The following is a 72,089-nucleotide window of genomic DNA, read 5'->3' on the forward strand; positions in this document are numbered from 1 at the left end:
AGCAAAAAAGTTTGCGCCGAGAGGATTAATATTTAAGTGTCGAATCCTTAGCGTTATGTTTTCCCTTTGAGTATGTCAAGAGGTGTGCCTACCCAGCAGGATGTCCAAACAGAAAAGTTGAATGACATGAAGTAACAAACAGTAATGAGAAAATGACGCGAAGGACGCGTCGGACACAATCAGAAGTAGCATTAAAAACTCAAGGAGCATAAGATGTACCTACATACTAACTTTGGTTGCAATCCGTATTGCCGTATGGAAATGCACTGCGGACATACAAACAGACATCCTCTCTGCCCCCCTGGCCCATAATCCTGGCTACGGCCCTGGGTGACCGGCACAAGCATTTCTAAAGCACGACATTATAAGAAAAAGTGCCAAACATTTAGTCAATAAGGCCATTGCCTGCTACATACTGTTACATCTTTGTGGGATATTGTAATAAGTCTGCAAATTTATTAAAATGAAATAAATCTGCAGATTAACGTCTTTTTTTGCAAAAATTGGTTCCTTTTTTATCTTTTCTTCTTTTTTTTAGCCTCTTTCCCTTCTTTCACTGATCTCGTTGCAACCTTTTCAATGCTTTCTTGCTTCTACGGCTTTCCCCACTCTTTTCTTAGCTCATGGCTCATCTTCTTTTTTTCTACCTTCTTTTCATGTTGTGTGTTTCTTCAGTGTTTCTTCCTTCTTTTCATGTTTCCTCCGTAATCAATATTAACTAACAAATTAAATCTTCGTGGAACTACTAGGCCCGTTTCTATCAAATAGGCCCGTTTTATTTCTTGAACATTCTTTGTATAGTATACAGACGTTTACTATGGATGTTGATTACATCAATTCCAAAGCCAACTATTTGTACTACATTCGAGTTTTTCTTAAGGGTGAGGAATAATCTGCCATCTGATCTGACTAGTTCACTGATGATTTGGCCTCATTATAGATGAATAATACTTTCAGTTTTGTAAACTAACTGCCGTTTCTTTGAGCGACCTCAACATTTTTGTCAGAATGGTTTGTGAAATGCAACAGCAACGCTACTTGTACTGCTAGTCCTATGAATATGATACAGTGTATCGAAACTAGTCAGGAAAATAAAGTTCCAAATTGTAGAAACAGCAAAGTTTTTCATTCACAAATCAGTAATATTGGTTCGTTTTTTCCTTCATGCTCATGGAAATGTTTCCTCTGCAAATCTCTTTAGCTACAACTTCTCCCTTTTCCATTTTACATTTTTGGTCACACCTTCTGGGGTTTGCCTCTTTTTTATTCTCAAGGTTTCCATCAGACGAGTTTTTTTGAACCAGCAATTTGTTGGCTAGTTCAGCACTAGTGTACCAGTTACCAGTACGTATTGTTAGCCCTTCATTCAAAATTGGCTCACATAATTTTATGATCTCGTCCACCAGCATAGTCTTTTTAACTTCAATGTTTTTCCAGGTGTAAATTGCCATTCTGTAATTGTAGCCATACCCTGCACATAGCTTGAGCAGCTGTATCCCATACTTACTGCATATTTTTTCATGCACGCTGTGCATGATGAGTTGTCCTGGAAAAGGGATGAGTGATTTGTCCATATAGATTGTTTCAGTGGGATGATTTAGGCTTTGGAAACGCTCCAATAGTATTTCCCTAAGAGCACAGACTATATGCTACAGAGCACCATCTGGAAATTCTTCGTTATTTGCAAAGTGGGTCATTCTAAATAAAAGTCCAAACCTACTCTGAGACATAATACTAGTGTCAAAGTTGTTTTTGAATAAAATGTCCCTCAACCAGCACTCTTTTATAATAGTTATCTTTACCACACCAAATTGTGAGTAATGATTCCAAATAATTGCTTTATTTTAGCCACGTTTGTAGGCTCCCAAAGACGTAGGCGGGATGATGCAGAGATATTTGGCTCCTGCATTACTTATTGCGTTGTATTTGGGTTTGTTTCATCAGCTATGATTTTGAAATTGGTATTGTCATTGATAGCCGCATAAGTTTTGCTTTTCAACAGCCCTTGAATGATCGCAGGGTTTACGCCAACATATTCACTAAATTCTTCAAATTTTTATTGCCTCCTCATGGAGGAGACCAAAAATCGCCACCATTTTCATTATCTAGACTGGATTTTGGATGATTCAGGTGATGGCTGGATTCCAGAAGAAAAAGGAGTGTAAGAGGGCAATAATGACGGAGATACCACAGAAACAATGACTCCTACAGAGAAATAAATAATAGCAAAAAGTAATAATACATGCATGCAGTTTTATTTTATAATTTATGTAGGAAAATGACTTGTTTCAGTCTCTTCCTCCTCTGATTCTGATGAAGTACTGCTGAATTCACTCATGTTGCAACGTTCATAATTTTCATCTTCATCTGTGTAGTCAAAATCTTTGTTGGACATACCTAAAAAAGGGTCTAGCAGGTTAAGATGGTGAAAAGTGCCCCCCGATATTTTGAGAAATAAAAAATATACACTTAAAGTGCATCCAAAATTATGTGTTTTCCCAAAGTTTCAGACCTCAACAATGGGAAATAACCCCAGAAAAAATTGAAACACGACTTTTAGTTTTTTTAACCATATCTCCAGTTTTTATTTTTGTAAAATCGTTTTCTTGATTTTAAAATGTAAATACTATTATGGTCTACCATCCTGATTTTCTTCAAAATTTTTGGACCAATAACTAAACTTTTACGTAAGATTGAAATTTCAAAATTAAATTAAAAATTTTAGGAAACAATAAACACGTGGAAAAACATATATGTTGTTACCCCTACCTTAAAGCATAATCCTAATTTTTTTCAGATTTTTAAAATTGGTGGAACAGGGTCAAAAACACGAATAACTGCTTTCTGCCATTTGCATCTATGTATTCCAGGAGGATATTTGAGTTGATTGTTGAGAGCTACGATTGTTGATCAGTTTCTAATATTATTGATTCAAGAATAAACATTAACATAAAGAATGCCCATCACACTTAGATTAATCTAAAGTGTATATTTTTTATTTCTCAAAATAACAGGGGAAACTTTTCACCCTCTTAACCTGCTAGACCCTTTACACCATCTTCACCTTAAAACTTTCTCCCTCCCCAAAAATGATATTTCCGTTTAGATTTTACATATGTCAATGAATTTACAGAGTATATGGTGCCTTTTCTTTAACAACAGTGAAACATCAAAATATAACTGCAGGGAGGAGCTTAACTAAAAATCCTGGTCAAGTTGGTCATATCATTCTCCCTCTCCCACATCATGCCCCTCACTAGAAGAAACCACAAAGTCATATTACAGTAAAACCTCTATGTAGTGAACCGCTTTACATCATGAGCCTCCATACTTCATACCACCCCAACGGTCCCATCAGATTTACATGTAAATTTATAGGCAAACCTCTTTGTAGTGAACCTCTTTATCTCATAAAACCCCTACTTATCAAACCAAGGAGACACCCCCAAGACAGCCTAACTACCTCTACAAATCGTACCGAGACAACTAGCGACCATTAATGCTGCTGCGATTACGTACATGGAATGAAATTTTCAGCGATAAATGTTTAACCCTTTTTTTTCTTATACAACTTTAATATGCTGTAATTTTCACGTTAATCATCAGTTGTGGCCATTTTGTTCCATATGAGAGCATACCTAACAGTATATAAGAAAAAAGATAACCAACTATCCTAATCATTTTAAGTGACTGTTGAATTAAAAGAGATCACATCCTTTTCTCTCGAATCATGGTAAAAATCATGCGATAGCGCTCGCTTTCTGTAATTATTAAATAATAAATGCATGTTCACTAATGCATGCATGTTTTTTTTAACACATAAATATAATGATTTAAAAGACAGCAGTGCCTATCACTGACAACTCTCTATAGTGAACCTCCATGCATCAAAATGCCCAAATTTTGGTCCCCTCCATTACCATGTAAAGAGGTTGTACTGTAATATGATTAGCCTCTGATTTGAAATGGTTGAGTGGTGATGTGTTCAAAGTAAGAGATAATGCAATGCATTCCAGCTGTTTATTTTCTGAAGAAGATCCACCCGATTCAGCTACATTTTCATGCCTTACACTTCGTCAATGCCTACTCTGTTGACAAGGAGGACTTCAAATTGTTTGGTAACCTTGATAGCTGCAAAAGTTGATGTTCATCCAAGGCAGAAACATTACAACACCAGGGCATGAAAACCAAAAAAAAATGACCAACGCGGCATGGGATGAGTAAAGTTGCCGTATCTGATATGATGGCACTTCTTCAACATTAGTGACTATATCAGTTGTCAACAACATAGCAATAAATTAAGCAATTTTCTAAAACTATTGAATTTCAGGATACATATACATAGTACATACATATGCATGCAAATATGTACTGCGAGAGAAAATGGTTTTAAAAATCATATTCCATCCGTAAATGAGTTCCATACTTTTTTGAGCATTTTTTATTTTGTTAATATTATTTACAAATATTCATTTGAAAGTGAAGTATGACATTTACCCAATCAGTGAAACAGCATCTGAGGACTAATAAATTATTTACCCCTCTGATTAGTATCACTGTGATGCACTCTTAAGAATTGGTTGTGCCCATATTTCAGTTGCTTTTGGTCCAATTCTGGGTGACACAAACTAAAATTGGTAAAAAAAAACTGGGTGACATTGGTAAAACTAAAAATTCTGAATTCACTGTCATCATTGACATCAGGCAACAACAATTGTGAGACTTTAAATATGTAACAATCAAAACATACCCAATGACAAGGATCTTCAATATCATCAAATTGAAGTCCATTCACTGTCAAATACTTAATGCAAGTCCTTAGGAGGGGTCAATGATTTTACTCAGAAACTTCCTGGCTAGAACCTTTTTTTTCCTCCAAGTGGCCAATCTTGAGTTCTAGATACTGCCTCTTGAGGTTTAGTACTTCCATTTTAGTTTTATGCTCTTCCTGTGCCATTTTAAGCAGTTCCATCTCCGCACTATTCAAGGAGCCACTTCCACAAATGTTACGAACATTTTGCAGTGATTCCAAGCTAGAACCACTCACTCTGCCTTCATCTGTTTTAGGTGGTCTTTCAGTCTTTGACACACAACTTACGTCACATACTTTGTTAGACGTAACTTCACTTTTATTATCTAGGATACATAGGAAAAAAGAGTTGGTAAGAGTCAAGCAATGAAATTCAGAAAATCAATGTTTAAAGGATAAATTCATCAACATTTCAGTTTCTTGGCAAAAAAAATTGCATTAGAATATCTCCATCTAACTTTGAGCTATCACCCAGAAACATACACGCAACTAAATTGCAATTAAAAGAAACATTTGCTCAGCGAGGTGAAATAAAGCAAATTTTGTGCCTGGATGAAACCTCTTACGCACATCCAGCCTGGTGAGAGAGTTCACCTGGTTCAACTATTCGAGGTCTGTCACATTTCTTGTTCTTAGGGAATTATCATGAACGTGACAGATCTCTAAATTTTGGACCAGATAGATTATATTACCTGGCAGGAAACCAAGATAACTTTATCCAGTTAATTCACTCAGAATGCACTTATATTTCCTATATGTTCTGGTAATCTTGTAATAAGTATTTATTTCAAATCCACTGCTTAAACAGCCAGATTGTAGAAATTTGTTTCAACCAAAAGTAAAAAGGAGGCCCATATTTTTGGGCCTGTTACCATATTTGTGATTATTTACTGATTCCTAAATGTGTAACCTTTGGTAGTTTCCGGCATAGTATCAGTGACATCAGGGGTGCAGCTATGAATTAAGGCTAGGAGGGGTTTTAGATGCAACTAAAGGCCTGTTTACACGATACATTAACAGGTACGAGTTAATGTATGTTTGCGTGAATGATTTCTGTGGACTGGAACGGAATATGTACGAATGCATGAACCAAATTAGAACAGATTCTATTTTCTGTACATGCATTCGGACAGGTTGGGTGGTTACACGGTGCATTTTGGCGTTCATAAATTTAGACATTAACCCGTGCGTGCTAATGTATCGTGTAAACAGGTCTTAATACTTGGGTGTCCTGGGGGTATGGTATACCCACCAGGGTAAGCGGGAGGTGCAGGAGCCCTCCCCAGAAAAATTTTAGGATAAATAATGAGTTTTACAGCTTTCTGAGGGATATTTTATAAATCCTTACTCTATCTGTAAGTAATATTAATCCAATTAAGTAAAATGGATTCAACTTAAAAGTTTCTCTGAGCTCCCTGAAACCCCCCCCCCTGGCTGCGCCACTGAGTGACATAGTTTTATACAAAGATTTTGAAGACAATTAGGTCTTACCTACCTGACCATACATTTTGCCATTTCAATCCCATTAGTAATTTACATGGTACATGTAAACAGAGCTGAGTAGTATTTCAAGGACAAGTATTTTAAAATATGTATTTGAAATACATTTGTAATTTGTATTTGGCATTTACAATACATGACCTGAATGTACCCAGCCAGCACATTATAAGTCATTGAGATAAGGTGAAAGGAAGAAATAAGGAAGGCGCTTATCAAGTAAGCTTGCTATGGGTTTCTTACGGCCAGGCCAACAAACATCCAGAGTAATGACAAAATGGATGCTAAACTTTCAGCACTTCCGTAGATGTTGTTTAGATTCCATCGTTTTAAAGTATTCATGAAGGGATTTATGTATGAGAATAATTTTTCCATTCTTGGCACTTCTATAATCTGAGTGTAAATAACATCATACGACCATGATTTGAAAATCATTCACATTTACGAACTGATGGTGAAGCGACCGTTGTAGGAAAAAAACATAATTTCACAAGAATAGCTACGTAGAATAATATAAAAATGCCGGAAGGTATCTCTAATATATATACCTATATTGTATTCATCGGGTTATCAGACCATAAATTAAAATTCACATGTGTTATATTGTAAAGACCTTGAATAATTTCAGTTTTTCATGCTCCTGCCAGCCTAGTTTTTCTACATAACTGGATTTTAAACTGGTAACTACGCCTATCACAGTCATCAGATGCTGTGGTGTAGTAATTAGTGTATACAGTTGTGGATGCGCAGGTTATACGATTGCTCCCCTTAGTTTATTTTTTTTTCTTTCTGCCACAAGGATAAAGTACTTGTATTATGCTTTGTATCTTCACCAGCTGGTCGCTTGCAGTTGTTTATTTTTTTCTATTTACAGGAAAATCTGTTATCAGTTGTTAAGCTCTTATATGGACTCGCTGAATTTCACTGGTAGGCTTTAAATTCATGTTGGGATGAGCAACGTAGCATGTGTAGTATGCTGTTCAGCCGCCTTTGGAGATTCAACTGAAGTGACTTATGTTGTCTGAGGATATTTGACTGCATTCTTTTCCTATTCTCCCCTAAATCTTACCCTCGCCTTATATAAGCCCCTTGCTTATGATAAGGTGCTTATCAATTTTTTTCCGTAAGAAAACCATAAGAAACGAATAACTCACTTACTTTGTGCTCTCTGGGTATCTTGTATTTTGTATTTCAAATACAAATTTTTGTTATTTTCCCATTTTAAAATAAAAAATACATTTGTAACATACTTTTGAAGTAGCTCTGATAACAGTTATGCAACATTATGCTTAAGATATTACTTCGATTTTGTTAGATTCGTATTCTTCATGCTTGCAACAATCCATAATGTGCCAGGGCGGGCTATAATTTTTAGTTATCATGCAAATGTTTATTTGTATTTTAAAAGATATTTAAAATTTTTTAGTTTGTTTTTCAAAAGTCTAAGGTATTTTGTATTTTGCACTTCAAATACATTTTTAGCAGTATTTTGTATTCAAAATACTTCTAGGCCTGCATTTTGCCCAGCCCTGCATGTCATAAGAATTTCTGATTTTGAATGCACTTTTGTATGGAAAAACAAAAATTTAAACTCAATACCTACCCATTGGTATTTCTGGGATACTTCTTTTCAATGGTGTTCCTGGTTGAGTTACTTTTGCAGCACTCATCTGATCTTCACTTCTCTTGTTATTTCACCTTTTCCTTAAAACAAAGCATATGTAAATAACATTATTGTCAAACTTCCCTTTCAGTTACTACCTGTGTACTCAGGTCATTAGCATATAGCAAGTTGCTTTAGAGTGATATTTATGGAACTACGAGCAGGGTAATATTCCATAGAAAATGTCTTTGATGAAAGATATGAAGACATTTTACTCTGTTCATCACCCACAAAATTTCCCTTTGGAAAAAGGAAATTGCCTTATAACTTATCCAAAGGGTGACCATACTGGTAAGAAGTCAGTGTCTATGATGGAGTAATTTTGATTGGCCTAGTCCATGTCAAATTTTAAAACCAATAATACAATGCTAACAAAATTTTATTACCTATTGTCAAGGTTATATATAAAACTTTGCACTAGGAGTGCTGGCGCCTTTGATGGTTTAGTTATTAAATTTGTGTGAAAATTTACTTTCATCTTACAGGTTTGACATTTTAATGTAACACCACCTTGAGGTAGGCAAATAATGACCAAATTTTATTCAAGACCAATTCTAAAACATGGATTAAACAAGAACAATTCAACATTTTATCCAAAATCCAGTGGGAAACCATGAAAAAATTAGCCAATCTGCACAGTTGCAATCCTCACTTAAGATTGTGGATTATTTCACAAAATTCATGCATTTGGGGCAGGTGTGGTCTGGTTGGGTCAGCTGATCGGCGATTGCCAAGGACCCTGAATTTTGGGGAACCCCCACTACAATTTCGTTAAGCGTGAAGTGTATATGAAAGGTGTAGTAAAAGAAGGCTCAGATTACTCGAAACAAAGGTGTTTTTAACTTTAAAATTCTATATTTTCATTAGTTACCTAATGTCCAACATAATCACAGTAAAAATATTGCATAAAAATAAATAAAATACATAATGGTGTTAGAAGATGAAAGAGAACCTACTACTTTTTTGAGGGGGTTATTCAAAAATGATATTTTAGGAAATTTTTAGATTTCAGTGCACTTCTTTAGGTACAAATTCACTAAATAGATAATAGAACAAAAGAGCATTATTATTATACTTTATAAGCTGTGAAATTCTCACTTTTCATAGTACATATTTTGTCTCAGATGGTTGATTGTTTATTAAATTTATCTTGTTACCTAGCCATCATAGCATCAAAATGCATTTCTGGGCATGGAAATTCCTACACTTTTCTGAGGGATGATCCCTGAATCACCAAGGAAGGAGGGCCCAATCATGTACCCCAGCTGAAGGCCCCAATCACCCCTGATTTAGTGTTTCTTACGAAAAATAATAACCTCATTCAATATTGTAAACAAGGAGAATGGAAATCCAATATTGCCATTTCATATTTTTTGGCAGCAGCAGAGAAAACTTAGTTATCAACTTAACTTGTAGAATTTGAATTTTCCCATTTAAAAATAAGTTTTCCTTGCTTGTGATGCCATGCATTTCTCCTTTTTTGGTTGGAATCAATTATCAAATAAGTATGTCTCAGAAATTATTATTGTTTAAATTCTCATCTTCAACAAGAATTTCATGAATAATTCACAGGAGTTTCTTGACTCTGAAAACTTAGTAATTCCCATTTTTCATGTGTTTCAAGATTCTATGTACAATGTACATCCTACCATAGAGCATGATTCCCTGGGTATACCTCTTCAGAAAAGATACTTCTACATGTCCTGCTTTCTTTTGTTATTAGCAAGGGTCCTGCAGGACCCAAAAGCCAAAATGTCTCGCAACCTTTCAAGAGTTTACCGTGCCAAATGCTTAATTACAGCATGCAAAATAATAAATAGGGCGACAATATTTTTTCTATCATCTTGTGAAAATCTTCGCAATTTTGGAAATGTGGTATCATAAAAATATGAGGTTCAGGTACTGCCTCTAGTTTACAACCACAAAGCTCGCAACAGTCTCGCTTGTAAGGCATGCATCTAAATTTGCTCAATGCTCAAGTGTATATAGTGTATAGTGGATTAGACCTTAGAGTGCAGGAACGTTTTTAATACGTTTTGCATGCTGACTGCGACATTTAGCCAAAATTTTTATTACATCCTGGATATCTTGCACTTGGGCACTTTCCCTCACCATAAGGATTGCTAAGGGGCTTAACTCTACCACACCAGCCCTCGTGGCAGGGGGTACCTCCTGCAAAGGGGGTCTCTTCTGCACTGACTGGCAGCTAAAATCGTGCACTCCTGCAGGCCAAGGGTTAAGTATTAGGGACTTCTAATGAGTGGTGAACGGAGTCAGTTATGCTCGAGGCACATACCAATGCCGTAATGAGGGGGAGTCCCGGGGGGTCCGGATCCCCCCAAAATATAAGAAAACAATTAATTTATGTCATAAAAGAAAACAAAATATTGAGCAATCATGAATTTAACAAAGATTTCTTTGACAAATGATATTTTCTTAATAATGAATATTAAATTTATTTAGAAACCCTATACTTAAGTAACCTGTTTTTTCAAAAATTTTCCCCCCTGATTTTGGACAAGCGAAACAAAATGGCTGAATGAAATTCCTGGCTACCCACTGGCCCATACCAATGTTGCGAATAACCCAATACCATTCAGATAGTGGCGTAGCCAGGATTTTGAAATGGGAGGGATTAACAGAGATTTCGGGCCCCTTCTGAGGTGTATGGGAAACACCCCAGGGCGAAAAGGGGTGCGGGGATTTATTGAGGCCATCTTACTCGCTTTTGGCGCCTTCTTTAAAGGCTCAAGGGGAGGGTTTTAACTTGGAAAACCCCCCATGGCTACGCCACTGGCATGCAGACATATAAATAGAACTCAATTTCTAAAATGTTTATGTAGCATACATTCCTAGGCATTGGGAATTGTGGAGCTTACTCATGAGTTCTTATGAGGAATCGTTACTTTCGTTGCAATCGTTACATGCTCGTAATCGACGATTACTGTACTCGCTCCTACTTAAACTTGAATTACTTTCAGGCAGCTTTGCTGTCAGGTATACAAACTTGAACAGGGTAGCGTTCAGTATCGCATACAGCCGCAGCCCCCATGAACCCTTCATTGCTGTTTGGGGCTGCGTACCATGGGGTGGGGTAGCCTTTACTGCTGGGTGGTCGAGCTGGAAACACTGCTTACAAAACCCACAAGACAGGCACGTAGCCAGCGGCTTGTAGTACGGGGCTTCTGTCCCCCCCCCAACTGAAATTTTTACACGTGCGGCGACTGGGGGAAATTCAGTTATTAAGTGTCTTGAAAAATAAGACTTACCCTCCCCCCCCCCCCAATCACCCTGTGAACCAAATGGCTATGTGCCGTCCACAATATATATAGGCCGTGTCCCAATCCACGCATATGCCCTTCATGCCCTAGCTGACGTCACGTTCTGGAAGTGATGTCAGGAAAGTGTCGTTCCAATAAGCATGCAGTGGATTAGGGTTTGAAGTGGTCGACACGATGGAAGGATTGAAGAAAACAGCTCCGGCAGAATGGATTAACCACCTATGAATGTACATGCTTGTTAAAATGAATATTAGTGAAACAAATTTACGAATATTTTCATGGTAATTATGAGGAAGGATGCGCAATATTCGGAGCAAAAGTCTGTTCCATAAAGGTTGGCGTCAAGGGAATGGTTTGTTTATGCAAATCATCTTCACCAATTGATGCTGTTGCGTAAATTAAAGGGATGATTATAATTCATAATAGCCTATGAGTAGTGTAGGAAAATAATAGTGCGCAAACCGCGGTTCTCGTTAGAGTGAAAAGTTTTGCATAAGGTCTTGTGAGACTGTTTCCCGAGGAACCGGTGAACGAGGAAAATGACGGAATTTCGGTGAATGAAAGTAGATCGCGTGTTACGGAGAAAAAAATATTTCTCACGTTAATTGATGATTCCAAGGTTTGCAGTTGAATCGGGTGTAAAAGTATACCGCGTATTTCAGAAGAAAACTATATCCCTTACGTGAATCGGTAATTTAAGAGGGAAAGCGCATATGTTAAACGTGAAATAAGGTCGAGGAAGCGAAAGGCTGTGTGAAATCGAAAAAATGGGTAGAATATCAGTGATTTCCTAGTTATATCGTGTGCATTTCTCAATATATAGCAAGCATTGAAGCACACACTACGGTATGGGAAAGGAGAATCTTTGAGCTTCAATATGAATTAAATAAAACATGGAAGTAGCGAGAGGAGCGTTAGGCATCGGGCATCCATTATAATGGGGATCGAAGTAGCGTGAAATTTTTTTCATCGAAGTAATACATGATTCTTATAGCAATTTTCACCAGGAATCCATTTTCACCAATAAAACTTCTCGTAAACCATTGTTTTTATCATTAAAATGCATTTAAAACAGTGAAATCCGTCTGAAAACGAGAAGTTAGCTCTAATTGTTGGTGACGTCATTTCTCCCGACGGTGTTTTCGTTTTGCATTCACGGCCGCAGAAGCTACAATGAAGCAGTCGTTGATTAAGTGGATATCTCGCCATTTTTTTAAATCCGTGTTTTCTCTGAGACATTTTTATGACGTTATTTAGTCACGTAAAATTTTTTTCATCCATATTCTATATTCGTAGAAAAAGAATTTATCGAATATTTGCGAAATGGAAGACGGTTTTGTGTAAGGCTGTTGCGATAATCTCCCAAAGGTGGATTCCATAATGATGGCTTTATATTCTAAAAGTAACCCGGACTTTTTGGCTACATAATTTAGAGAAGTGAAGGCTTCGCGGTAAATGTCTCTAGTTTATTTTGTCATTAATGGACCAGCTTTTACGAATACAGAAGTAACTACTTGGCCTCTGTCAAATATTACAGGCGGAAGAACTTCATAGGAGAAGTAGCAGCATTGGCAGAAACACGTTTTTTTTCTGATTACCATCAGTCTTTGTTTCTGGCTTTAATTGGCAGGACTTTTCCTGACCTCGACTTTCCACCACTTCCTCAGGTTGTAATTCCTTCTGTAGCACGAAGTCAGTTGATTGGAGGAAATAGTGATTATATATCAGTGAGTTTCTTACACATTGTACGCTCCTAGGTAGCAAATATGGTTTTGAGTTCAGATAGGAAAACTACGCATGTTAATCAATTGATTTCGGAGAGAGGGAGGGTAGCCTATTAAAGCGGTGCAGCGAGGGGGGGGGGGTTTCGGCGATAAACCCCCACCCCCAACTCCAGAGCTCAGAGAAATTTTTAAGTTTAGTATATTTTACATAATCTGATTACTATTACTTGTGGAATAGTGTGAGGATTAATAGAATATCCCTCAGAAGGCCGTAAAACTCACCATTTTAAAACCTTTTATCTGAAATATTTTCTGGCGGAGGGCCCCCGCACCTACCGCTCCCACCCTGGCATGTAAGCCATACCCCCAGGCTTCCCAGTATTAGTTGTGCCTGAAACCCTTCCCCCCCCCCCAGCCTTAATTCCTAGCTGCGCCCTTGACCTACTGTATGTACCCTTAAAGTATTCTTATCATGATTAATCATTGATATATTAAAAAAATACAATAATTATAAGACATCGGATACTACGACGACCGTTTTTTTCAACCGACACGGTGCAAGCGACAGGCGGGCACTGCGCGAACAGGGCAACTGCACGTCCTCCGCACCATACGCTCAAGTCATTTCTCAACATAATCTGTTGTATTTACTTAAAGTGATCTTCACGAACAAATCCCGTCGTTTTCGTCGACAGATCGTTCTTCCTCTTCATCGCCTTGACCCACTACATTCTTCTCGCTTCGTTATTCGACATAACGACGAATATTTTATTAGAATTTCGTGATGTATTTGAACAAATAGGCACCACGCAATACATATAATACGATATAAAAGCACTTCATGTAGGTAAAAACAACGTCTTCCTGGCGTAGGCATACCGCAACAATCTCCAAACTCCACGCCTCGGACGCTAGCAACTCTGTTTTGGGAGAAATGACGTCACACCTCTTGGACACACTACTTTCGCTCCTACCCCCCACTCCTCCTTTTTGACCTTTGATATCTCGAAAACTACCGCTAGTATTGAAATTTCCCCCGGTAGATATTATTTCCTAGAGGTTTACTACATTTTGAATGAGTTTTCAAAAAATGTGAAAATTCCCCATTACGTGAGGGGGGATGGGGTCAAGCCGATTCTAACCCAATCTCACGAAAGGGAGAGGGGAGGAGGGGTCCTGGGATGTATCTCGTATTTTTTACGCAAGAAAAAGTGTAAAATTGCGATCTCGGTAATCTACTACCCATATTAGTCTAAACTAATCTTAAAGAAAAATAATTATTTTTTAAAAATAAATCCAACGCAACGAAGTATAGATTAACGCATTTCACTGAAAATTGTAACGTTTATCTTTTTATTTCGTGTTACCTCGAGTTCTGCCGTATCCCCTTCCTCCGGTCTCTTTCTCTCTCGTAGGCGCCTCCTTAGTCTTTGCCTCCTTTCCCTCTTTCTGCCGAACTTTTTATAACACGTCTATCTCTTACTTCTCTCCATACACGACTACCAGTTTTTCTTTTCGCGTCCCTCACTACCATTATTGCCTCCTCCTTCCATTGTTAATTTTAATTCATTTGAACAAACAACATGGCGGCTTCTTTACAAAATACGAATTTTGAAAAATCTCACATAAAATAAGAGGGAGGGGGTCGGGGCAAATCTCACGATGCTTCACTAAGGGGGAAGGGTGTCTAACAACTAACAAAATAACTTCACGTAATTAATGGACGCCCCCAAAGCATCTGCAGACACTTAGTTCCCTAGTTAATTAACAAACTAAATCGTACAAGAAGTAATTGTAATTTTACTGTTTACTTTTTGAAATCAGTAATTTTTACTCGTAATTGATTACTTTTTCATGAAGTAGCTATAATTGAGCCCAGTTACTCTTTCTCAGTACTTTAACCAACACTGATGGCAGTTATATGTAGGGATTGTGGCTTCCACATCCCGCGCAGTGAATATCGGTGGAAAGCGATCGTATCTGATGCGAACTCATTTTCCACAGAGTCGTGCATAATACATTGTGAATAATGCTTCATCCATCAAAAGTTACTCTCGTTTACCTCGTCCCTCGAATCACCTCGTACTACAAATATGCCTCATTCTTAATGCGGAAATCGGTAAGTAATCCATCGAAGAGGTCCATCGATAGGTAAGTAATCCATACGATTAGGATATGCAAGCCGTCGGATGCCGCATAAGACTAACATTTCACTCGCCATCACAAATTCCTAGGGTTAGCAATATTCCTTAAAATTGAATAAAATTGTTAAATACCTTAACGATAATCATGGCTGGCCGGACGAAAGATAACACATTATTCGGAGACAAAAAAGGACACGAACATTTTATCAGCGTCATAAGAGGTGTAATCAAGCTATAGAGATCTTGATGAAACATTTCTAATCTTCCGACTACTGAAAACGGTATGAAACAAAGTTACCTTGGAGATGAATCTGCACCCCAGACGGTGGGAGGACATAAAATCCAAACCGAAAAATCCAAATCTAATAGGTCCAAAAATATTTTTAGAAAATCTATTATTTTTAGAACTATTTACACTATTTAAAAATATCCCTAGCAACGCTATAATATTTTCGCAACCGACTTCATTGTTTATTAATATCCCTAGCAACAAATTTTTAAAATGGCTTTACCAGTACTCGCATTTATTCGTAAAGGTAAAATAACTTACGGGCATTACAATGGTTTTCTGTATTTAACCTCATCCGTTAATGGCGATGTAAAATATTGGAAGTGCCGAAGGAAAAGTGAGTGCACTGCGCGATTGACAACAGTAAATACGGGCCGCAATTTACTCATACGAGAAGGAGGTGGACATGCTTCTCACAATCATGCACCAAATCCTGAAGAAGTGGAAGCTTTACGCATACTTGGTGCTATTAAAACGGAAGTTAACGAACATCCTGACCGTCCACCAGCGGCAGTGATGAGGGTCGCAGTCAATGCAAGTGCTGCAGTGCAAGCGCATTTACCAGACAAACATAATTTAAGAAAAGTTATTCAGCGGGAACGTACAAAGGAGTTACCGGCGAATCCTACTTCTATTGAAGACCTTGAAAGTGTACCTCACAGGTTTACAAAGACTGTTACTGGCGACAAATTTCTTATCTACGATTCTTACGAAGATGACGATTACAACTTAAATTGTGGCATAATTATTGCTCATGATGATGTTGAACGCGTCTTCGATCTTTTCTATGATGAGATGCCTGACCAGTTTGCAGTTATTGCCGATTATTTCGAAAAAAAACCTACTTTCGTGGCGTTCCTGCTAGAGGAAGACGAAGAGCGGTACAGCCCAGGTATAATTAAAAAAAGTGGAATCAATATGCAGCGGTAATAGGGTAGTTTCCTTCATCAAAGAAAACGAAAAGCATTGATTGCGATTCGTTACCCACCATTAGTGTATTCATAATATACAAATCATTTGGTTTTAGAAATACCGGTTTAGACGAATGGCAACGGTCAATTTTATCCTCTTTGGAAAAAGGCCAGATTGACGCCCATGCGATGCCACTCCGCGTGACGTCACAGGGACCTAGTTTCTATACGAGAAGATAAGAGTTTTACATCGTCTGAGATTACCAATGCATGCATGAGGCACAGAGCTCAGGGAAACATGTCTTAATAATCACCTATTAAAACTGCCTAAGGTCGGAAAGTTTTCTTCGTTTGATAAGGTATTAATAATCCTTATTTAAGCCAAACGCTATGTGCTAGCAGGGGACTCTGCTACCTGCTAGCAGCCTGCATCAGCAGTGCACATGTCCTCGCCCAAAGGTCACCTCATTTGCGGCAGCGGGAAACAGAACGACGTCACACGGAGTTTTCTCATCATTCGTCGCGTTTTCGCGCGCTTGAAAATTTTCACTTTTCATTAAATCGCGAAAAATAGATATCGTCATTTAAAAACCTAAATGCGTGAAATACGTACTCCAGGAGTAATAATCTTTCGATTTAGGTAGCAAAAAAATAATAGGAAACCACCCTATTCAAGGCACAGCAAGAACCAACAACCACCAGACTGGCATAATCATTTAAATAAATTAGTCGGTAAAAGCATAGAGTAAGTTTATACTTACTCTATGGTAAAAGCCACCCTAGTTTTTACACTTTTCTGCAAGAATTACAGAAAGAACAGGCAGACGTTGAGTACATTATTCGTGAGATAAGTCTTGGAAGAAAAGTGAACAATTTAAAACCGGGAAACCTTCATCAGGTAGAAGAACGCATCGAGAACATTGTCAGCATCTACGGAGACTACTCTTAACGATGAAGAGAACATGAATATTGTAACAGTTATTTTTGAGTTGTTTTGGGTTATTTTGAGTTGGATTTTGGTGTGACGATGGATAAAAGCATAACAATGGAGCGAGCAATAATGAGCGACAGAGGTGGAGTGGGGCGATTGTTGTTGACGGCGCGGGATGGTGTGTAGAGGGGAGTTGGATTGTAATAGTTGCGGCGTACGGCTATCTCTTTGCTCCGAGTTTATTTATAAAGTGCAATAAAATATTTGTAAGTGCATTGAAGAGAAAATAAAAAAAAAACGTTACAATATATTAAAGCGATAGGCCATAACTTGCATAGCGCTAATTCCATATAAAATTAACTTTTAATGTTATGAATTTTGAATAAAAGTTTTAAAATAAAATTATTCTTTACTTTTTGGCTTGGACATTTACTCTTTGGACTTTATGTCGAACAATCCCCCAGACTGCTCTGTTTATCATCTTTACAATGGAAAATACAAATCAGGAAATTTGCACATCAGTAGTATCCGTAGGGTATATGATCGTTGGTAGTATCCATCATAAGGTTTAGAATGTTTAACGAAGAAGACACCAAGAAACTGTGGATGTAGTCTTATGATGAAAAACCCATAGAAAAATTCGTTGGCCTGTTACTCAAAGAGTTCATATTCTGTTACTATAAAATGCGAACTGGAAGATGAAACATGGCACGCTGCATGCGCTTGCAATGACAGAAAATGGAAAAAAATAGATGCTGAAGGCTCTATTTGGAGGAAGTATGGGACACAGCAAATTATAACTTACTGGCAATTTTCCAGAAATACTTCAATTTTCCTTTTTTGTGTTTTCGCGCGGTGACGATACTGTAAAATGGATGGAAACCGGTCGTGGAAGGAACTTTAAAGTATTTGCGGAAAATTGCCAGAGAGTTTCAATTTACTTTTAGCCATTGGTATTTCATATCAGGATCGTTATTTCCAGTTTGAAACAAAAGGTGTAACGTTTATCTTTTTATTTCGTGTTACCTCGAGTTCTGCCGTATCCCCTTCCTCCGGTCTCTTTCTCTCTCGTAGGCGCCTCCTTAGTCTTTGCCTCCTTTCCCTCTTTCTGCCGAACTTTTTATAACACGTCTATCTCTTCCTTCTCTCCATACACGACTACCAGTTTTTCTTTTCGCGTCCCTCACTACCATCATTGCCTCCTCACTACCATTGTTAGTTTTAATTCATTTGAACAAACAACATGGCGGCTTGTTTACAAAGGGGAAATGGATTTATGGTTGAGAATGCTGTTTTTTGGCTCCAATATGAGCGGATACAATAAAGTGACCAAATTTTGAAACAATATTTATAAAGTTCCTAGTTTAAAGTATCTTCCATTAGGAAGTATATAATGCCTAAACTTAAGTAAAATTTTGTGCATAATCCATTTTTCCACTCTAACTTTGATCAGTTAATTAATTATTTAGTTTCCCATGCATTTTGATGATGACTCGTGGTGGATGTTTTCATTCTTGGTTTATAAAAAAATAATTGATGTATGCAGCCACACTAACTTAAGAACTCGAGTGAAGATTTTAATGCCGATATAATTTCGCCCTTACTTCCAGATATAATCATTACTACAAGATTTTCTAAAGTAATTGTGTTTTATTGGTTTTGATTCAGATCCGATGAAGCCGACGCTAGGACATCACGTCTATCGGCAGCATTTGAAAGGAATGACAAAAAAGGGTGGACATCTGGATTACTGCTGGAAGTCGTTGATAGGCTGGCATACTAGAGAAGATAAGACGGCTATGGGTTTCCTGTAATTTCTCAGATAAGGTCAGTGGCGGATACAGAAAAAACTCAAGAGGGGGGCGCATAATATATCTTTACTTTTATCGTAATAAAAAATAATCAATTCACATGCAAAGTTTAACAAAGTTAAATTAAAGTGATTATGCACATGTACAAGACAATATCATATTATGATATTAAACAGTTACAATAGGGTAGTTTCCTTCATTAAAGAAAACGAAATTCGATTGCGATTCCTTACCCACCATTAGTGTATTCATAACATATAAATTATTTGGTTTTAGAAATACCGGTTTAGACGAATGCCAATGGTCAATTTTATCCTCATTTGAAAAAGTCCAGATTGGCGCCCATGCGACGCCACTCCACGTGACGTCACAGGGACCTAGTTTCTATACGAGTAGATAGGAGTTTTACACCGTCTGAGATTACCAATGCGTGCATGAGGCACAGAGCTCAGGGAAACATCTCTTAATAATCACCCATTAAAACCGCCTATGGTCGGAAAGTTTCCTGCGTTTGATAAGGCATTAATAATCCTTATTTAAGCCAAGCGCTACCAGCTAGCAGGGGACTCTGCTACCTGCTAGCATCCTGCGTCGTATCGGCGCTCAGAGCCTCGTCCCAAGGTCACCTCACTTGCGGCAGCGGGAACCAGAACGACGTCACACAGGAGTTTTCCCGGCATTTATACTTACCCGTCGCGTTTCCGCGCGCTTGAAAATATTCACTTTTCTTTAATCGCGAAAAATAGATATTGTCATCAAAAAATCTAAAAGCTTTAAATTCGTACTCCAGGAGTAATAATCTTTCGATTTAGGCAATAAAAAAATGTATAGGATACCACCTTATTGTGGTTCTGCAATGTTTGGCAATACGGGAGGCCCCACAAGGGGGCGCGCATCCACCACAACCCCCACATTTATCCGCCACTGGATAATAGGCTCGATTTGATTAACATGTGGTCGACATTGCAGAATCACTGATATAACTATCAGTCCTGCGGTTGATGGTGGTAGAGGCAGCAGTGTACCAATAGCAAGGCACTGTACGCTGTAATATCTGTGAATTTCAAATAATATTTTAGCGAGAAACATTTTTAAAATACAGGTAAACGACTATGGTCGGTTAGGAGCGACGCTAAAAGATAAAATATTCTTATCTCTGCACCATTAAAACTTTAAAATGAAAGCATACATTTTGAACGAACTGATAAGTCGAGGCAATAAGTCTAAAGGCCGTTTTACAAGGTATACGGAATTGCGCAATCTGACGTACGTGCGAAGGCGCAGTCAAAATTGCGTCGTGTAAAGCGGTGAATTGGTAGAACACATGCGAGAATGCGTAGACGTGAGATGTAGAAATAGCCCCTGTTCTAATTTCGTTCATGCATTCGCGTAATTCCACGCCATTTTAGAAATTAATGCAGCTCTAGCCTGCGCAATTCCGTGCCCCGTGTAAAACGGCCTTAAATGCCACTTTCGAGCGAAAGTGATGCTATAAGTGAAAATATTTCGCTTTGCACACCGAGAGAAATTTTTCAGGAAGGAATTCAAGTTTAAAAATGGAGAAAACTGATAGGGGAATGCATCAGTTAATTGAAGGAAAAAATGGAAGGAGTTCGGTGTGAGAAACGAATATTATGTTATCTAAATGAAAAATCAAAATACAATCTTCTAACTGGATCTATCGTAGTAGGTACTTCTCATCCAACTAACTTTTAATTTTACGTAAAACATATTTAGTTTTTCTCATTCAAAATTAATTATCCTAATCTTTCATTGGTCATGATATTATATATTATATGAATACGCGATAAATATAATCGATAAACGCCGCTGCGTCAAGGTTACCTACTTATACTCCTTGCCCAACGAATGTTGCACTTCCAAACAGCACCAAGGGAGATTTCGGGATACAGGGGCGCAGCCAAGAATTAAGGCTGGGGGGGTTTAGGTGCAAACAATACCGGGGTGTTTGGGGGTGTGGAATACCCACCAGGATAAGCGGTAGGTGCGAGATTAATAAATTGCAGAATTTTAAAGATAAATGGTTCAAAATGGTGAGTTTTACGGCTTTATGAGGTATACTTTATTAATCCTTACACTATTCTATTAGTAACATCAATCCAATTAAGTAAAATGGATTAAACTTAAGCATTTCTCTGAGCTCTGGGGGGGGGGGGGTTTAACCCCCAAAAGCCCCCCTCGCTGCGCCACTGTCGGGATACGCTTGGAAAATATAGGCTACTGCATAGACTCGAATTCGAGCCTTCAGATTGGGGAAAGATCATCACTAACCTGGCGTGTACCACTTAGGTAAGCCTTGCTTTGTTTGATGAAGTGGGCCAGGGGCGATCTGCCCATGTCGGATCGCCGTGGGCCCAGAGGTAAGGGACCCCCACAACGCTCGCGTCTTTCGTAAAACGTACGTGAAAGATGTAATTAAAATGACTCAGATTACTTCAGTCAAAGTATTTTGCAATTATAAAGTTGTTTAAGTTATACAAAGGTGAATGAAACCAACATTTTAACCCATTAACTACCATGATCCCCAAATGGGGACCCGGTACTTTAAACCAGAGTCCTCTGGATTGTTGATAATACACCACATTGATAATAAAATGTTCCTACTACATCAATACTGAATGTATTATAATTTATAACTACCGAAAATGCAACGGGAGTCGCGTATTCATGAAAAAACTTGGTTTATATCAGTTTCCCCCATAAGGCTCTATAGAGACGGAAGAACTAAAATGGCGGATTTTTCAATTCCCATAGTGGAAGTGTATGGAACGACTCGACCCTATGAGGGAGTAGTGTAGAGAACTGCGACCCAGAGGACTCTGCTTTAAACTACATAGCAGCGCCACCTGTGACCAATACATAGGAACAGGACCTTCGCGTCTTCCAACAGGATATCGTTAAAATTGATTGTTTGAGGCGTAACTTGGTGAAAGCGATTCATTATTAAATTAAAAAGAAGAACTTTCACGACCATGGTTTCAACGTTAGACGTCCTGATGATGACGTCTAATGTTGAAACCATGGTCGTGAATAAATATTGATATGAAAGCACAAAGTTCTTCTTTTTAATTTAAGGATGTCGTTAGTGAAAGGAGACATGAAGTGATCACGTGCATGCATTGATATGTGCACACGAGCTCTTTCCGCTCAGAGGTCTCCGTTTTTTGGTCGTAGAGGGACAAGGTGACTTTTGACAGCATAAAAGACGTTGTTCGCCGTGGCTATCCTCCAACTGGGTCGATTTTTCTTCACTCCTGGTTAGTATACAATAGTATAGTCGACGTTTTGTATTGCCATTGTGCGTCACTTGGGAACAATGGACACAAACAGTGGCGCAGCGAGGGGTGGTTTTGGGGGATAAACCCTCCCCCCTCCAGAGCTCAGAGAAATTTTTAAGTTCAATCCATTTTACTTAATTGGATTGAGTCCACCAGTTCCACCTTTCAAACGACTGCATCAAGAAATTTATTGGAGTTCTTCTCTTCGCCGGGTATCATTCTCTCCCTCAAGAACAAATATGCTGGTGTCAAGATGAGGATATGGATGTCCAATGTGTGAGAAAATGCATGCGTCAGAACAGGTACCTGGAAATCAAGCGGTATCTCCTTATCAGCGACAACTCTGACTCACAAAGTATTGCACCACAGGAACGAGATAAGCTCTTCAAGATTCGTCCAATATAATCGACCAACTGAACGAGAAGTTCGTGCAGTTTGGCGTGTTCTCAGAAAACGTGAGTATTGACGAACAAATGGTTCGATACTGCTGGCATCATTATCTGACACAGTTCATTCCCTCGTTAGACCACGTTTGGAATACGCTGCCAGTGTTTGGGACCCTCATGAAAAAGGCTTAATAACAGAGTTAGAACGCGTGCAAAGAAGAGCTGCCAGGTACGTGAAAAATCGTTACGAGAGTCAGATGTTAGTGCTACTGACCTCTTAGATAAACTCGGATGGGAGTCTCTGTCGGACCGTAGATTTAAAAATTGACTAAACCTTTTAGATACATTAAAAAGCAGTGTCTTTTCTGACGAAGTTAACCATATCTTACGGACGTCAACATACTACGGAAGATCAGATCATATAAATAAAATAAGAGAGATAGATTGTAGAACAGACAGATGTCATTTGTCATTAGAATGTCATTTTTTCCACGATCAATAAGAGATTATAACGGCAGCGATAAAACTCATAAATAGATTGCATGGCTTGTGGTGTAGCCAACTAACCTATGTAAAACTTAATGCATGTTTCTTAATTTTATTATTATTTCTAACAGCATATAGTAGTATAATTTGTTAGTATGCGCGACGTTTTTTGTACTGAGTGGTGTGCATGTTTGAGTCCAATAGGGTGGTTTCCTATTATTTTTTTATTGCCTAAATCGAAAGATTATTACTCCTGGAGTACGTATTTCACGCTTTTATATTTTTAAATGACTATATCTATTTTTCGCGATTAAATGAAAAGTGAAAATTTCCAAGCGTGCGAAAACGCGACGCTTAAGTATGAATGTCGGGAAGTCTCCTCGCGTGACGTATTTCTGGTTCCCCCTCCCGCCCTGCGAGGTGACCTTGAGGCGAGGCTTAGCGCTGATACGACGCAGGCTGCTAGCGGCTAGCCTAGTACCCTGCTGGCTGGTAGCTCTTGGCTTAAATAAGGATTATTAATAACTTATCAAACGAGGAAAACTTTCCGACCTTAGCCAGTTTTAATAAGTGATTGTTAAGACATGTTTCCCTGAGCTCTGCGCCTCATGCATGCAATGGTAACCTCAGACGACGTATAACTCCTATCTTCTCGTATAGAAACTAGGTCCCTGTGACGTCACGTGGAGTGGCATCGCATGGGCGCCAATCTGGCCCTTTTCAAATGAGGATAAAAATGGACCATTGCCATTCGTCTAACCCGGTATTTCTAAAACAAAATAATTTGTATATTATGAATACACTATTGGTGGGTAACGAATCGCAATCAATGCCTTTCGTTTTCTTTGATGAAGGAAACCACCCTATTGCATGCTGGTGATTGATCACCCCCTGCCAAACACCCTAGAGGTGGCTCGCGGGGTATTGTGTAGATGTAGATAGATGTAGATGCGTGGTAAGCCCGTAAGGTTTGGATTCAAGCAATGGGCGATTTGCTACTCAGAAACTGGCTATTTTTATTACATGCAAGTGTATGAAGGTAAAGAGAGGAAGATGATCCGACCGTGATGGGAATCGGATCATCTGTTGTCCTGGAGATGATTTCGATTTTAGAAACACCAGAAGCTCACAAGGTTTACTTTGACAATTTCTTCACCGGATTCGCTCTCATGAAATATCTCGCAGATCGTGGAGTCTGAGCAACAGGAACAGCTCGATACAACAGAATGAACAATTGCGCAATTGCAACAGACAAAGAGATGAAGAAAAAAGACAGAGGAGCATATGACTACAGATTTGACATGACACATGAAATTTTGGCTGTCACGTGGAACGACAACAGTTGTGTGAGGATGCTGTCAAACCATGACTCCACTCAGCCTTTTTCACAGGTAACACGATGGAGTAGAAGTGAGAAGAAAGATGTTCTTGTCCCGCAACCAAAACTGATCGCGGAATATAACAGGCATATGGGAGGAGTGGGCAAGATGGACTGGAACGTCCAAAAATATAGAATCAGAATGCGAAGGAAAAAATGGTACTTCCCTTTGCTTACTAATGTCATTGACGTCTCAGTGGTCAACGCCCACGCTCTGTATTGTCTCGTAAATGATCAAATTCCTCTGCTGGATTTCAGAAGAATGATTTCCAGAGCTTACCTTGCTCTGTCTTCGCCAATATCTGATCCAAAGAGAGCTGGAAGGAAATCTTTCGCGAAGTCGTCAATGAAGCGTGTTCCTGTAGACATCAGAACGTCTGGAAATCCCCGCATCGAACGCACCGAAATGGGTGAACAGAGGAAATGTGCAGTGTGTAAGAAAAATGCAAGGAAACAATGCCGTGGATGCGATGTCGGACTACATGTGGAGTGCTTTCAAGATTGGCATCAAATCTAGAAGGTATGTGCCATGATCCCCATTTGGGGATCGGACTAAAACAGCTATTTTTGAACAAAATGGTGGTCGTGAGATTCAAAATGCGTGTTTTTCCTAACTATTGGGATGTAGACGGAAACAAATAAAGTAAAAAAAGATAAAAAACAAATTTGGCAGTTAATGGGTTGAGAAAACTATAACAACACTGTATCAGTTTTTTAAATTATTTACTTCAAAAAATATTTTAGTTACATGTCTGACACTAATATCATTTTTCGTGGGTTTCGTCCTGATTTTCCTTTCAGACTTATGAGATTTATGCTTCTGGGGAGGGAGGGGGAGTCAGCTGCCCCCTCTGCCCCTCGCTGCAGATACGCCCATGGCTTCAGACCTTTCGCTGTGGACAGTATTTCATTGCTTGCACTGCTGTGATATAAACGCCACAAAGGAACCACATCGTTAGTCGGCCTATCACACCGCGAGGCCCGCAAAGATTCGTCTCCTATCATGGGGTTGGTTCCGAAATTTGATTCCGAGCGCGGGAACCGCGGTCTAGCCGTCTTATCTTCATCTTCTGACTACCGGGGAGTTACGTCACTCCTTCCCACCCTTTTAAGGCAATTCTTTCTTAAGAGTGTCAGTAAGAAATATCCGCCGATAATTTCTGCAACCGACTGCGAGAAGGGTGCCTGGGTGAGGCTGCAGTTGGGAGATCAGCTGAATAACCTCCTGTGTAACACAGTCGCCAGAAAACATGGGAGAAACTCAAACCGAAGGTTAGCTTTCTTTAACATTTCTTCTCTTTTACTTTCATTCTCCTTTTTCTTAGGTCCCCCGCTGGGGGAATATCTCCATTTCTGTCGACGTTTTGACCACTGTTCTAATAAATCGTTGAGAAATCCTAATGATATAATTACTATTACATTATATTTATCACCGCGTTATTTTTCAACATGGAACTAGTTTTTATATTTATTAATTGCCGTTCAGGATGTTTGAGGAGGAATCTTCCATACTTCAGGCGGTGTAATGGGGACAATTTTATGCATTTTTTGTCCTACAAACATGGGGTCGCAAGTCCGTCGTTATTGAGCTATGGCAACACAAATATTTTTTGGATGCACTTTGCAGTTACCATCAAAACGGTTTTTCTTGTGTATCCTGCCTTTTCGATATTTTATTTAATACTATGGATGTTTTAAGGACATTAAATAATGAAGGTTGGACGAAAATGTGCGATTATATTTGTCTACAACAATTGAGGGGGTCAGAAGTTAAGGGGTACAAGTGATTTTTTTCTAAACAGAGTTAGGTACAGAAATTAGGTGAAGAAAACAAACGAGATCAAATAGATATTTAGTACTGCATTTGATTGTCTACTCGATGTTAGCACAGAACAGAGGCTCACTCGTATCCCTTGGCCCTCCACGTTTTGTATATTTTTTCTATCAATTTGTGTACCTAACTCTGTTTAGAAAAAAGTCACTTGTCTCCCTAGAATTCTCACCCCCTCAATTAACCTTTGAGATTAATAAAACGAGAGTTTTGAGCGAGTATCAAAAATGCGATTGTGCAATTTCACCCCGTGTTATATTAATAATAAGATGAATCATTGCAGTTAACTAATATGGGCTTGTTTGAGAAACCATTGAAAAATATTTAAGTATTCTTTTTAATGATAAACTTGTCGCTCACTATGAATTCCCACGAGGTATTGAAGTGATCTGAAACTGTGTTCTCAAAATAGCTATATTTTTACAAAATGTTAAAAATTCTGCAATAGTGAATATTGAAATAAAGCGAGGAATGCTTATTTTTAAGTTACATTTGATGCGATAAAACCATTTACTACACGATAATTTTCCATAATTTCTAAGTAATTAGAGCTTTTAAATACATCCATTTTATTTTGAAAGTTTCTGTATAATATGATGATCTTTAGAAACAAAAGCAGCATGAACTTAACGTAATATGAAATTTGCATTATAAGACGTTCAAAAAACGGTAGTTGCTGTGTGAATATGAGAATATGCGTAGTTTTTATCAATGCATTACATTTTGGCTGAAGAAAACCGGTTGTTAAAATGAAAAAAAAAACTTCAGTGAAAGATGTAGCCTTGAAAGTCATATTTCGAACATGGCGGGTCTTTTGGGTAGTGATATCGATTTGTATCGATTGCGATTGTGTCGCTTCATCAGTACGCTTGACTCGCTTTGTTGCGCTGAGTGGCTCTCGATTGTTGCGATTGTTGCCAACGTTGCCAATCGTACCGGTGCTGCGATATCGGCGTGCGGGAAGCCGTTCCAGAATTTTCCAATTATCAGTATTTCTGCTGTCAAGGTTTCTTGGCTGCTCAAGCCCAACAAAGCCCAAGCCGGTTGCTTTATTCGTGGGCAATAACTGGAGTAATCATATTTATTTAGTCTGGAACATAAAATAGATTTTAACCTGGCAATTTTCTGTTGTTGAATCGAATCTCGGGAGGTAAGAAAGTGTGAGCTACTTATGAAGCCTGTGGCAATTGTTCGACTTTTATGACATACAGGTCAATTATTGAGTTTCCTATTGTTGACATAGATTAATGTTCTTTATTTTAGCCGTTAATTGAACGGCAAATAATCTTTAGGTTCTCTCTGTCTCTACTGTTAACATCAAGTGCCTTTAATTACCTCATTCTTGTTATATTCAGTGCTCAGGGTTCCTCCGGAGCTCTAATTGCCCATGTGATCAAGGATATGTATGAATTGTGTGATACTTAAATTAATTTTTATGCTTTTCACGATGAGATTAATCTCATCGCGAAAAGAAATCTCAAGAAATTTCTTGTCAGTGTGATCAATCCATCACTCATTTGGAATGAATTCATCTTTTACATTTTGATGATACTTCGTCTGCGTTCTTTTCAACCACATATGCATTCATTTTCATGGATGCATGCCGTAAATTGTGTTATTAACGAGGTTAAGACCTCTTGGACTCTGCATGCATGCAAGTATAGTATCCGTAATTATTTCACGTGGTGTTAAATGCACGAATGCCCGAAGTTGCCTTTCTGGGACGGAAGAATTGATAAATAACATAAAATTGTATTAGTGATTGTGCATTTTAAGCCTTCGTTGGTATTTACAATGTATTGCGGAATTATACTTGAATGCATTTTCAGGAAGTGCTGTAGATATTTTGAACGTCAGTATCAGAAACTTCCACGAATCGGGAATTATAGCTTTGAAGGGAATGTGTCATGCAACTTGACCCCATATTGTTATAAGTTAAACTTTGTTTATTTTTTGTTTTTGTCTCTCTTTTCTTTACTGATGGTGGATACGATATGTCATTTTATAAATTTGTTGCCAATCGTACCGGTGCTGCGATATCCGCGTGCGGGAAGCCGTTCCAGAATTTTCCATTTCTCTGTATTTCTGCTGTCAAGGGTTCTTGGCTGATAAGCCCGAGCCGTTTTCTTTTATCGTGGTCATCACGCTCTTTGAAACGATCAATGCTATGCTAATGTTTCATTGTGTGACTGTTGGTGGTTTATTAAGGTTTCTGTTGGTATATCTGTTGACTGTTTAAGTGGACGGGATCGATTCTTATCAGATTGATATTAAGGAAACTGTTTGGTTTTTGGAAATATTACTTAATTCTTTTATGACGACCATGTGACGTATTATTGTGATTTGGGAAATTACCTTTAAGGTTTCTGAAGTCTCAATGGCTGTTGTTATGCCTTTAATTTTAGACAGAGGTAGTTATAGTATTAAAAATTGGCTAAATTGTTGTTTGGTACTTCTCAGACTCAGGAGCAGGTTATGGGTTCCTACAAAACTTTAATAGAAACTAGCTTTGATTACAATGGTAGCATTTATCATTTCTCATAATACAATTTTAAAAAAATGTCTGGCAGTCAGTGGCCACGAATTTGCTGCACTCGTGTTTTTTAATGAACAAGGTGTAGTTACTGCTAAGGTTAAGGTACTGCTAAAAACTTGTAAAAAAACCATTTTACGTAATTATCCTGTGAAGCTGTAACTTGAAGTTGTGAAAAACCATATTAATGCCCTATGTATATGTAGTATGCAATTTCTGATTACAGCATGATGACCTTATTGTAGTTTGTTGTGTTCCAGAGCTTATTAGCGATGAAATTTTTGCTGGTGGGTTGTTAATGTTTACGCTTGTATTTATTTTCCTTAGAAATGACTGTGGAAGGAATGGATGTTGAATCCCAGGAGAAGCAGCCCTATGTTGCTGGAAGCAATGCTGTGGATGTTACTCCAAACCAGGATGGAGGAATACTTAAAGAAATTATAACGGAGGGAACCGGCGAAAAAACTCCAGCAAATGGAAATAAAATATTTGTTCATTATGTGGGAACATTAACTGATGGTACAAAGTTCGACTCTAGCCGTGACCGAGGAACACCATTTGAATTCATTCTGGGGAAAGGTAATCTGAATTAATTAATGCTTCATTAATAATTAAAAGTTCTTAATTTTCCATTGCAGTCAATCTTGCTTTCATTCCACTTTTACGTTCAACTTTATTGGTAACCTGTTGTAGTTCCATTTAGTAATCGCATAATTCCATGCACTTTTCCCAGGGAGTGTAATTAAATCATGGGATATTGGAGTTGCAACGATGAAAAAGGGAGAAAAATCAGTATTTACGTGCAAATCAGAATATGCCTACGGCAGCAGTGGCAGTCCACCGAAAATACCCCCAGATGCAACCCTAATTTTTGAGGCAAGTTTCTTGGTTTCCCTACTGTCAGGTTCTTGACAGGTCTGAAATCACCATATATTTATATTAATCTAATAATTTAATTTTCCTTGTTGGTTGACTACTCATCGTTACCTATTCCTCTCGATTAACAGAATTTTATTTTTTCTCTCAAGTTATTTTTATTCCCTTGCAGATAGAATTGCTTGACTGGCAAGGTGAGGACCTTAGTCCAAAGAAGGATGGTGGTATCATTAGAGAGCAAATTGTGAAAGGAGAGGGCTACAGTACACCCAATGATGGAGCACTTGTGGAGGGTAAGAAAATACCCCCATGTTTTGCCTAATTCTTTTTTAGACCTCTAAAAGTGAACTGTGGTTCAAAAATGTTTTTAAAACATAGTAGTACCACTTAAGCTCTGTTAAGACACATGCACAGTTAAGGTATTATGCTGGATTTACATGGATGCAGTACCGAATGAAGTGTATTCACTTGCCACGCAAAGTTCTCGTGCAGAAGCGTCGGCAACAATAGCTGGTGTGTGAAATCCGTATGCTTTCTCTTAGTTTTTAAAGTATACCAGGACTAGCCGCGGTGATAACTTTAATGGGAGTCACCCGCAATGCATAATCGTGCGAAAGATCCACAGAGAAAAAATCATTCGCCTTGACCGGGATTCTCCAGCTGTGGCGCTGTGTGCACAATTTGGACTGCTTGTGGCATCATATGCTCAGCAGTCCAGCAACACCTTGTCCGGTAGTGTCCACAAATATCCACAGGGTAGAATGATGCCTCGGTAGCTTAACTGGCTAAAGCACTCGACCGGAAATCGGGGGATACGGGTTCGAATCCTGGTCAAGGCGAATGATTTTTTCTCTGTGGATCTTTTGCATGCTTTCTATTAGTGGAAAGCTGAATTAAGAGAATAATAAGCGATCCAAGCAAAGGCGTGAGATACTCATTGTCAATAGAAAATGGCATTTTGCTTATACAGTTATAATGTAAAGTATATTTTGCTTATGTTTGTTAAAATAATCTGATCACAGATGAATACCATAGCACTACAATGAAAGAAAATTATTAACTCAATGACTAAAGTATTTTATATATATCCCTCCTATTGTCGTTTAGCCTTGTGCATTTCTGAAGCCTGTTTTCATTCCCATTTTCCCTTACCAAAATCTCGGGAACTAAACTTCTAAATGAGTCATTGTAAAAAATATATAAATGACTAATAAATAACATAACTTTAAATGAAGAATCACTTATGACAGGGGAACTGACAAGCTGTATTCGCTTCATACCCCTTGGATTTTATCCTGAAAGGTAAATTGTGCTTATCTTAAGGTATATTAAGGCCTGTTTACACGATACTTTAACACGTACGAGTTAATGTACGTTTGCGTGAATGATTTTTGTGGACCGGAATGGAAAATGTACGAATGCATGAACCAAATTAGAACAGGTTATATTTTCTGTGCATGCATTTGCACAAGTTTGGTGGTGACACGGTGCATTTTGGCGTTCATTCTCGCATTCATACATTTAGACATTAACCCGTACGTGTTAATGTACCACGTAAACAGGTCTTTAGATATGTGCAACCGTTGGATAAAGCTGTCACGGGTTCCAGTATGTGAAATGTTTTATAGTATTCTTCGTTGCAATTTGCCAATGAAGTGAGAGGTCTTTTCTTGCCATCTCCTGAAGCAACATGTGTGCCTTACCCTGCTTAACCAGGAAAGATACATCTTGGTGATAAAAACAAGAAAACTAAACCCATTCAAATTGCCCAGAAAGCACCAGATCTTTTTTTCCATTCCCTGTTATCATTTCTGCATTTTTCATTTACCTTTATTAAACGGTTATACATTATTTTTATTCTTGTTAATATGGGTAACTTGTATTGGATTGCTTTTTTAAGCAAGGCAGACATATTACAGGGACAAAATAGGACTTCCTGCGAGAAATGAATCTAATAGGCATTCATTTTTAGGATATATTGATGTAGTTATGTTTCATAACAAATGGGTATGTAATCCCACAGAGACGTCAGTTTTCACTAAAGATAGCCCGATTTGAAACTCTACTAAACCCAGGCATATAAATCAGAGAGATGATTGGGGGTTCGAGTAATCATAAAAGTGAGGAGGAACAACATATCCGTCGTGCAACTAAGGACTGAGTGAACACCTTAATGGGGAGTGTAGACTCATCGAGCCAAAGCAGAACTTCAATTCTAAATTACAAGAGCGATGCAACAAAGAAAATGTAAGATAATATAATTTTTAAGATCACATCAACAAAATTGACAATAAATTATGAAAAGAAGAACTGAAACAAAATTATCAAGATCAAGATTTGAATCATAGATGTGTAAGATCATAGAATTTTATCTTTAGCAAGTATGTTTACAGTAATGCATGAGAAGAGATTATTAATTTATTGCCCTTAAATTACGACTTAAACTTACTGGTTAATTTTTAGTTAATATTTTGGATGTCAATAGGCAAAATTGGTTTCCTCTTAAAGGAAAGTTGGATTTGGGGTCGTGTAGTGAATGCATTTTACACTCTTATTTGATCTTAAATCCTTTTATATTTTTTCTCGATTTTTTACATTTAATACTTATTATATGCTGAGAGTTCTTTTTGGAAAAGAAATGAGAAGTGAGCATGGAGAGCTGGTAAGAGATATATTTTCTCGCCGATGAATGCATACAAGAATTAAACAGGATTTTTCTGAGGCTTTTTTAATCAATAAATCTACATCTATATAATACCCCGCAGGCCGCCTAAAAGGCGTGTGGCAGGGGGTGTTAGGACACCAGCCGTTTACAGCTAAAAAAAAAAGAAGTACTCTAACGAGGTTGGTACTAGCGTTTATTAAAGTCCTTTATGGTTCGGGGGAAAAACGAATTCCCATATGTATCCGTTCTGCAAAACATCTCTCTTAATTTATCGCTTCTATCAGACCTGGAAATATAGTGTGGCTCTAATATTATGTTCTCTGTGTCGCTCTTAAAGATATCCATTCTTAGTTGTTCAAGCAATCTAAGCCTAGCGCGCAGCCTCTGAGTCTCCAATGGCTCCCAGCCTAATTTGCTTAACATCTGGGTAACGCTGTCTGTACAACCATAGCAGTTTTTGACGAAACGCGCAGCCTTCCTTTGCATTTTATTTAGTTCGCGGATTAAGTCTTTCTGCACGGGATCCCATACGCTCGCTGCATATTCAAGGTGCGGTCGGACGAGAGCGAAATAGCACCTTTCTTTTACTTTCTCCTCCGAAAATCTTCCCACAATATGCTTGACGAATCCTAATTTCAGGGCTATGCTGCAAATATTCTTTATGTGTGTTCCCCACGTGAGGTTCGAGGTTATCGTAACTCCCAGGTATTTCACTTCGTCTGTTGCCTTTATGTTAATACCATCCACTGCATAAACATGGTTTGAGTTGGACAAATTCTGCAAGAAATGTACCGCCATGCATTTGCTCAGATTAAGTTCGAGTCCCCACTCTTGGCTCTACAAATGATCGTTGTTTAGGTCAGATGATAGAATTTCAGAGTGATCACTAATTTTGCGATAGATGACAGCGTCGTCAGCAAATAAACGTATTTTACTGCTAATGCGGGAGCAGAGATCACTAATGTGTATAATGAACAACAGGGGGCCGATTACGCTTCCTTGTGGAACACCTGATGTAACTTTTACAACATCAGAGCTAATTCCGTCAAGAACTACTTTTTGTTTACGATCACTGAGAAAGTCGCGTATCCAGTTTACAACTGTCTTGTTTAATCCGCATGACTGTAATTTTTATAAACGTTTGTCGTGAGGTACAGTGTCGAAAGCTTTCTTAAAATCTAGAAGTAGTGCGTCAACTTGTCTTTTTTATTCACCAGATTTTAAAACGTCGTGAAGAAAGAGCACGATCTGAGTTTCGCATGATCTACCTTTTCGGAATCCGTGCTGACAATCATGGAGGAAGTTACGTCTGTCCAAGAAAGTCATGATATTGCTAACAATGATATGCTCGAGTATCTTGCCTGTAATCGATGTTAATGAAATCGGACGGTAGTTGCCTGGGTCATGTCTGTCTCCCTTTTTGAATATGGGTGTAACGCTTGCAAGTTTCCAGTCTAGCGGTAACTTCCCTTCGGAAAGTGACTTCTTCAATATGATCTCTAAGTAAGGTGCGATCTGTGGAGCTAACACCTTGAGTTTTGTTGAGGGGATTCCCTCCGGACGCGGAGATTTACTATTCTTAAGCGATTGTACATAGTTGTTTAGTTATCCCATCACGTTGTATAGATATTTCTTCCATCGATTCGTCAGTATGTGGGATGTCTAAATTGAATTGAGTATCGTCAGTAGTGTATACACTTTCGAAGTGGGAATTTAAAGAGTTAGCTTTGTCAATATTTTCGGTGACAAGTTTACCATCTTTATCAAATAACGAATCTATGGTTGAATGTTTTCCCTGAAGCTCTCTGGCGTACTACCAAAATGATTTCGGATTTTCTTCGAGTAATTCTCAAAGTACTTTTTTCTTAAAATTTCGCATTACGAAATGAGTTGAAGCACAGTTAATCATGTAGAGGAAGGTAAAATATTTGAATTACTCTGCTGAAGGAGGAGTTAAAGGATATTTTTCGACTTCACTCATTATTTCCGTCAAAAAGTCTGATTCTATGGTACTCTTGTCGCAAAGAAATTATCTTTGCATTCTGACTTGTCATATTTTATTTGAGGCAAAACTTATTGTTTCTTTGTTTGAAGTTTTTTCCTCAAAATTTTTTGGAACTATTTATCTCAAATCTTTATATCTAATATTGTTTAAAGAAAGCCTTTTATCCAGGAACTGGTAGAAAAATTAGTGGTACATAATTCATAGTTTTCTATATAATGCTCTGATTTATGATAAACATAATGCATGGCATTTTAAATAATATTGTTTTGTCTACAAAATGCATGTTGCATCTTTCAGTTTTTGTTTGAAGATTTTTGTAGCTTCTTTTATGTAATAAAAAAGTCTAGTCTTGATAATGACAGTATAAATGTTGCAACTAGTAGACTGTTAAAATAAAAGTTTTTGGAATGATACTGAGTTTTGTTTCACCATGAAAATTCTTTTATCTATTTTGTAAGTTGCTTTCGGGAAATACTGTGTTGAAAACGCTCACAGTAGGAGGAGAGAAATCTTAAGTAAAAGATGTTTTCAACATAGCATTTCCCCAAAGGAACGTACGGGATGCTTGACGCATCCTCTGTTTATCTTCGAGAAAATTGCAACCAATTTGATGCAATTTATTTCACGTCAGTGCAATATTTTCACTTATTCAAATGCTTTGAATGTTAATTTAACCTTACAGTATTTATTTTTTGATTTACACTTGGCTCATCTCTGGTGTTCTTTAGTTCACATTATTGGTCGTCATGATGGTCGAGAGTTTGAGAACCGGGATGTGAAGTTCACAATAGGTGAAGGTGATGAGGAGGGAATTTTCCCTGGCCTGGAAAGAGCACTGGAAAAGTTCAAGAAGGGGGAGAAGTCCCTGCTCAAAATGAAACCACAGTATGCATTTAAAGACAAGGGACATGCCGAATATAACATTCCACCCAATGCAGAGGTTGAATATGAAGTGGAGCTGAAGAACTTCGAAAAGGTGGGTCAGTTAGTGTTAAGGTACCTCCTATATCAATAGTTTTCTTTAAGATCAGCAAACTATGATATCCAGTACATATCAAAGATTGTGTGTCTTGAATTTATGAAGTTGAGCACCTTGAATCTAGAATTCCCTAGTCCAGTAATACCCATTATGCGGCAATATTACCAAGGTATGCTTCATTGGAAACATAACTTTTGCTAAGTAATTGCATTTTTCTTTGCCTGTTGAAATTGTCCCCCACTCTTAACAATTTTACTCCATTGTATCTGTGGGCAAAGGGACACAGAGCTACTCTTATAACACCTGATGCAACTGTAAGTAGGTAGGGAAAACAATAAATCCAGGTTTTGACCAAGCAAAATGCAATAGACAGCCTTCTGGGTGATTTTTTTGCTTTCCTTCCCATTTAGATTAAAATCTTGAATCAAAGTACAATCATTAATGTTGAAATCATAGTTCAATTTTGTGGTGAACATGTATTTTATCGCTACGCTGGAAATCCCAATGTGTGGCTTCCACGTGCTCTAGTTGCTAATCTAATGGGGCCCCTGGCAGCCCATTGAGCAGCATACATATTGTCCTATTCTTACTTTGTGCATACCAACTCAAAAATGGCCCAAAGATTGAAGAAGATTCTAAGTTGCTGAGAGGGTGATCTTTCAGTGTTTTCTAGAGACTCTTTTAGTGCAGTGATGATTTGTTTTGAGACAGTAGAATTTGGTGGCATGCTGCCTCACATGTCTTGGTATCTATTGCATGAATTGGTCAATGTCAACAAGAATTCCTGAGTAAATTTTGAGAAATGTGTGTTATAATTTTGAGCAATTTATGTTGCTGCTTGAATGAGTAGTCAGTTTTTGTGGATCTTTGGTAAATATCTGCATTCCTCTCCTAGTCTCATACTCTATGTGCACTATCTCCTCCGTTCATTGCCATTTTATGCAACATTCTATGAAGTAAAGGAAAACTTACTTTGGTCAGACATTGTTTGCAATTGTGAAGTTTTGTAATGAGAATATTTTCAATGCCATTGTGTATGTATTTTGTCGGGATTGCAGAAAACTTTTCTTATTGCCAAATTTCTTTATATCTGTGTGCACTATATTGCAGCTTTACTGTAAACTTCTTTTATGACTCTTACATCCTTCAAGCTTTTTTCTGATTGTTATATGCCCGAATTGTGATGTCTGCTATCTTAATTAGCAATGGAAACGAAACCCTAGGGCGGGCTCGCGGGGATACACTCCTGGGGCAGGGACTGTAAGCGCTAGCTTTTCTCCTCTGCACCCAGACGGGGAAGGACGGGAAGGAACAAGTAAGGAGGCACCGCCGCGATGAGAGCCTGATGACGCCTCCGGGGAGGGGATAGGGAAGGAAGGGAAGGGACGAGGAATCCCACACCGTCACAAAGGCGGGCGGGCCCTACTAACAGCGAAACCAAGCGAAACGCAATTAATGTTCTACCAATCCTAGTGGATTTTCCTATGAGGTAGAAAAATCCATCGATCGAAGCGGTAGATATCTTAATTAGCAATACCCAATCCATTATATGAATGCAATTTTCACTAAAACTTTCAATATTTAGCATTGGAACCAGACTCGAAACTTTTGAGTTAAAGCCAAACTCAACTGAAGTTCATAATTTTGTGTTCACACAATGTTGCAATGATACCTCCTTAAGCTTACCTTTAAAAATATTTGTCAGTGCTTCTGTAATTCTTTTGTGACTAGGATACATCCTTTTCGTTATTTTTTTACTTTTATGTACGAAGTTTAGGGTAAAAGAAGACAGTTTCATTTCTGTTTTGTAAGATTCTTACCTTTTCTAACTTATGTTTTTATGCTCCTTTGAGATTCTGAAATCAGTTTGCCTGTGTTTCAGTAATTGAAACGCTTTGTGGCTCTGGTTTCTTGTGCCTACATGTTTCTGGATTCATTAAAATGTGTATTTATGCATATTGTGAATTTATTGCCATAAGTCTTCATACACAATCATCCTCTTAAAGCAAAGTTGATTTTTTCATTTTTACTTTTAGGCAAAAGAAAGTTGGGAACTAGACTGTGATGGTAAATTAGAGCAAGCTGGATTATTTAAAGAGAAGGGCACCAATTATTTTAAAGCGGGAAAAATTGACAAGGCATTGAAACAGTATAAGAAGATAATTAAGTTTATTGAACATGAAACAGGTAAGAAAAATTTAACTATGTCCATCTGCCTTCGAGTGATGAGCTGTACAAATTTTAGATCTTTTTTTTTTAATAAATATTAGTAGGGCATTGTAAATTTGATTTGTAAGGTGTTGATGGGTTAATAGTACTTCTATAGCATTTATGGAAGGTCAAAGTTGTACAATTTCTGCTGTTCGTGTCCTAATTTTTGGAAATCCTTGGAGGATCTCTTTATTACAATTCAGTGGAAAATTTCCCAATAGGAAACGGGGCCGGTCTGAATGAAGCCATATGTTGCAATCCTTCTTAACAGTTGAGCTGTAATTTTTAAGGTTTCTCATTTTGGAACTGTCACTTGAAGTTGGAGGGAAACTTTGGTTTTCACCTTGCTGCTTATATGGCTTTTGGAGAGTCTGACTAGAAATAATTGTTTTCCAAATTTGAAAGGGGCTGATTTTGAGTCGTGTGCTGCTGTCTATCAAGACTGCCATCATTATTGCAAATTCTCTTTTTACAATAAAATTGATATGAATATTGTGTTGCTCTCTAAATAATTGTGGGAAATGTGGGCTCAAACTGCATTTGATAGTTTTGCCGTGGTGTTTTGCAGCTATTTAATACTATAGTATTGTGGGAACTGGTCCATGAATGCAGTGGACCTTCAGACATAGCTGTGTCACAAAATCATATAGCAGTTATGTGCGAGAACTTGTGAAGCTGTTATCAGTTATCTCTCTTATCAGTTGATATGGTTTGAGTGAAATTAAAAAACCTTTGTATTTAAAGATTTTTATTCAGTGGTGATAAAATTTTTGAGCTTAGAGCGTCAAAATTTGTAAAACTATAACTCAACTGTGATTACACTGCTAATTGGAAAATATATTTTCTTATGTATACAGCTATAATGGATTGCATCTGTTATTGTGGCTAGTGATTCGCTGTTGATACTGAGGCATATCCTTACTGAGTGCGAGCAGTACAGGTTTTCGGCTGGAAAATAGAAAATAAATGGGCAGCTAGAAAATATTTTAAATGATAATAAGGAATCAATTGACCCCATAATACATTTTTTGAAATGTTATCAAATGTGAGTCAAATATGCTTAATAGTGTAGCCATGTAGGAGTTGCTGATGACTGTAAATGTGGAACAAGCAGAGGTAAGAGAGACAGGTGGTGCAAAAAGTCCTATTGTGTCGAAGAACCGTAAAATCAATTCCAATGTACTAAGTGCACCTTGTGTACCACTTTTAGATAGAGCATATTCAGTTGATTAGCAGATGTTTTTTCCCTTTTTTTAATTAATAAGATTAGGGATGAGTCGATTCCACTTTTTTTCGATTCCGATTCCAATTTCGATTCCTTCAAATCGATTCCCGATTCTCGATTCTGATTCCATCGATTCTTATTCCTTCTAACAGGTGGGGTTTTGATTTATCTGTAGCATTGCTGTCATTAAAATTTAAGAATTGAATGGAATAAAATAACTAGGGATGGACGGATCGAGGATTTTTGGAGCCAGATCTTTCGAATCGGATATTTTCGAATCCAAATGCATTTTCAAATTCCTACCATTAAACAAAGTCATTATTCAAGTTTATTGTGGGTGCATACAATCAATGGAATGCTTTTTAGATTTTCATACACATTTTAATATTTTTATAAATTAAAAATTATTTTATGGGCTTTCAAGTTGTTTTTTAAAAACATCTTTACATACTCAGGGCCTAAACTGTTACGCTTGGGTTTGGAAATGAAAATAGGAAAATTCTTAGGATGAACCACTGACCAGTGGCGTAGCGAGAGGAGTATAAATATAAAAAACACAATTACTTTCCTTCATAAAAGGAAAAAAAATATTTAAAAATCATGAATTTACAAATGAAAAAAATGAATCTTTGAAAGTGAAGTATTTTCCATTATGGAGGGCGTTAAAATTAGTTTGAAACCCTCTCCTTTGTACCCTGTTGTTTAAAAATTTCCCCCCCTGGTTTTGGATCCCCCCTCAACAAAATTCTTGGCTACCCGCCTGCCATCGACTGAATTCAAATTTTCCTCACTCACGTTTCCCACGAATTTTACTTTCTCATCGCATACGGACTTGTGTTTCATCCGAAAATGCTTCAGTATTGTGAGGTGGATTTAGCACATCCTCGCGATAATTTACGCCACAGTGCGTAATTTTATAAAAAACCGGGCACTAAATAATGGGTTTTAAACTAATTTTGACACTTTTTATGGTCGAAAAACTTAATTTGTTAAAGAAAATTTTTGTAAATTCCTGATTTTTCGATATTTTGTTTTCTTTTGCGAAGGACAATAACTGTGTTTTTATATTTCGGGGGGTGGGGTCCGGACCCTCCCCATGGCTCCGCCACTGGGAAGGAGCGCGTAAAGGAGAGGTGGAGAGAAAGGAGCACGCTCCCTCCGTATTTCAAACAACGAGGCTACAAATGAGGGAGTTGGACGAAGAAGTTAGATCTTGCTTCAGTGACGTCGTTGCCTTCAAAGCGAAGCGCGCTACGTGGTATATGTAGTTGGCGTTTCCAATCCGTCTCTAATTGTTTGAGGGGTTAATGCTGCGCTTGTTTCATTGAAAATTATGCTGTTTTGAAAATGTTGCATATCAGTAAAGTGTAATTGTAGAATTGTAGATAGAAAACTGAGTGGCAATCAATTAGAGCTGAAAAATAAACATAAATATCGTCAGGGATGCGTCTCGTTTGGTCTCATTCTTTTTTAAATCTCGTGCATATCATCTAATTGTCGAAGCTATCAAGATATCTTCGGGCCCAGAAAGTCACTCTCTTAGCATTTGTCGTCTAGAAACGGAGAATTGAAGCGGGAAGTCCAAAAAAGGTCAGTTGGTGAGACGAGTTAGGGATGAAACACGCTTCAATTGTTTTCATGTGATTTGATATTCTCCTTAGAAGACAATGATTTTTGGTCCGTGTGATTTCGGATACGAAAAAAAAACAACAGAGGCACGGGCTGATGGACGGCCGAGGCTGGTTTTCTGAAATCTGCGACGTAGTTACTTTTGACGTGGTTATTATCCTACGGCGCTGAGATTCCTCCGATGATTGATCAATCTCTTGGGAAGAGTCACACTATGTGCCAGTCGTATTTTGCCTTTTTTATTTTCTGGCTTGAAAATCCTGGCCACGGCTGAAATTCTACTCGCAACATCTGCTAGAGCTTTCAAACAAAACGGTTCATGAGTAGGACAAGAATCGCATGCGACGACGCATTCGAAGAGAGAATCGGAACTCTTTCCACCCTGATGGGGAGTTGCATTCACTGAAGCTATTATTTAAAATTTTGGATCCAGATCCGATGTCTTCCGCGACTTTGGATCCGATGTATCCGATGAAGGGCAATATCCGCGGATATTTGGATCCGAGGTATCCGATCCGACCATCCCTAAAAATAACAATAGCCGCGGTGGCTACATTCTCGTTTGGCCGCGGTGGCTAAACAAATAATGTAGCGTTCATTGCGTCCATACATACCAGAGCAGCCTGGCGGGTGCGCGGTGGCGGCCGAACGCAACCTGTCGAGTCCGCCCGGAGGCCGCGGCGGCTTATGCCAAGCAAGTATCAACTTCCTCAAGGGTTGCATTGATGAAACTGGGCTATACAAACGCGAATGTGTCTAATTTTTTTATTATTGACGCAGACGCGTGTTAGTCTCAAAAAGTTATGTAGATAAAAAAACCCGCTCTCAGCGCGTATTTATAAGAAACTTTTTCACAGGAAAACTCGCTCTCTGCACGTTTTTATTATCATCAGACTTCAAGTATCATTCGAAAATAAAAAAAATATATTTCGATCTATTATACTTTAAAATTGGTGGTCGAGATGAATTCTCCGAATGTGATTCATCGCAATACTTTGATTTGCCGTGACCAGCGGCTAATAAATGAACGGAAAACGCATGCATTGCTTCCCGATCCCGAGGTTTCCAATTTTTTTTTCTCTTAGAGTTGCTCATGATCACGCGCCATTTCAGGGTTCGTCGGTTTGTCGCTCTTGCCGACATTTTCATGTTTCCGAGGCCGCTTAGGTATGTTCGTCGCAGCACCCGCGAGCCGGGCGTATTCTCCGCGCGGGCAAGGCTGACACCGCGGCCGCTTGGGTGTGTAGCGGCCTTTATGCCCCAAACTTATAGTCTATGCTCAAAACATTTATCTTCCTGGAATCGATGGAATCGGAATCGACTTTAGGCGATCGATTCTCGATTCCGATTCCGTGCCCGAGAATCGGTGGAATCGAGAATCGACATTTGGAATCGACTCATCCCTAAATAAGATCACTTGATAACGTGCCTTAGGAGATCCTCATTGTAAGCTGTAGGCAATGTGCTACATAACTGCCACTTTTTCTCCTATTTTGGCTCAAAAAATGTTTAAGGTATATTTTCCTGTCAGTATTGAAGCCATGGCAAAAATATTGCGGAGAAAAGTGTAAAAGACAGGCCACTTGCTCGAGTACTGTAGAGCTACATCTGGAATATAACTAAATGGAGATTGAGTGAAAATTGGCCTGCCATTCATGGTATATTTCTAGATTTGTATTTCACTTTAAGTGTCACATAGTATGTGTCCCAAGTACTTGGCAGTTATTGCTTGTACATAGTTACTTTTGTAGGCTTAAGTTTTTTTCCAGAGTTCAAAGTATGGACTTAGTTAGAATTTCTTGAAAATCTTGTGTGATAATGTACTAAGAAATTATCGAAAATCTACAAGTTATCCAAAACATCAGATTGCATCTGGATGATTTTTATTTTAATGGTCTGTCTTATGAATAGATTGGGTTTCGCACTGAACTATTGCAAACTCAAGTTTCATAGTTTCTGGTACAAATATTTGGTACATTAGGGTTTGTCAAGTTCTTGCTAACAAGAGTCCCACATTTCATGCAAAAGTGTTTGACACAAGCAGTGGTGCAGCGAGGGGGTTTGGGGGATAAGACCCCCCCAGAGCTCAGAAATTTTTGTAAGGTTATTCCATTTTACTTAATTGGATTAACATTACCGTATTTCTCCAAGTATAGTCCACCTCTGAGTATAGTCCCTCCCCCCCTAATTTTGAGGCCTCAGTTTCGGGGGGGGAAAAAAATGCTTGAATATAGTTTTCCCTTTTCTTTTACCACGGGCATTTTTGGGAAAAAAGGGGGGGGACTATATTCAGATAAATACGGTACTTATGGAGTAGTATAATATTTATAAAATATCCCTCCGAAAGCCATAAAACTCACTATTTTGAACCATTTATCTTGAAATTTTTCTGAAGGAGTGCCCCCGCACCTCCCGCTTACCCTGGCAGGTATGCCACACCCCAGGCACCCCAGTATTAGCTGCGCCTAAACCCCCCCCCCCCCCTAGCCTTAATTCCTAGCTGTGCCCCTGGACACAAGACTCCATTGATCTGACAGGAAGTCCAAAGCCTCACCCCAAGCTGTATCTGACCCACATCTAAAGCTCTTTGATAGCACACTTAAGATAAGATTGCACACATGGAGTTTAAAAATCCTAACTCTAAGCCTTTTGCATTCTTCATCATAAGGTTTCAATGAAATAAATTATGTATTTTATGTCATACATAGCTGATTTACATTCGAATTTTTTATCAGTTTCTTTTCATTACCATTGTGATGTACATTGTGCCAACTCCATTATCTATATATATAAAAGAAAGTCTAAAATCGTGTTAGTTAGAACACTTATAACTCAAGAACGGCAGCACCGATTTCAATGAGATTTGGTTCTTTGGATTCGTCTCAGGCGGGGTTAACATATAGGCCATTAAAATAAGGATAATTTCACACAAAAAATTCATCTCTTTCCTATGGACATGCTGTTAGGAGTTATAGTAACACAACAATTGATAAGTTGGTCAAAACTACAAATTAAATACTTTGTTTTGTTTTTACCACTTTAGTAACTGAATTTAGTAACAATATAACATTTTAATTACTAAATATATTCAAAATATTAATTAAATTGAAATTACATTTTTTAAATTTAATTCGAGCTGATTGTAAGCCCAGCCGTGGCCCAGCTCGAGTTGACACTTCACTACCGTGTTTGTAAACAAATCTCCAAGCAATTGTTGACAAACGGTAATATCCGTGTTCCGAATCAAAGATGGTTGATTTAGCGAGCAAGAACGAAGATGTGGATGACTAAAATGAGGTAAATTCAAATAGTTCGTACTCTGCGTGGATTCGAATCTTTTAAATGTGTAACAAACGAAGACGAAATCACCAACTATCTATCTGAATATTTTAAGTCCTTGGACGTACCTGGCTTACCAAGGCACGATTTACAGAAAAATGTAGTTTCTGTGCTCATGATCTTTCGAAGCCTAAACCAACCATAACTATCCAACGGAACGTGTGTGATCATTAAAAAATTGGTGATGAATGTGATTCACGCAACTTTACTCAAAGGAAAATTCAAAGGTTAGGAAGTCCTCATTCCGTAGATTCCATGATCTCAACTCATATGCCGTTTTGAGCTTAAACGTATCCAATTTCAAATTCGTTATGCATTCGTGATAACGATTAAAAAATCGCATGGTCATTCTTTCAGTTTTTGTGTTGTTTGTGATCATGTGCTAATGAAAACCCATGATTTTTTCATGGTCAATTTAGCGTGCTATGTTCACGAGTCGATAAACCATCCTCTGTATTTCTTCCTTCGCTTCAAGTGCGTAGCTAGGATAGGGGGTTTTGGGCGCAGCTAATACCACGGGTCTGTAGGGTATAGAAAACTCGCTAAGGTAAGCGGGAAGTGTAGGGGCACTTCCCCCAGACATTTTTTAAGATAAATGGTTCAAAATAGTGGGTTTTGTGGCTGTGTGAATAGTTAAATATGTTTTGTTTGTTAGTCATCCGTCCCCCTAATATTAATAACAAAATCTTTCATAAAAAAATTCTCTAAGCTCTTGGGGGAAGGGGGGGGTTTATCCCCCAAAGCCTCCCCTCGCTGCGTCACTGCTTTGCTTCGCTATATTTATTTAGCTTCATCCGTTTCATCTTGCGCCTGATACAAAACAAAAACTGTTGTTTATCAGAAGGTGGTTGACGCAAGACATTAAACCCGAATGTGTGGGGCTCACCGTGGTGCGTTTACGCATGCAGTACGTTTACGCAGTGCATTTTTTCCAAATAGAGATACTAAAACTGGCGCGCCTTAAGTCATTTAATGCGAATGCTGCTTCATAGGGGCTTTTTTTGCACGATTTTGAGCATCAGTCAAGCGTCGGTCTGGGGTTGTGTCAACCTGCCCTCTGAAAGTGTATGCAACAGACTTGGACCTAAAAACATTTTTTTACAGCTAATAACGCAAATAGCCAACAACTTAATGCGTATAATTTTTATTTCATAAACTGCTTTATTAAACCACAATGCCCAAAATTTCTTAAGCCAAACGTAAGAAAATTTGTTGAAAAAAATCCGAGTAAACGTGCTCCGATCCACCCCATGTAGATTCAATAAAGAAAATGTCTTTCTGACAAGCAATTTTGGTACTCATTTACGTAGTTTTATTGAATTTGTATCCTTATTTTATTATAATAAATTAAACATGATTAAAAACGATACAGCCGCTCTTGATTTATAAATGGTGTAAGTAAACTGTAAGTTCATTGATTGTTAGGCGGTACGAAGTTCGCCGGGTCAGCTAGTTATTAATGAAATGATAAAGTGGGATCGGGTTGGTGTGGTGGCTAGAGTGTTGGCTTCCCACCCGGCGGGCTCGGGTTCAAATCCCGGCAGTGGGAGAGAATTTTCGGATACTGCCCGATCCCTGCTCGAGTGTAGTGTGGAGGACATTTCAAGCGTAACACTCCGTCCGTCGGATGGGACGTTACACGCCGTGGTCCCCTTGGCGCCTTTCGTTAAGAGCAGGCTAATGCCGACGCCAGGTTTCTCTCCACCCTTCCTTCCATACCCTACCCTCGTGGAGAAAATGACCTCAGCTGTCCGTCGCCTCTTCCAAATACTATACCAGAAATGATAAAGTTTTCGGAGATGCCTAGTATTAGATTCTGGTTTTAGTAAACCAGAATCTTGAGCAAGACATTTTCAGATCAAGTTCAGATTAACTGAGAAAGATGACTTCATTGCATCAGAAACCTTGTAGAATATCATTTCGTTCGTCCAGTACATGTGATACTTGCTCTGAAGCGGGACAATCTTTTATTTACTTTACGGCTGTCAAACTGATTGTTAAAATCAACATGATGCAGAATACAGTTCTAGTATAGAGTACAAGGTGAACAACGTTAATGCAAATGCTGTGCTTCCCTGCCATGTGTGCTTTCCATCGCTTATTGCCTTCTGGCACTCACTACTCCATTTAGCGGCAGGGGGAACCTTAAAGTTATCCTTAACACCTCCTGTGATGCTCAGCATAGCAGAGCGTTTTATGCAACATTGAAAATTTCATTTTTTTCATTAATTATAAAAATATTTTTCATTTGTAATTCAACTCTGACAAATACATATGTACCCCAGACCCTATAAACTTTTGATATAGACAAGAAAAAAATTGGAAACTATCCTTTTACATGTTATTTAATTTTTAACCAAAGATTTTGCATTATCATATCATATGGATTTCGTTGATCTCTACAAACGACTTCGAGCGCACCTGCTGTAAAGGCTGTTTTACACGGCACACGGAATTGCGCAATCTCACGTACGTGCGAAGGCTCAATCAAAATTGCATCGTGTAAAGCGGTGAATTGCTAGAACACATGCGAGAATGCGAGACGGCAAAATAGCCCCTGTTCTAATTTTGTTCATGCATTCGCGCAATTCCATGCCATTTTAGAAATAAATGCATCTCTAACCTGCGCAATTCCGTGCCCTGTGTAAAACGGCCTTAAATGATAAAAGAAATAAGTGCTAGATTGTAGAGCTATTAACTTACTGATTTGATGGGACTGGTGTTTTAGAAGTTAGGTGACTTGTTTGCTTGAAGATATCTGTCCTTGTTGTCATTTGTTTGGTTGTGGTTGACTCTCTAAGGTGGATGTGGTTAGTGCCATGTGATTGATGCCTCTTCATTGTCCAACAGGGTTTGAAGGTGACAAAAATACAGAGAGGCGAGCAGTTCTCTTGGCCACTCACTTGAACCTTGCTATGTGCTACTTGAAATTGGACGAGTGTGTGGAGGCGCGGGATCAGTGCAACAAAGCTCTGGAGATAGATAGTCAAAATGTTAAAGGCCTATTCCGTAGAGGACAAGTGAGTACATGAATGAGTTAAATAATGCAGCTATAAATTGATATTTACCCTCCTAGGTGGCATATTGGTAAAGTGGTGTAAATGATTTAGTGTATACGAGCGTGCTGCACCTGCTCCCTGCGGGCTTCCCCCGCTCTTTTCAATTCAGGTCCACAGAGGGATGGGCGCATTTCTAATTTTAAAATGCAGAAAAAAGGCAGGGTCCTATGTACAAATTTAATTGGAATGTTCATGCACAAATTGAGGTCAGAGGATCTCTTTAAACACAACATTGGAAGTAATTACACTATCCTCTGTTAAACGCACATCATGACTCATACTTACGTATCAACTGGAGACTTGAATGTGGAATCAGCCGCATTTTGATAAAAGTTATTTAAAGAATGCGAGATATTGTTGCAAATGAACAAATTTATCATTTTGTGCGCCGTTAAACATCAGGAATATTTACCTTTTTTTGTTTTTGTTTTTTTTTGTTTTTCTTTTTAATTATTTAAAAACCAGTTTTAGGAAACAATAGCTATATTTTGGAAGTAAGATATGCTGTCCCACGTTCTCTGATAAATTCTGTGCATTTTGGTACCTCATTTGTAGAGTTTGGTTGCGTATAAGTTGAGAAAAAGGTGTCTATACAATAGAAATAATATAGAAGATTGATTAAAATGCCAAAATACATGTCCTAGCGATAATAAGTGAATTTATATATTTAGTCCATGAAGTAAACTCATTTGTTACAAACATTTCAAAATTGCAAAAATCATGGAATGGTATGTTATGCAAGCATATATGCAAGCATAAGGTTGATCTGAAAACAATTTTTTGGGTATTGATTTTTAATAGTACTAAAAAATTTCGATGCTGGTCAATCAAAAAACCTTTTTATAGTGTGGAAAATAAGCTGAAAGTTCTAAAGAAGTAGTGAATACACTTAGATTGTACATTTATGCTCAAATGTATAGGTAGCATTTCAGTGCTTCATCATCCTATATCATGCTTACATCATCCAAAGCTGCATTTGTCATGTCATACTGCAATGTCTGATGAAAGTATAATTATAATCCAACAGCATTAGATGGAATAAGGTAATTTACCTTTCACAAACGTTGGATTACAGACATTTAAACAATAAAGGGCTGCCTCCCTAGTTGATCATTTTACCTTATGGAAATGATGCTATCTATATTTACAGGTTTTAATTTACACATTTCAAAACTTATGTGTATAAAATTTCATAAATATATCTAGGATTTATATATAAATAAATAACTCCATGTCCCTGTCCCCCTTGTAACTTATGCCCCTATTTTTGCCAAAATCTTCTGGGAAAAGTAGTTGGGGGTCTACGTTTGAACACCAGTGATTTAAGTGTCTGGGAATTGGGAATTTTCCATAGTTTTGTATTATTTCGATATACTATAGTAAGTTTTGGATGCATGCGTAGCTAAAATAATTTTGAGATTGGTTCAATATTAATTCACATGGGAATAAAACATGATCTTGGGAAACTGGTGTTCCATCACAAAATTTATTCAGTGAGGAAACTTTTACACTACCTCATCAATAGAATTAAGCTTGAACCCGCGTCGTGTTCAAGTTTTATTTTATTTATGTGGTGTAGTAAAAGTTTCCTCACTGAATAAATTTTATTAATTCAGATGTTACGAGATAAAATTGTCAAAATTTTGCATTTTTTTGTACGAATGCACAACTGAATGAGATTGGTGTGATGTCAAATTCCTTAAGCACTTGTGCGGCAAAGCAGAAGGGGATAGTGGAGAAAGTCGAAATCCATGAAGAAGTGTTTTCTTCTTTGCACACAGTAAACCCTTGAAATTTATTCGCTTGCTCCCTCACTCATTTTAATATTAGCATGATTGATTTCATGGGTCAATCTAATTTTGTGATTTATATTTGCATGGTTCAAGCAGCTATCTGTGTTAATATTTTGTACATCATAAGATTTCACATTATTCATTGATATGCATTAATGAAATGTTAAATCAGCAATTTTTCACAAGCATGAAAAAAATCTCAACCTAATGATTTATCTTGAACTCTTTGTTGTTCAATTATAATTTTCATGTCGTCATGTAGGTAAAACAGTTACTTGGCACTCTTAGAAGTATTTCATTCTTTAAAGGTTAAGAGGCAAGGGATTTCCATTTTTTTATCATATGCAACAACTAAAAAAATTGCATTTCAGTTTTAATTGAGAACTAAGACCATTTACTGTTTCTGAAAAAGGTAGGTGAAACTTGGAGAATAATATGATATATTGATGCTAAATGATACCGTCCAGATATTTTTCCAGATTCTATTTGCATTCCAAATCAAGATAAATTACTACAAATTAACATGGAAAATCTATACGAGTTTTTGCTATGAAAATAAAATAAGGGAACAGTTAAAAATTTGTCATAAGTCAGAGAAATATTGAATTGCTGTTCTATGACAGAAACTAATTCCTTGAAGGATGGTCATTTAAGCCGAGACTATATATGAAAACACTGCCCTCAAGTCTGATATTTCACCAGTAGGCCTTTGCAAAGTAATAAATGCGTCAATACCGACAGTAAGTCAGTGGTTAAGAGGCACTTTCCATTGCAAGTGATGTACCGAAGTAGTGGAATTTGCCGTTGTTTCATTACTTACACATGCTGCATTTTGCCATCTATGCCTCTTTAAGGGAAATCAATGTTTGTGGTATGAAAGTAAGCTGAAAGGGATCGCTGGAAAAAGCTGAAAAATCGGGGGTGAGAGCTAAAACATTCTTAACCCTTTAACGGTCAAAAGACTTGCGATTTGAAAAAAGTTACAAAATTTGGCAGGGTGCATAATGAATATTTTACATGATTAAATAAAAAGTTTTTTTTCTAAATTTTTATCCCAAAATGTTATTTTTTACTATAAACTTTAAAAAATTTAGAATTTTTGCAAGTTTAATATGTCCTCTATATTTTTATCTACAGCCACCATCTTTTACTGAATGATTTATTATTATTTCATAAATGAATAACTATTTATACAATTTTTTCCTTATGCGTATTTTGTTGCAAATTTAACATTCAACTTATTGCAGTTTCACGCGTTGAGGGTTGCGTTTCGTTCAAGGGGCAATCATTACTTCACCTTATACATTTTCGTACAATGATAAACCTTTCTGTGCTGATTATTTCTGATAAATATGAACAAATTATCTTAGATAATTTTTTTTATTGGGAGAGTGAATGAACTTTTATCTCCTGCGTTTACAAAATACTTTACATTGACAAAATACTGATAAAAAAAGAATTTTCACTCCTATAAATAACATAATTTTGCGCATTACGACTTGTGAAATTGACTGAAACAGTCCTTACACAGAGCCACATTGCATTCTTTACATATTACGTTGCTCCTTTTCTCTTTCTTTTTGGTACTACAACTTGCACATCTCCGATATGTTTCAATTTTTTCTGGCATATGCAAACCTACATTCATAAGTCGAATTGTATTTTTCACTGTTTCAGCACCGGTTGAGCTTCTTCGCTTTTTTGCATAGCCTTTCATTGGCAAATAACCTGATTTTTTCTTAGAACAGTAGTTACCAATTAGTTCATTCACCAGTTTTGACCTGTAATTTAGATGACTCAAGTGTTTTTGCCCCTTATGCTTCAGTATTTCTTTATACACAATAAAGCTATTCACTATGGCACAGTCAAAAAAATAGTAAAAAAATTTTACCCACCATCGACGTGATTTTTTCGCGATACTATATGTAGATAGGTATTGATCAAACCTGTCTACTCCACCCATATATTTATTGTAATCCACAATAGCCTCTGTACATGGCACTTCTTCGCGGTTGCCAATTCTATTTCTCCTCAGAACTTTAGTAGGATTTGCTGGATTGTGCATCGTACTCACTACACATACAGGTTTTTTTCCACGATCGAGCCACTTGCATACACTGATGTCCCCTGCCATGGCATAGTCAATATCCATCTTCTTCATCCTATTATTCTTTACCAGCTCGCCATCAGGAAAATATTTTCGGTTGGGTCTTATTGTTGCACAACTAAATAATTTTTTTTTCAAAAGATCGGACATAAGCAATAAAGAAGAAAAAAAACTATCAAAGAAAAGACAATAGAACAATCCCTCAAGACCTTTGCTAAGTTTACTAACCACTTTTCCCCCGAGACCTTTAGCGGGACATCCGTCACCATCCCTCCCTGTATATACATCAAAAGAAACCAAATAGCCGGTAGCAGCACAACACATAAGCCACACCTTGAATCCCCGTTTTATTGGTTTTAGAGGCATATACTGCTTCATTGTGGATCTCCCTTTGAATGCTACCATGCTCTCATCAATAGAAAGGAACCTAGAAGGTGAATATGCCGAGGGAAATGTTTCGGACAACTGATTCAGCAACGGGCGAATTTTATAGAGGCGGTCAAAATTCTGTGACCCTCTGGGGGGCATTTTAGTGTTGTCATTGATGTGTAAAAAGCGCAATATTTTTAAAAATCTATTCAATGACATGATACGAGCAACTCGTTCACAATGAAAGTTTTCATCTGTCGACCAAAACAACCTGATGCTGGGCAAGTAATGGAATCCCATAAAAATAATAATCCCTAGCCATGCTTTGAGTTCCTCAACGGTTAGTTCTAAATTCTGCTCGTGTTGTTCGGCATACAAATTAGACTGTGCCACAGCTTCAACGAGAAATGCATCCGTGATGAAATGTAACAGAAATGCTAGCGGAGAATGTAAATCTTTCGGAGCAATATTTGGGCCTATATGCTGATTGAATGAAGCATCAGTGAACGTTTTAGGATCTCTCCCCCGTTTACTCCATCTGAACTCTTCTGTTTCATCATGGTCGAAGATCCTTACTCCACCTTCGGGTTCACTTTCACTGGAGTTAGAAAATTTCCCTCTTATAGACTGCACTGACACTGAGGACGAATCACTGCTGTAATCTTCGGGAACGTAATCTGAGTCATCAGACTCCGACTCACCCTCAACAACTGTCTTCAAGGTACTAGCCTCGATCTTCCTTTTCCCCTTGGCTTGAATGCCCGATGTACCAGGGATCATGGACTCGGGCGACAATCGCACTGGGATGGACTTCCTTGCTTTCTTTGCAGTACAATCTCTTTTTGATTGAACTGGGTCTCCGTCATCGGCATCTGAGTCTCCGCCGAAGTCTGAATTACATGCCTGATCATCTGTAATTTCCAGCAGTGCAAGCTCTATTTCTCTTGCCGATAAATTTTCCATGGCTAAAATTTGAGGAATCATTTATTTATGAAACGAAATAAAGTAATGTAGAACTGTGTGTCAACGAGAAAAATTATGAAAAGACTTCGGTTATCAACATGTAAAAAAACATGAACGTACCTCTTTGAAAATAATCCCCTATTTTCTAGTATCTCTCTTCCAACTGTGCAGCAGAGGTTCTGCTCTTTGTAAGTTTCTGAGGAAGACTGCTGCGAAATGAGCCTACTGAGAAATATCCTTTTCATAGCTACGATCTCAAAAGGACACAAACTAGACATATTTAGTTTTTGAAAGATAATTAGCAGAGCCTGAATATTCGTCAAGTCGACCACTGTTGAGTGCAAGCGATACAATGTAAATAATTTGAGTTACATTTTACCCACTCGTATATCGTGAAGATTTCCTCTCCAGCTCTATATTTGTCAACAGCTGATAACAAGTAAGCGGTTCACCTAGCCGAAAAAAGAGCCGTCCGTCTTGCCTGCTGAGCTAGTTCATCGCGTGAAAAAAAATGACGTCACAACTTGGCGGAGCCTGGGGAGGAGAGACCACTCAAGAGCTGCGCTAATCGCATAGTTACGTAATAGTTGCAACAATTGTTATTTGAAATATTGCATATTATATTAGAATAATTGTAAAGAATGAAATAACTTGAATTGTGGTATAATGAAAATAACTTCAACATGTAAATATTCGTAAAAAAAATATTTTGAAAATAAATTAATAATTATCATAAATAAAAAATATAAAGTGAATAAAAGAAAACGTAATTGAATAGTATTCATTTCATAAATGTCAATTACTAAAAGAGTGGAAAATATAAATACCAATTTTATCGCGCAAAAAACACAGAAATTGGATTTTGAGGAAAAACTATGAAAATAAGGAATTGTCAATACTTAAAAAATGCTCCTGTCTAATTAATAACTTTTAAAAATACATTTAAATTAATTTCACAAAGAAAGAGAGACAAACAAACAAAAACAATCAGGGTTTAGATGAGGTAGCAAAGAATTCATTCACGTTAGAAGGGGGTGGGAAATTATTATCCCAATGACCTATAAAGGGTTAAAGTGGAAAATAAGGGACACCCTAGTGTGTGTTGAGGTTTTGAGTCATAAGTAGAGATGCGTGAAAATCGCAAATGCGATATCGATGCAATGTGCGCAAATAAATGCAACATAGATGCAATGACTGGACTTTTATGATAATTTTACTCAAATTTGCCTTTTCGATGGCAAAAATCGTACATATTGTGCCGAGCGCAGTTTAAATGCTCCGCCGACACTCACCGCTTAAAGCATGTGAGCGACTGGACAGCTGCTAGTTGGCTGAGACTCTACGTGGCCGCGAACTACAAGTGGGCGCGGTCAAGCTACACCTCCGCCACAATATGTCTTATTCCTTAATTTGTTGTTGTTCTACAACATAATTATTTAAAATATTCTGTATTTTGTCATATTACTGTGTTTCACTACATTTTATCGTCATCTACCTCATTATGAAAATAAAAAGTAGACGCTACAAAATGCGATGAACTGTTATCGAAAGTGCGATAAAATAAAAATGAAAGTGCGATTTTCACGTATCTCTAGTCGTGAGGTATTAGATGAATGGGAGCATTTATAAATATGTATATCATTATCTGGTGAAATGGCTTTTGATTAAATGTGTCGTTATCAGTTGTGAATTTTGTCCCCTTCTACAGGCACTCCTGAATATAGGTGAACCAGAACTGGGCCGAAAGGATTTTGAAGAAGTTTTAAAGATAGAGCCAAACAACAAAGCTGCGGCGAATCAAATCATATTGTGTGCAAAGAAAATCAAAGAACAGAAGCAAAATGAGAAGAAAATTTATGCCAACATGTTTGAGAAGTTTGCTGAGAGGGATAAACAGGTTGCCTAGTTTTTCGGAGCTTTTTGAAGTGACAGTAGTGTGTGGCAAAAATGAAATGACCGTTGGGATGGTGATATGTGTGATGGGTTTCTGCTTTCAGAAAGAGGAGGCTGAGCGGAAGAAGCAGCCTGATGTGATGAAGACACTGGGGGAGTGGGGGGAGGACGAGAGGGAGCGGGAGATGTCCGAGTTTGAGAGGGAAAACCCAAACATTTTACTATTGCCCAACAACTCGGGTGATTTCAAGGACTTGTGAGAACATTGCCAACAATTATTTTGAGCATATTATGTGGTCATTACATTCACCTGTGCAGTCAGCCTTAATTCCCAAAATAAAGATCGTAGGAGGCTCTTGTATGTGTGGAAAAAATAAATATAAGCATAATGTCCTCATCCCATGTGTGCGTTGTATGCTTTCATCTCTGCTCAATGACAGCCATTATTTTGGGCACAAAAGGAGGACAAGAATGTGGAATCACCATCGCAAGTTCTGCCTATGATGTTGTTAGTTTTTATGGCTAAGAAGCATGTCTGATACTTGATGGTGAAGTGGTAATGGTCCAATGTGAGCCACGCTTCTCTTGTGGTCCTTAATGTGGATCTTCTGTTTGCCTCTGCAAGGTAACGATCAACAGTGATTTAGGTATGTTGTGTATTGAAGTTTGTCTGTTTAAATCAGGAGTATGATCCTGGAATCAGATCACGATATACCCTTAAGTATTTAAATTGATGTTCAAAATTTTTGCAGCTAATCCCTCGACTGGTTGAAGAATTTAAATTCTATTTTGTTTCATTGATTGTGTATTTATGTTAGCCGATGCATGCTTAATCTTCAGTAATATTTTGTTTTAACAGCTTGTTGCCTGAACCTGGGTGACTGAATATTAAGGCATATCATATCTGTCAACATTGTCGCATTGTTTTCGTGAATCCTTTACATTTTTTAAGCCATATTCTGTTATAATGGGCTCAGTGGCCAGTGAGTAACCTTTCCCAAAGAATAAGTCTCAATACTAATTAAGTGAATATTTCATTGAAGGTCATTTAAACCACTGGTGCCTATTGTTATTGCTGAGAGCTGTTAGGTATTACATAGATAAATTCACGATAATGGGTTTACCTCATTGGATACGTGAGTGCAATGCCCATTAGATGTAAAATAGAAAGTGAATTTCGTTGCAATGTACTGTGGTGGTTGGTGTGTGAAAAAGGAATGTTTTGGATTGGGACACTGCTAGGTGTTGATATGATTTAGTTGGGGGTTAGAGGTGTGAGAGCTCATGGGATACAATGTTGCTTTTGCATTCTAAATGTATATGCGCTCAGCTCGGTTAAGAGCCACATCGTCCATGATTATTGGGCTTAATGAGGGGAGAATGGGTTACAGTGTTTGCTTATAATCAGAGGTATAAAATTATGGGAGTTAAAGGAAGTTCATAGCATTGTTACCTTAGTATTTTTTTAGCAAGAAATGTTTGACATATATCACCCATGAACATGAGATGAATCTCCTTGGTCGTTGTCAGTTTGTGGTCCGTGAACATGGAATCTTTTGTTTTGATTGTTGCTATTTAAATGTAATTCTAATTTATTCTCTTAGGCACTCACTTCTTGAGCACTTGGAAATTATTTTTTTTCTGAAGTATGGGTGTTGGAAATGGAAGATGTTTTCATACTCGGAAGTATTTTGTCATTGATTGATGTATTTCGTTGTGATTTTCATCATTTTTTGCTTGCAATTAGCATGGTTAAAATTTGTTTTAGGAGATTAATATGGGTGTTAGACATTCACGTGGAGCTCTGAAGAGAATCTCAGTAATGGCAGACATTGCTTAACTTGCCCCTGTACCTCTTATTCAGTTGGATAAGTCAGCACGGCTAACCTCATCAGTGGTGGATGGAAGAGGGAATAATCCAAATGCTCTCCATGATTCCTGAGTGGAAGGTATTAAAGGTAAGTATCTGCTAGAGAAATATTACATAGCCTCAATTCTTCCTAGATTTGCCCCCCTCACCATATAGCTTCATATTCATATGTTCTTTGTTAGAACATACAATCACAGGTTATTCACCGCAAGGATATTCATTTTAGCATTTTCTTCTTGTATACTTCAGTGAAATGTGGTGGATGATTCGTTTTGCTGTAAGTGATGTTAATTGTATCATTCATTCTGAAACCTAAGTTCAGGTCTGGGTGTTAGGATTGACTGGAGAGTTAGGTAAACTGTGAAGTAATACAATTAAGGAAAACAAGAAATTATATTATGGAAAATAAAAAATTAGGTATTGAGGTAAATTTGTGATTCTCCCTGTGGGATGGGAGTTAGAATATTCCCACAGTATCCCTGCTTGTCGTAAAAGGCGACTAAAAGGGTGAGGTAAAAAATGTTTTACCTGGTTTGAGCCATAGCAGTACAGTCATTGCATAGCCGAAGAGAAATTTTAAAACTCCTGTACTAGCAGTATAGATTTGGGAAACGGAAAATCTATCAGGCCATACACCCTGAAAAAGAATATTGCCAATTTCGGGACTGACAGAAACCCGGAAGGAGGCATACTTTTCATCCCTCACTTTTAGTTGCTCGATTTCCAAGTCATTGCACTTTACCTTAGGATTTTTTTCCACGATAAATTTTGCTAGGGAATCAACAGCAGTATCAGGATGAAACTTCCACACATGCTGATGCATCCTACGAGGAACACCCACTAAGTTGCTGTCCTTAGTGGACAACGTACCGATGGCCAGTGGGGCTCTTCTTCTACGTCTTGATTTCACCTCAATGAATGTTTCACAATCAGTGGATGGACACCCCGATGAAGACGATTCACATCTCGCCTGAACACTTTCCACTTGAGCGACGGGGGGCTTAGCGAAGGTCACACGTTTTGTAACATTATCGGACTTGGGCACAATTTTTTTATGCCGCGGTGGGTCATAATCCACTCGAATCATAGATGAATTTCTTGCTTCAGGCACCGACTGGTTCAGGAATGACGAAATGGCCGAAAACTGGTTCGGGATTTACGCGGGTGTCATCTTTAGGAATCACCAACTTACTCGCGTAGGACGAGTCGGCAGATTTACAAACACTCGATTCACTGTTTAACGCTGATATTTCAGCATTCTGGGATTCAAACAGCTCCAGACAGCAGGTAATTATGATTTTAGGTCCAGAATCACCTCATACATGTTCTCTTGCCGGGGTTGAATGTTATTTAGCGAGTCACATGGCGAAAGCGGTTGATATGAGCAATTTTTGCCCCGGTAATGTAGATTTTCACTTTGAAATATAGTATAAGCCACAGATTTAGTAACACCAACGCAGCTGGCATGAAAAAATTCATTGCAGCCGTAATCGCAAAAATCCTTGTTTTTCACTGATTTCATCGAAACAACACGGGCAGACTTGTTTATCGGCCGCCAACATACTACTTAAGTTCATGAATATTTTTTTTCGTATTTGATACGCAATAATACAAAAAGAATCAAAAACGTAGGAATTATCATCGTTATGGAAAATGTTGCCAACTTACTGTAATCTTTTGGCGCTTTGGGTGTAAATAATGTTTTGGTTCAAGTAATTTTGAAATATTAAAAAATCTGTGGTAAAAAGTATTTTATTTTTACAAAAAATATTATTGGCAAAAATTTGGCATAAAAATTTTTGAAATCAATTGAAAAAAAACTAGAATTATACGAACAGTGAAAATAAAATATTAAAAATCTCGAATTGTATTTTCCTAGTTGGAAATCATTATAAAAGTTCCTACCCTTCCATGAAATTCCTGGAAGCAAGGGTATAAGCAAAGTCCAGGCTCGCCCTCGCAGTCAGGACAGATGTAAATGACTGCTTTTCGCACTCCCTTTGCGTAGCACACTCCACACCTTTTTAGTGGTTTTTTACCCTTCGCCCCGGCTCTAGCTATCGCCGAAAAGTGGGAGAGACCCTTTTTTTGGTTATGGGGATGGGGGCAAGGCACTTAATTTTTAGGACAATACTTTATTACCTCCATTCCGTAGTCATACAAACTCTTCTTGCTGCCACTGAATTTGTTGCAAAGAATGTTGCTCTTCAACAACAACATTTGAAATAATGGAAAGTTTTGTGTACCACTTGAGGGACCACTTGCTGGCTGGTGTAGTACGACAGCAAGTGGTCGCAGTGATCGACAACACCCATAAACTTGTTGTATTCCACCACTGCTTCGGGTTTACCTCTCCCCAACCTTTCAGTGGGTACGAGGTTACACCCGAACTCAGAGGATATCAGGGACACATCCCTCTTATCCTTCCAGCGGAAGACGCCAATCCCCTACTCACTCCAACGAGCAACAATCTGGTCTTTTGCCAGCTTGTGCCCAGAAACCTCTCTTGGGTTCTCTTTTCTTGCCGCCCGGAGGGTCCCTGTGCAGTAAGTTTCGAATTTAATCAGATCCCTAGCTAGTGGAACATTGTCGTAACAATTATTCAAAAATACACTCTGCCCCTTATTTTTCAAGTCTTCTAAAGAAAAGTTTGTGGAACACTTAGTCGCCATGTTCGCGTCCACCCGCATCGCTATCCCCAGAGCCCGCATAAACGATCATCCGATGTACTAATCCCGCTGGCTCAGAGCATGTACATTTTTATGCCTGTTGGTGTCTTTTCACCTGATTATACTGCCGGAAATTCAATCGCCCTCGCCAAAGAGCATTGATTCGTCGATGCATAGTTTTCTTCCGGGGGAAACATAGCAAGTCATTGCTTTCTGAAAGCAATTCATGAGTGGTCTTACTTTGTATAGGCGATCAAATGGAGCAGGTTCATTTTCATCTGCGTTTTTTGCAGAATGGAGGGCTTGCAATATCCCAACAAATCGATCCCTTGCCATGGATTGGCGAAATAACTGAAAGCCTCAGATGTAACGGTACCCCTTGCCGCCTCGGTCGTGCAAGTTTCACGCCACTTTCAGAGTCACTTTCGTTCGTGTCAGAACCGATTATAAATGAAGACCCGCTCGAAAAATTGTCATCCGACGAGTCCACTGCGAGAGCACGTATTTCATCCTCCCTTTATCGTTTTCATCGTTTTTTCTGCGAGGATATAAAACGCAAGGAAAAACATTTTAATAATTTTTATCCTGCGAATAATTCAATCGATATTAATTTGCAAGTATATATTGTGCCGGTCCCAACTCCCGGATATGATTTTGCCCAACCCCCCTCCGTTCTCTCCGAGGACACTTCGACGAGTGAGGTTAGCAGGCGGGGACACACACGTAATTATTTTTCCCTGAGTCGGAGGAGTCACAACCTTCCTCCACCACTCCCCTCCTCCGATCCAGGTGTAGGGAACTTGGATTTCAAGCGACCAGCGCCGTTTGATTTGCACAAAAACAGTTAAAAAAGGTCCTCCTTCAACGAGCATGAGGGCACGAAACACACTTGAGCGCACTAATAAGCTTTTACAAGCTCCACGAGGGGAAATAGGGAATTGGGGCGTGGTTAGCTTACGCTTCCTTTCCGGCGAGGATCAGTTGTAGAAGATACTCTGACAAACAGACTGTGGATTGCGTCTGCTGAATCGTGACAGGTACCAGGATGTCGATCCCTCAATGCCAAGAAACTTGCGTAGCGTTGTCCAAAAAGGCCATCCCCCACTTTCCTCTTGACGTACTGGCTCCGTCGTGGTGCGTTCGCTATCTGCTCTCCTTCTCAGCATATGCTTTGCTGGCTAGTGCGTCACTATCTGTCCTCTCGCTCGGCTTCCCTATTTATCCAGTTCGCCTACCCAGCGTTCCCCGCACTAACGTCGTCTGCACACCGCACGTACACTGACGACGCAGTGGGGAACTAGGCGAATTATAATTTCAAATATATTCACCATTCACTTGTTCACTCGTTAACTAGTTCAGTTCATACAATAATGAGCAATACAACAAAAAATATCTCACACAAAGAAATGAACCTACTGGCTGATATTTAAGGGGTGCCGTCACAATATAAATGTACACTTACCAGAGGAACCGGGTGTTTCATCGCAGGAATGACCAACTGCGCTCCATGAAATGCAATTTCATTGGCAATTGTGAATCCCGCCAGCCATCACCGTATCTCCTGCTTCTAGAAGGTTGTAGAATTCGGACATCTATGTGAGTGCCTTGACTGAAATTCTGCTTCCCCAACATTCCGAAATTAAACTCACGCCTCCATATGGAGTGATGCCAATAAGGAACTTAACAGTGTTATGATGCTTATAAGAACTGAACGTTTGGGCTCTAGTACTTAAATTAAGTGGGCGCTCAATAAATAATTCAGGAAAATCAGTAATTACCCTGAAGTTCTCATAATGCTTCCTGAAACATTTTGGAAGTGTTTTCTTAATACGATCCTTGCATGGCCACCGTATTAAAAACTTTAAGCGGTTGGCAAGGGGAGGTATAGTACTTGCTATTATCCGTGACACTGTTGGAAATGAGACACTGAATCTTTGAGCAAAATATTTGTGGGGGAGCCCTAATCTTAGCTTCATGAGAGTCATGAGAACTTGGTCCTCCTTCGATAAGATTTCACAGGAACTTAGCCGTCAAAAGCCAACTGCACCACATACAGGAACAGCTTCATAATACGCAAGCTGGTGTAAAATCTTACATTGCTTTCGTTTAAGCACTTTACTGAAAACCTTGTCTAACATAATTTTGCTTTTAGTTCCTCCTTTTTTTCTGTAAAACTTCACCTCCATTTCCAGCTTCTTTGATTGTACCTGGTAAGGTTCACCCACATTTTCAATCTGATTGATATTAGTGGAATAGAGGATGAATTATGAATTGAGAAAGTAAACAAATTCATAAGTGATGAAGTGAGCATAGGATCAAGTCGAGTTTTTATATTAAGTAAATCAGAAGCTATAAGGGAAAGGGCTCCAAATGCACAGAATAGACTTGTACTGTTAAACGGAAATATAAACGCTATAGCACCCCATATATAATAAAATATAATTGTTCATATTTGCTTCCCTGCAGTCCAGAAACTCTTTGTGACAGGTGGAAGTAGGGTAGCGCTTACTTTAAAAAAATGATCGGATTTAAGAATTTAGGTCCCAAAATGTGCGAATTAGTGAGAAATACTACAAAACATTTCAAGGTTCGCGCGACGTTAGATGTGCCTGCGGCTCTTACAGGGCATGCAGTTATGCATCTTCTTGTAATAAATGTCGAGTTTTTCGACCCAGATAAAACATTTCTTAGGGTAAATATGACATTTTAAAGCCCCAAGAACAAAAATGTCAACGTTTTCCCAGATATTGACTATTTCAAGCCGAAACACTGCCTCAATGGCGCGGTTGGTGGCGTGCGACTTAGTGTATATCACGTCTCGCCGTTGACTAGTTGCATGATGAAGATCACCAATTGGAGGAGAAGCTACGGCGCTGACTCGTTCATTGCCTCATTCTTCTTCCACTTGCACAGGTACTTCCCGTTCATCACCTTGAGGTATCAGCACAACCAAACATTAACACTGGAGTGACTACGGTATTATAGGATCTGCTTACAGAGATAGCATACCCGCTTATATTCTACTTCCATTGCATGCAATGTTCTCTGGGCTCCAATTCCTCGAGTGCTGCCTGAATCCTTATTTGCCGCAGAAGAGCTTCGTCCTCTGCGGTACCCTGCCTCATCCTAGCTTCATCAGATGAGGAGGCCTGTATTCTAGCTAACCATGCATCCAACTACCTGCGATGAACTTCAGCTCTTGTGAGAGCCTTTATTGTGAATTTCAATCATTATTTTATTCTTTTTTCTTTATTTTGTATGGCCCTCAGTTTGGAGGCAACGGTCAACCCAAAGCTTTCGTCCAGGTCCTCAGTAATCTTGGAAGTCAGGCCTCCAAGTGCATGAGAGGCAATTTTAAATAAATCACTCGCCAAATCTGGCGATGCCACTTTTCGCCTCCCAGTCACTATGTAGTGTATGCAAAAACGTCGCTGGTATGACAAGATCGGCAGTGAAAGGTCTGTTATTATATAATATATATTTACCGATTCCACACCTACTCTACTTTTTTTAGGACACCACCTTCCTCCTCTCCCCCAAGTAATTAGTCCTGAGCAAATACCATTTCTTCCTGCACTAGTCAGAAGTAGTATTCGGTACCACCATATGCAGTGGCTCTCTTTCTACATACGTTTTGAAATAAATGACACATTAGTGGTGCGAAATCACCTAGCCGTCGTTGCACCCAAAATTTAATTACTACTACTACTACAAGGACTATCAAGTCTTACAACAGAGATTATATATTAACTAAAACAAAAGCTATTAGGGAAAGGGCTGTAATGCTCAGAAGAGACTTGTTCTATTAAAAGGGAAAGAAAAATGCTATAGAACCCCATGTATACAAAAGTTTAATTGTTCCAATTAGCTTCCCTGCAGTCCAGAAACTCTTTGTGACAGGTAGGCTGGCGCTTATTTAAAAAAATAATCCGATTTAAGAATCCGTGGTCTCAAAATGTGCGAATTGGTGAGAAAAAAAATAAAAATTTTACGAGGTTGGCGCGACCATGGATGTGCCTGCGCCGTGCTTGAGGCGCTAACAGGGTGCGCGGTTATGAATGTTGTAATATTTAATGTCGAGTTTTTCGACCAGGATGAAACGTTTCCTAGGGTAAAAAATACATGTTAAAGCCTCCAGAACAAATATTTCAACCGTTTTCCCGTATATTGACTCCTTCAAGACGAAACAATGCCTCAAAGGCGCGGTTGGTGGCAGGGAGGCGGGTGGCGTGCGGTTTAGTGTGTATCACGTCTCGCCGTTGACTAGTTGCATGATGAAGATTACCAATTGGAGGAGAAGCTGCGGCGGCAAGGATGCTGGTGGCGAGCGAGTTAGTGTATTTCACGTCTCGCCGTTGACAAGTTGCATGATGAAGATTACCAATTGGAGGAGAAGCTGCGGCACTCGTTGAGTGCCTCATTTGTTTTTTAAGGAAGGATTAAACCTACCTTAGCTTCCTCATCCACAGTCGAGATGCTTTCCCTGGATGACGTGTATTTATCAATGTGTGATAGCTAATTGAAATGAAAAAGGGATGGCACAAAAACCTGGAAATATAAATATATAGTGTATACAAAAACGTAGCTGGTATGACAAGATCGCCAGTGAAAGGTATGTTATTATATAATATATAATGACCATTTGCACACCTACTCTACTTTTTCTAGGACACCATCTTCCTCCTTCTTCCAAGTAATTAGTCCTGAGCGAATACCATTTCTTACTGCACTAGTCAGAAGCTGTATTCGGTACCACTGCTGCCGCTAAGGCGCGGTTGGTGGCAGGGAGGCTGGTGGCGAGCGGCTTAGTGTATTTCACGTCTCTCCGTTGACAAGTTGCATGATGAAGATCACCAATTGGAGGAGAAGCTGCGGCACTCGTTGAGTGCCTCATTTGTCTTCCACTTCTGCAAGTACTTATCGTTAATCACCAACATCGCGTAAGACTGCGCCTGGATTAGTGTTGCTTCACACCTTATTAAACAGGCTAGTTAAAACGGGAGTGTGTCACGTAACGCAAACATATTCATTAATGAAGAATAAACTTAGAAAAAAGGCGACAAAAGCATACCACGCCTGTACCAAGTAGGTCATACGTGACGCATGGACGGGGTGAATATATACCATACATATTTGAGAGACGGAAAAATAAAAAATATTAAAATGTAGCAATAATGAAAAAAATCGATGGAAACTCATGAATAATAGTTTCGTGTTTCATGTACTTTTGCCTGATCGTACCATTCCCGAATCCCGACAAAGGTTGATAATTAGCCTTTGTAGTTTTAGTGTGCCTTGCACCTCCTCACTAGTAGCCTGTCTCTCTCATTCTCTTTTATATCACGTGTATAAATAGCCAGCATCCCTGGCAAGAGGAATGAACAAGGTGGATACATGATTCCTATGCGCCAACATCTTCAGCTGTCCTGGAACAGCATTCACTCCTCTCCACACGGGGGGAAGAGGGTGATCTCTTCCTTTGGGGAGCCGCGCCCCAACGGACCCGAACCCACCGAGGAGACAACCTCGTTAAAAAAAACCCGGTACGACTAAGGTAGCGTCCGGACAAACTTGTGGGGCAGAATGTCTGTGAGAGGCTATACCATGAAGCCGTCGGAAGAAACGTCCCGATTTGAACTACGCGGCGAACATCTTAGCCTTAAGAGGTCACCCGTGTTTTAACACTGTTTTCTATCCAAAGATTGTAAGAATTTATATTATAAGAATGAGAGCCTTTAAGCCACTATGTTTACGATTGAAAGAGTTGATCGAAGTTTGCGGAATACGATTCCCGGATGTATCTCCAATCGTATACCCCGACATCCCACCATGGATAATTCCATCTCCCAAAATGTATGACGCTTTTAAAGTACTAAAGAAAGCATACTCCATTACCTAAGAGTACCAGTCCCATTTTAATGAATTCATCAGCTGCCGTATGGGCTGTCGTCTCAGGTATACAGACGGATCCAAGTAAGAAGCAGACTGTGCCTGCGCAGTGTCCTCGGCATACCACGGCATCATGTAGACGAGAATAAGCCCGTTGTGTAGCATATGCAAAGCGGAGCTCATCGCCATTAACATGGCTTTGGAGATGGTCGCCGACGATTGAAACCCTACCATCATCATATGCACCGACTCAAAGAGCCCGCTGCAATCTATCTCCGATATTATCCCGATGCTTCCTATTGTGCAAGACATTCAAACCGCCCTATACAGTGTCTGTAAACGAGGACGGAAAGTTTCGTTCCTATGGGTTCCCGGGCACATGGGTACAACAGGAAATGAAAAGGGAGATGCAGGTGCGAAGGCGGCACTCACGATGCCGGTGCAGGCTTCGACATTTGTTTACTATCAAGACTTAGACTGCTCTGCGGAGAAGTCCTACGGCAGTGGAGTAAGGTATGGAGAAACGTAACGAACAACAAACTTAGAATGATATTAACGGTTACTTCAATGTGGCCCTCTTCTGTTGGGAGGAATCACAGGGAGGAGGTCATCATTTCAAGACTGCTCTGTCATTGCGACCTGACGCATTCCTATCTCTTCACCAAAGAGAAGATCCCACGTCGATGTGGCTATTGCAGCTGCCCTTTGACAGTGAGGCATGTCGTGACGGAGTGTAATGAGTACCAGATTACGCGAGGCAGGGTAGGCGTCGAGGGCAACCTAGAATGTATTCTGGGCGATGACCCTGACCGCCTAAGCGGTGTCATAGATTTCATTAAGAAAACTGATGTTGTTAATTCGATTTGATTTGCTTAACTTCATATCAATATTCTCAAGTGACGCACCAAAATGAAATACATGTATATGCTTATACCGCTATTTTATTGCGCGTGGTGCTAATGACCTTAGCTGTGGACACACCCGTAACCCCAAACCTACAGTAAGGTTTGATTAATAGGTATAGCCTAAGTATACAATATTCTTAGCTTGATCCACATAAAATGTGCGACATTTACCTCGCCGACAAAATCTAACGTCTTCGAATTTAAGGTTAACAATATGATGGACACTACCCTATCATTTTTTAAAATCTCCTCGGACCAGAATATATCCGTTTCTTCGGCATCACTTTGTAAATTACCTGGGGACACCGCTTCCCAGGTACCTCTTTGGTGCGATATTGCTTTGGTGGCCGGCGACCACGAAAAGTTATTTCTTTTATCTAACTTCATGTACATTCGCAGTGCTTCGACTTCTTTTACATTTACATTTTGCAGGTTGGCACGACGTTGGTTGTGCCTGCGCCGTGCCTGGGGCGCTCACGAGCTATGCAGTTATGAATGTAGTTTTATTTAATGTCGAGTTTTTCGACCGGGATAAAACATTTCCTAAGGGAAATATGACATGTTAAACCTCCAGAATAAAAATTTTAACCGTTTTCCTGTATATTGACTCCTCTTAGCCGAAATACTGCCTCAAAGGCGCGGTTGGTGGCAGGGAGGCGTGCGGCTTAGTGTGTATCACGTCTCGCCGTTGACTAGTTGATGATGAAGATGACTAATTGGAGTAGAAGCTGTGGCGCCGACTCGTTGAGTGCCTCCCTCTTGTACAGATACTTCTCGTTAATCACCAACATCGCGTAAGACATAGCCTGGATTAGTGTTTCTTCACACCTATATAAATAGGCTAGTTAAAACATGAATGTGTCACGTAACGCAAACATATTCATTTATGAAGAATAAACACTCGAAAAAATAGCCGACAAAAGCATACCACGTCAGGACCAATGAGGTTATACCTGACGCATGGACGGGGTGAATATATACCATATATATTTGAGAGACGGAAAAATTAAAAAAAATAATATTTAAAATGCAACAATAATGAAAAAAATCTATGACAACTCATGAATAATAGTGTTTCGTATTTCATGTATTGTCAAAGTGGGTGAATTTGGACAATTTCAAACTTCAACTTTGAGTGTAGAAGTTGATAAACACAATTAAAGCCTCTACTATGTATTAAAAGTTGGGTGTTGGTCCCTAGAAACTATTCCCATTTGTTAAAATGTCAAATTAACATTCCATTGTATATATTTTATTTTTTTAAATTTTGTCCAAAGTCACCCTCAATCTCCGGGTGACTTTGGACAGGCATGCATTTCTTATGTGAACTCAAAGTATACCATTGATATGGATGACCTCGATACCCAGATTGTTTAAAAAAAGAATGGTATTTGCAATGAAAAAAAAATTATTTCACAATAAAAAAAACTTACATTACATAGCAATTGCAAAACCTGTAACCTCAAAAAATTTACAATTCATATGGGAAAGAATACCTTCCTTGTTTTACAAAGAGTGGTTTCACTACTTTAATAATCTGATTCATTGATACATCACACTCATCTGTTTCGTTAGGAAATACATAAATGTTCATCCCTGAAACCGATTTTCTCAAGAAGGAACATGTTATGACATTAGGGGTAGTTTTTCGTACAATTTGACAAATGAAGTTTTTTCTAATGTTTTTGCTTTTGGTTGAGTAATCTAACCAAACAATGAGGAAATCATTCACATTTAAGTTGTCGTAAAGAATATCTTCATCTTGAAGTTCATCTTCATCATCTGAATCTGGTTCTACTGGTAAATTCTCACTCTCATCTGAATCATAGCTGTTGTCAAGTAGGCTTACTGCTTCAGGGTTGTCAGCTTCTTCCTCTTGAGTTTTTTGTTTCTTCTGTGTTCCTGATGTTGAAGGCTGTCCATTGACATTAGTTACTGGTACTGAGGACTGTGGAATTTCTTCTATATTAGTTACACTTCGCCCTGCTGGAACATTTATTTTCACTCTTTTCTTTTTTGTGCACCAAAAGATGTTTCCTTTTGATGTAATTCCTTCATAAAAGTCTCAAATGCAGAATCAATACTGACCAATAACTGTTCTCCATCTGTATTTACTGATGTGTCTGGTTTTGGGATGTGCCTCAAGACCTTATCAGGGTTGAAAGGAAAAATTCCTGTTGCACTGAATCCGGACACCATGTTCTTCTCCCCTTTACCTCCCTCATTCATCTCTTCAAGACACTTCTTCAATAAATGAGGAAATTTATCCTTCGGTATAGTGCCCCTATTCTTGTTCTTCCAATCACTTAGAACTGATCTCCATTTTACTTTCAAACCCTTAAAACATGCCACATCTAGAGGTTGTGATATGTGTACTATTTGGTGGTAAGAAAAAAAATCTGATGTTGTTTTCTGCACATAATGAAATAACTATAACTGACAGATGACTTGATACATTATCCCCAATTAGGAGTTTGGGAGAGTCATCTTTCAAAGTTTTAAAATAGGGTATGGCAATATTGAAAAACCAATCTTCAAAAAGCTCAGTAGTAAACCACCCATTTTTGGATCTGTTGTACCGAGCACCTTTAGGCCCCATTGAAGTCCAACTTTCATAAAGGTGCTCAGCCTTATAGACAATGTATGGAGGTAACCAGTGACCAGTAGCAGTTCCTGAGAACATCACCGAGTATGATTGTTTGGATGTATCAATAATTTTTGTGGGATGCTTTGTCCCTCTCCTACAAATTATTTTCTTATTCCCGGGATCGTCCGTCAAATTTGACTCATCATAGTTAACAATAGCTTCAGGATGAACGTCTTTTACAGTATCTTTCAACTCTTGAAAGTATTCAGTAACAGTCTCATATGTCAATGATGCACGTGCACGTTTTACATTTTGAGCCCATCTTTCAGACAGCAAATCACTATGTCGCTTAAAAAAACCAGTAATCCAATCTTTCCCAGGTAGATTTTTTTTGAAAGGTTTCACAGTAATTCCCCGTTCATTTAAATATGATTGAACAATTATCTGAACATCAAATGATGTTAAAGGGAAACCCCATGTACTTGCAATAACAATGTTATCCCGTATTTTAAGTTCTTCTTCAGCAGACAGTGCACATTGATCACCAACATTGGATGAATGCTTACCTTTGGCTTTATTATCAATTGTTGATTTTGGTATACCATACTTTTCACTTAGATACCTCAATGATTTTCCTTTTAACCTTTCTAAGACAGCTTTATTCTCCTGATCCTCTGTGAAATTGCCATACTGCCTTCCGCCAATTTTTTTTAACACATTGGAGTCTGACTCGGTATTTGCTGTTTTAATAGCCTAGTCTGCATAAATTAACGAGTTTTCAGATTTTTATTTTTAGAAAATTGTTAAAAGTTATGTATATGATGTTATATTTTCTTGAAAGTTAAATTTTTCTTCTTTAAATTGATATGTAAAACCTTTTACCTTTAAAATCTATATAATTTTACACTAATGTCTAAACTTACCTTTTTTGAAGAAAAATAAAAAACTCCCGCATGTGTTGTATTACTTGAAAACTATTTTTCAATAAATAGAATAAAACATTTCAATGTTTTTTCAAATATACATTTACTATATACACATTTACAAATAATTTCAACTGATAAAATTTTTTTACAAAAAAATCACACAAAATCCTTTTTAGTATGGTACTCTTGAAAGCAGTCAGGTACGCAGAGTGCCACATCACAGTCCTTGCAGTAGAACCTACTCTCTTTCCTCTTCCTCTTCCCAGTGGTGGCTTTCCCCTTGTCTGAGCAGACCTTACAATAAGCCACGTCACGTCTGAAGCCATAATATTCATTCTGGCCTACTGCAGCTATAGCGACAATTAAGTTAGCATACTGGTCTGGGAAGTGGGTGTTCAGATAATCCCAGAAGGGGGCATAATCAAACGATTCAATAGCCCTAAGGATAGTGTAGTAGCACGTAGGGTTTTCTTTCTTCTCTGTTGGAGGAATTTTCATCGGGAAGTGGCGTGCAGTGAGTCTTGAAGCTGAAGTCGACGGCTGGACTGTGGAAGAAGACTCTTCACTTGCCCCTTCTACTGCTAGTCGGTTGCCAATAGCCTTCAAAAACTTGTCAAATGGCATCTTCTTTTCATGCATCTTGTTGAAAATTATGAAGCTGTTAGCTGTAGCCATCATGAAAGTGCCAAGTGTAGCCAAGTGAAAGAAGACCTTCTTCCACCACTTCATAGATTTCCTACCAAAAGGGTAGTAGGACAGAAGCTGGTCCATGTGGTCAACACCAGTCTTCCCCTTGTTATAATCCAATATAACATCTGGCTTTACCTTTTGCACCATACCTTTTCTGCTTCTTACTTGTACTGCTGACGATTTGAACTGGTGCCTAGTAGATAAAGCCAGAACGTCCCTAGTGTCTCGCCATTTCACCGCCAGAAGTTCATTTTGTCTTAGAAATAATGTTTCACCACTTTCAGTTTCTTTGTTTTGAAAACTGGTGGCAAACCTTTCCTATTTTTCATGACAGTTCCAACTGCTAAAGTTTTTTTTTGAAAAAGGTATTTGAATAGTGAGGGGCTAGAATAGAATCTATCCATAAAAATGGTGTGTCCTTTTCCATAGTAGTTAGTTGAAAGTCTGTCCACGATATCCTGAATGGTACTTTTCCCTCCAGATGAACCAACATACATTTCAATATTCAAAACATATCCAGTTTCAGCATCGGTAATAATGTAAAATTTTATTCCGTACTTATTAGGTTTGTTTTTCATATATACTCGAAAATTGATTCGACCCCGGAAATCATCAATTGTAAGCCATGCTCCTGGTTTGAGAAAACTATTGCACTTTGTGACAAAGAAATCAAAAAATGGTCTTATTTTGAAAACAGGGTCATAATTTGGATGTCCCTTTTGCACATACAAAGAATTATTATTTAGGTGCAACATGAATAATATTGCTTTGAAGCGGTCACGACTAAATAAGCCAGAAGCAAATGTGCTATGCACCATGGGGTCAGTTGACCAATAATCATTTATTTGTGGTTTTTGAACCACACACATGTGCATAATAATGGCAAAGAATTTGTACATTTCAAAAAGTTTGACTGGCTTCCACTTATGCCACAGTGAATTTGGTTTGAGTTTATTAGATCGCCTCAGTTTCTCAATACACTGGCCGGCATAGCGATTAGTTTCAGTCTTGACTAATTTGATCATTTCTTTTGGGAAGAAAAGAGAAAAACAGTCAAACTCATCTGACTGGGCATCAACAGTAGCGCTGACTCCAACGTCCTCTTCAAAGACTGGTAGTTCTACAGCCATGTCCTGGTCTGACCAGCCAACATCACCATCAGCATGACTGTGTCGCCTCACTCGCACAGGATCAGGATCTGGACAAAAAATATATATTACAAATCTATAAAGTAGGCTCTATGTCCATAGCAGGTTTAGAAATAAACAAACCTAACACATCCATGTAAAAATAAATGCAGGCATAAGTATAATTTATAATAAAAAATATTTTAGTATTGGTAGAAATTTTATTTACCAATATCTAGGGGGGCTTCATGTTGTGCTGTGTCTTCTATGGGGATGTCTTCCTCATTCTCCTCTGCACTACTGTTATCTGGAAAGCACAATATGGTTATTATTGGATTTAGGCCCCTACTATAATTATTGAGAAATGTAAAAGTAACTGATGACATAGTAGGCCTACTGTGCAATAGAATCGTCAATCAATTTCTTGTGAGCTACTGGCACATCTTTTTTTCAAGTGAAGTAGAGGGCCATAGGCAAATTTATACCTGCCAAGTATAAAGAAATGGTAGAGCAAACCAATGAAACCAAGGAAAAATTTGAATAAAATAACTGTATAAAAAACTAGGCCTCTAGACCTAGTTTGACATTTTTGTGTACTAATACTTCTAATAACACCAAATAACAAAATATTTCTATAAAATGCTCAAATTAGGAATGTTTTGTCAATATAAAAGCCAAATTACATAAACAGGAAGTAAATATAAATTATATTATGTTATGTGTGAATTGAAGAACCACGTGTAAATTCATACCCTAGTAATAACAATACCTAACCTCTCAAAATAAGTTTTCAAAACAAATATTGAATTACAAAATACTATTTTCCAGTTTGCTAAGTACAAACAATATCATTTATGAACACTTAAGTTCTTATTATGGCCACCAATACTCAGTTTAGAAAAATTCTAACACAATTGTAGTAAACAATACCAACATTGGATGAATGCTTACCTTTGGCTTTATTGACGGATGGACGGGGTGAATATATACCATACATATTTGAGAGACGGAAAAATAAAAAATATTAAAATGTAGCAATAATGAAAAAAATCGATGAAAACTCATGAATAATAGTTTCGTGTTTCATGTACTTTTGCCTAATCGTACCATTCCCGAATCCCGACAAAGGTTGATAATTAGCCTTTGTAGTTTTAGTGTGCCTTGCACCTCCTCACTTGTAGCCTGTCTCTCTCATTCTCTTTTATATCACGTGTATAAATAGCCAGCATCCCTGGCAAGAGGAATGAACAAGGTGGATACATTATACCTATGCGCCAACATCTTCAGCTGTCCTGACACAGCATTCACTCCTCTCCGCACGGGGGGAAGAAGGTTATCT

The 72,089-nt window shown here is 38.4% G+C and overlaps 1 protein-coding gene and 1 long non-coding RNA gene across 9 annotated transcripts; one reads left to right on the forward strand and one right to left on the reverse strand.

Moving 5' to 3' along the window:
* Positions 1-4,425: 4,425 nt before the first annotated feature.
* Positions 4,426-18,405, reverse strand: LOC124162847. 4 transcript variants are annotated; one of them, XR_006865691.1, is made up of 4 exons: positions 15,252-15,366; positions 7,911-8,011; positions 4,751-5,136; positions 4,426-4,628 (listed from the first exon to the last, which is right to left on the reverse strand). It is a non-coding gene; the product is annotated as an uncharacterized LOC124162847 (long non-coding RNA). The 4 variants fall into 4 exon arrangements; XR_006865690.1 differs by lacking the exon at positions 15,252-15,366 and adding an exon at positions 18,277-18,405 and having other exon boundaries at positions 4,426-5,136; XR_006865692.1 differs by lacking the exon at positions 15,252-15,366 and adding an exon at positions 15,418-15,500 and having other exon boundaries at positions 4,426-5,136.
* A 4,237-nt stretch (positions 18,406-22,642) lies between these two features.
* Positions 22,643-54,489, forward strand: LOC124161895 (peptidyl-prolyl cis-trans isomerase FKBP4). 5 transcript variants are annotated; one of them, XM_046538153.1, is made up of 11 exons: positions 24,270-24,769; positions 24,869-25,130; positions 25,412-25,882; positions 29,302-29,553; positions 29,708-29,850; positions 30,023-30,143; positions 35,249-35,496; positions 37,536-37,686; positions 46,754-46,923; positions 53,903-54,091; positions 54,192-54,489. In XM_046538153.1, exons 3-11 carry the CDS (start codon positions 25,861-25,863, stop codon positions 54,345-54,347), a joined length of 1,452 nt encoding a protein of 483 aa, XP_046394109.1. In that variant the 5' UTR covers positions 24,270-24,769; positions 24,869-25,130; positions 25,412-25,860; the 3' UTR covers positions 54,348-54,489. The 5 variants fall into 5 exon arrangements, with proteins under 5 accessions (XP_046394114.1, XP_046394109.1, XP_046394110.1 ...); XM_046538158.1 differs by lacking the exons at positions 24,270-24,769; positions 24,869-25,130; positions 25,412-25,882 and adding an exon at positions 22,643-22,815; XM_046538154.1 differs by lacking the exons at positions 24,270-24,769; positions 24,869-25,130; positions 25,412-25,882 and adding an exon at positions 27,379-27,591.
* The last annotated feature ends 17,600 nt before the right edge of the window (positions 54,490-72,089 follow it).

This window comes from Ischnura elegans, chromosome 7 (assembly GCF_921293095.1).
Source record: "Ischnura elegans chromosome 7, ioIscEleg1.1, whole genome shotgun sequence".
NCBI lineage: Eukaryota > Metazoa > Arthropoda > Insecta > Odonata > Coenagrionidae > Ischnura > Ischnura elegans.

Bases quoted from the DNA above. Each gene is read 5' to 3' on its own strand.
- LOC124161895 (XM_046538153.1), top strand. From the start codon at position 25,861: ATGGGAGAAACTCAAACCGAAG. The intron at 30,144-35,248 runs GTAAGAAAATAC...GGTGTTCTTTAG, and splicing joins TGATGGAGCACTTGTGGAGG to TTCACATTATTGGTCGTCAT. The intron at 46,924-53,902 runs GTGAGTACATGA...CCCCTTCTACAG, and splicing joins GCCTATTCCGTAGAGGACAA to GCACTCCTGAATATAGGTGA.